A 72,089-nucleotide genomic window follows, 5' to 3' on the forward strand; every position below is an offset into this window, starting at 1 on the left:
AAGGATCTGAACTATTTTCTCCCCTTTCTCAAAAACTTCCTCCGCTGTGTCACCCCATACAATGATGTCATCAATGTACTGCAGATGTTCTGGAGAGTCGCTCTTTTCCAGTGCAGTCTGGATTAGTCCATGGCAAACGGTGGGACTGTGTTTCCACCCCTGCGGCAGTCGATTCCAGGTGTACTGGATGCCCCTCCAGGTGAAAGCAAACTGTGGCCTGCACTCTGCTGCCAAAGGGATGGAGAAGAATGCATTAGCGATGTCAGTTGTCGCATACCACTTGGCTGCCTTTGACTCCAGCTGATATTGAAGTTCCAGCATGTCTGGCACGGCAGCACTCAGCGGTGGTGTGACTTCATTCAGGCCACGGTAGTCTATTGTCAGTCTCCACTCTCCAGCAGATTTTCTTACTGGCCATATGGGACTATTAAAGGGTGAGCGAGTTTTGCTGATCACTCCTTGACTCTCCAGCTGGCGGATCAGCTGATGAATGAGGATGAAGGAGTCTCTGTTAGTATGATACTGTCGCCGGTGCACTGTTGTGGATGGGATTGGCACCTGTTGTTCTTCAATCCTCAGCAACCCCACAAAGGAAGGATCCTCCGAGAGACCAGGCAAAATGGACCGCTGTTTAATTTCTTATCAAAAGCCCACCGATACCTCTTTGGGTCCTTGAATTACCCTCTCCTAAGACAGTCTATACCTAGGATGCACGGAGCCTCGGTGACTGTGTTACAATGGGGTGCGTCTGCCACTCCTGCCCAGTGAAGCTCACTTCAGCCTCCAATACACTCAGCTCTTGGGACCCCCCTGTCACTCCCGAAATGCAAATGGACTCTGACCCGGTTTGAAATCTGATGGCATTAAAGTACACTGTGCACCAGTGTCCACCAGAGCTTTATACTCCTGCGGATCTGACGTGCCAGGCCACCGAATCCACACCGTCCAATAAACGCAGCTGTCCCTTTCCTCCACCTGGCTGGAGGCAGGGCCCCTCTAATCCTGGTCAGAGAATTTGCTGCTCACCTGCTGTAAGAATGACTTGGAGGTCCCCTCCAGAGGATCAGAATCAAGATCAAACTGCCTGCCTGCTCTGGAGAGCTGGCTGCTGGAAACTGAAGCAATATTTTTCCTAACAGAATCCCCTTTGGTGATTGTTTTACGTCGCAACTCACACACTCGTGCCTCTAGACTTGAGGTGGGTTTTCCATCCCAGTTCCTCATGTCCTCTCCGTGGTCACACAGGTAAAACCACAGGGTGCCCCGTAGTGTGTAGCCTCTGTATTCCCTCTCCTGAGCAGAGAAACACTTGCCCCTAATAGCTGAGACACTGGCCTGTACAGGTGGGGAGTAGGACATGTTCTCTTTGATTTGCCGCACCTCCTGGGCCAGTTTCTCCACAGCTGAGACAACGGAGGAAGAGAGACTTTCCTCATATTGCCGGAGTCTGACATCCACCTCATCCACTGTTGGTGCCTCTTTACCTTTCCAGTTTACAACTGCCAGTGAGTTGGCATATGAGGAGGGTGCGCTCCGCACAAACTTCCTCCACATAGATGGTGTGCACTGGACTTCATCTGGGTCTGTGGGTAACTGCTCATCGTCTGGGTCATAGTAAATCAGCTCCCGCACAGCTAATTCCCTCAAGTACTGAAAACCCCTTTCCACATTGATCCACTTGCCAGGATAGCATACAAAATCGTCACTGAAGGGGTACCTCTCCCTCACGCCTGACAGAAGTTTCCTCCAGAGGCTGAGGACTTGTTCCTTTTACCCAATGGCCTTGTCAATGCCCCCATCTCTGGCCAGGGATCCCAGCTGCTTGGCTTCCTTGCCCTCTAATTCCATGCTGCTGGCTTCGTTATCCCAGCACTGCAGCAGCCAGGTGACAATGTGCTCGTCTGGGTGGCGGCTGAAATCTTTCCGCATGTCTCGCAGCTCGCCCAGTGACAGGGACCGGGCGATGATCTCTGTCTCTATCTCCCGCGATGACCCTGGCTCATTGTCATATCTCCCAGAGTGATCTGCTCTCTTTGCATCTTTCTTTAGTTTTACAGGGGCAACTGCTATCAGCACAGGTTGTTTATTGGGCTCAGCTGTGATGCCTGCTGCTGGAGCTGGGGCTGGAGCAGCTGCTGTGCCCGCCGGGGAAACCGAGGCAGACCCTGAAGCTGTGGCAGCGGTGGTGCCGGTCGGGGGGGCTGTGACTGCCTGCTGGTCTGGAGGGGCTGCAGGTCCGGCTGGAGGGGCAGCGCCAGTAGCAGTGCCTGTAGCTTCGTTTCCCCCCCTCTCCGTTTAGGGAACTGAATCAGGTTGAACAGGCTCGGTAGGCGTGGGCCGGACCCCAGCACGTTGCAGGGATTTGTGTCTCTGGAGTTCCCAGGCTGGCAGCACACTTTTTGCAGATATTTTACTAGATTGTCTGGGTCCTGCGCTTGTTCAGGGGTGAGTTTAAAAAACACCGGGGGTGTCCACCGCCCTAGGTACTTGCCCATGTTGTCCCACACACCCAGCCACTCACAGCTATCCAGCCCCAGTGTAGGTCTCTGCATGATGTTCTTAACGACTTGTTTAGCCCTAAACAAAACTTGAACCCCATTCAGGAGGCAGAACAACAGAAGAGTGCTGGCCTGAGCATCCCACAGGTACTCGAAATTCTCAAAAGCTGTTAGGACCAGCCTGAAGGAGAGAGGGGGGTGGAAAAGAGTAGGGGAAAGCATCCCCTCCGGTTTTCCCCACAGATTGGGTTTCATTATTAACAAATTCTAAGACATAGGATCCGAGGTATGGAAATGACCGCAGTGCCGCATGCAAATACAAGCCTAATATCACGCACAGTGATGTTATCATGTCCTAAGTCAATATCGTACAGTAGAGCGAAATCATCATCCTGGTCCTTTTCCCTGAGGTAACAAACAGCATGGCAGTGAACAGATACAGCAAATAAGGATTCAAATACCACAACCATCTGATCAAAGTCAGCAACATTTTTACCGGCGACTATTTAACACAATAAATGCGTATAACAAAATTTAACAAAATCTAAGAAAGCAGTTTTAACACCCACTGCTCAGCCCTGCCGTTATCCCTGCCCCACGTTGGGCACCAAATAAAATGTTATATTTTGGCTGCGGCAGGCAACAAAAGCCCCACGCAGCCGCCCCTCCCCCCTCCGGGGTGCGGAGGAGAATGGAAGGAAACAGGCAGAAACTGGTGGGTTGGGATAAGGGCAGTTTAACAGCAAACAAAGGGAACAGGAACAACAACGATACAGATAACGAGAAAACACAACACAAACCGCACAACCCACAGAGCCGCTCTCTCTCCCGGACCGGACCGGCACCCGCGCTCCCGAGCCATGAGTGAGTTCCCGCCGCCCAGCTGCCCCCACTGGAACGCAGCATGACGGCACATGGTATGGAATACCCTGTTCTGTTTGGCCAGGTGGGGTCAGCCCGCCTGGCTGTTCCGCTTCCTGGAGTCCGGTGAAAATTAACCCTGTCCTGGCCAAACCCAAGACAGTATTGAAATGCTGCTACAAGGTCTCCCTGGAGCCTTCTCTTCTCCAGGCTGAACAGCCCCATCTCTCTCAGCATTTCCTCACAGGAGAGGTGTTCCAGTCCTCAGAATATCTTTGTGGCCCTCTTGTGGACCCGCTCCAACAACTTCATGTCCTTCTTGTGCTGGGGGCTCCAGAGCTGGATGCAGTACTCCAGGTGGGGTCTCACCAGAGCAGAGTAGCAGGACAGAATCACCTCCCACGACCTACTGGCTATGCTTCTCTTGATGCAGCCCAGGATACAGTTGGCTTTCTGTGCTGCAAGCACACTTTTTCGGCTCGCGTCCAGATTTTCATCCATCAGTACCTCCAGGTCCTTCTTGGCAGGGCTGCTCTCAATTGCTTTGTTCCCCTGCATGTGTTGATACCGGGAGTTGCCCTGACCGAAGTGTGGGACCTTGCACTGGGCCATGTTGAACCTCATGATGTTCATGTAGACCCACTCCTGGAACTTGTCCAGGTCCCTCTGGATGGCGTTCCATTCTTCTCGTGTATTGACTGCACCACTCAGCTTGGTGTCATCTGCAAACTTGCTGAGGGTGCACTCGATCTTGCTTTCTAAGTCATTGATGAAAATGTTAAACACCACCAGTCCCAGTACGGACCCCTGAGGAACACCATTTGTCACCGGCGGTGCATTAATGCACTGCTATGTTGTCATGGACAATTTTATTTATATACTGCAATTTTGTCTGATGCATTCATTCTAGAGACCATGTACTATAACTACAGAATGACAAGCCTGTGGTCCTTAAATTTTTGTTAGATGCCTGGCTTCACAAGGTCTCTTCTACCAATTAGTGATCAACAGAAAGTTTTGACCTGATTTGTCTTTGCAAGTCTTCATTTGCTCTTTGCACATTTCCAGTGCAAAAAGTGGAAGTTCCAACTGTGAGGGACACGCACAGCTGAGAATAATACAGGAGCTTAGAGTCAGCTTTTGGTTTATGCTTTAATTTACTTGAATGACTTAAAAGTCATCTGTTAATATGTTTTTTGATTTTGCCAATTTTCACAAAAACTTCTAGTCTGAAATATACCTCATTTCTACACAGATTGGATCTGAATTTATTATTTGGGAAGTCATTGGTAGTTCCAGATTTGCATTGGTATAGGTGCAACAGAATATTTAGAAAACTGTTAAATTACTTATAAAAAAATAAAGTTCCTGTCTAGATAAACAAACAGGAGCTTTCTCACAAAACCAAATGAATAATATCTTGTGTTTGACTGTCCTGTATCCATACAGTCTTTGTTTTGATGGAAACCACAGTTTTCTGTGACCTCTTATGTTAATTCTATAATCACCAACCTAATCTCTCTAAATGGAACTTAAATCTTTTTATGTAGAAATCACAGATTGGAGGAAAAAAACACTGAATACAAAATTAATTACAAAGAAAAATATATCTCCCCTGAGATCTTAATGAACTCAAAAATGCAATTGGTTGCGCAACAATAGGGAAGATATGAAAAGAGAAATAAAACATACCTGTTAGCCTACACCTCATCTACTATTGAGATATGAAGGCATATAATGATTTCCTGGATTGTATTATTATGATTTTTATGCTGGGTGGCTGTCGCGTTAATTTGGCAGAAAATAAACCCCCTTGCTTTCTAACACTCTTCACCGAAGTGAGAGGCTAGGTGTGGCTAGGTTTAAATTCTGAGTGATCTCCAATTTGCCACTACCAGTCCAGTCGCGTTTAATACGTATATTAAACTACCACGATTCTGGATACACTAATAGCAGTCTGCACCTTCAGTCCAGTTGTTCTCATGAACTAGCACAGCCGCATTCGGTCACGTTCAGTGAGAAAAGATGACAACTGGCTACTTAAACAGTGCAGTTTTATTTCTGCAACAGATATATAGGTTTTTTGAATTGCCGGTGATAGTGACTGACTGCAAGAAAGCACGTGCAAATCCAAAACGTGTGAAAAGGTTATAAATAATACAGCCTGGCTATAAATATTAGGGAGTAACTATTCCCGAGAAACGCGCTTAGTTGAAGTCTCACCCAAGGCGTCCGAATGGGGGGAGAAACAAGGCTCAGCCCGTCGGCCAATCCTGGTTGTCGGAGGCGGTTTGAGGTGGAGTTTCCCTTGACTTGCTCACGGTGTTATCTTCTTTTCCTCCGAAGATCTTCTTCTCCGAAAATCTACGGTGTTATCTTCTTCTCCAAAAATCCCCCATTTCCCTGGCTATTTTTATATCCTTTCTACCTTTAAGGTGGAGTTTGAGTGACTGTAGTCATACATACCTTTTATTATGATTGGTGTAAAATTCTCTCGCTTCACGTTTACAGGTATAGTTTACGAAAAATCGAGAGCGCAGACTCGAAGAGGGGTGGTCGCACCTCGGAGACGAGTAGCCTTCGAGATGGAGGTGTGTTTTGGTACTATAATGATATTAAAACGAGCAAAGTTCATGAGAGGATAGCACTTTGGCAAGGTTACAGAATCACAGAATCACAGAATAGTAGGGGTTGGAAGGGACCTCTGTGGGTCATCTTGTCCAACCCTCCTGCCGAAGCAGGGTCACCTACTGCAAGCTGCACAGGACCTTGTCCAGGCGAGTCTTGAATATCTCCAGAGAAGGAGACTCCACAACCTCCCTGGGCAGCCTGTTCCAGTGCTCCGTCACCCTCAGAGGGAAGAAGTTCTTCCTCATGTTCAGACGGAACTTCCTGTGCTTCAGTTTGTGCCCATTGCCCTTTGTCCTGTCACTGGGCACCACTGAAAAGAGCTTGGCCCCATCCTCCTGACACCCACCCTTCAGATATTTGTAAGCATTTATTAGGTCCCCTCGCAGCCTTGTCTTCTTCAGACTGAACAAGCCCAGTTCCCTCAACCTCTCCTCGTAGGAGAGATGTTCCAGTCCCCTCATCATCATTTGAAAACCTGTTGGCTCAGGGGGCCAGATGAGCTGCTTATCAGTTCTACACAACCATTTCTTCCCACTTTATAATCACGGAGCAGGGTCACAGAGTCTCCATTCCTTTCCGTCCTCTATGGTACATTGCAGGGAGTTGCTGTGTTAGTGGATTCCTCGCACGCCTGCTGCAGCTGTGTCCCATCCTCAGAGCTCCTTTTGATTTCATGCTTTCCCTCAATGGGTGAACACTGCTACGTTTTTCATATAAACCTAAATTTTCAGATGTAAAATCTTAATTTTACTAATAATTCCACAGTGGCACAGAAGTTCACCAACCTCCTGGGGTGCATTAGGAGGAGTGTTGCCAGGAAGTCAAGGGAGGTGATCTTTCACTGTGATTCCGTGATTCACCTCTGCTCAACACTGGTGAGGCCACACCTGGAGTACTGTGCTCAGTTCTGAACTCCTCAGTACAAGATATAGTTGAGTACAGGACATACAGGAGAAAGTCGAGACTGGGGCCTCAAAGACAATTGAGACACTGGAGCATCTCTCATACAGGGACAGGCTGAGACAGCTGGGGCAGTTCAGCCCAGAGAAAGTGTCACAGAAGTGTGAGACTGACAATAACATGTTCCAAAAATCAGTTTTAAAGGTGTCAAAAATAGAACGGTCAAATTGAACAGGGACTTAATATTACAAATATTTCAGCAAACACAACTTATTTACAAGTTCGGGATGTCAGTCGGGAACTAGTACTACATGGTGTGCAATTAAATCTAAGCTTAGAATGATGACTGAAAATGCACAACCCGCTCACCCATACAGCAAGGACACTCAGTCCTGGGAAGTTTCTGTCAATGGTGTCCCGATCCAAAGGAAGAATCTCTGACTGCAGACCTGCTGCTCAGAGGAAGGCTGGCTCAGGAGAAGGTCTTTCAGTGGGCTCCATTTATACCCAGGTCAGATCATGGGTTGTGGTCATATAGAACTCCTATTGAGGGGGTCTTCCAGGTGGGTTTATTGGCTGAAGTGGTCTTTGGTGGGCTCAGGTGCCTGGGCTATGTGACTAGGGGCTCTCTGTGTACATGACAGGCAGCACACGTTCTTCCCACCAAACTAGCCACCATGTCCCCTGTCTTGCTGTTAGACCCACTGAGGGGTGGGAGGGGAGGAGTACACCTGCCACAGAAAGGAAGGCTCAGGGGGATCTTACCAGTGTGTACAAATACCTGATGGGAGGGAGTGAAGAAGATCGAGCCAGAATCTTTGCAGTGGTGCCCACTGGCAGGACAAAAAGCAAAGGGCACAATTTAAACCACATGGAAATCCATCTAAACACAAGAAAACTCTTTTTTCTATTTTTTCTTTTTCATTTTTTTTTCTTTTACTGTGAACATGATCAAACACTGGCACAGGATGGCCAGAGAGGCTGTGGAGTGTCCAATCTTGGAAATATTCCAAACATGACTTTACTCAGTGCTGGAAAACCCTGCTCTAGCTGGCTCTGCTCTGTGCGGGAGCAGGTTGGACCAGAGAAACTCCAGAGGTCCAAACAATTCTGTGATTCTGTGATTCTGTGATTCTGTGATTCTGTGATTCTGTGAATTTTAAGTCAGGTACAGATAACAGATATTTCTGCTTTATTTTTAAACCTTGATCACCAGTGTAAGACTTGTATTTTTTGAAGAACTAGCAGACAGTGAGGATCTGTCCTTTCTATTTTTAAAGCTAACAGGAATTTATTAACCTGTTAACATTTTTGACTGAGCTTAATTACAGAAATTAAGAGATTATCTGCACTGAAGCACTTATCTGCAGCTGATCTAGCCTAGAAGTGAAAATCAAAGGGAGAGGAAAAAGGAAATGGTTCATTCATTCTTGGTTCAAGCTGACACCAGATTTTGAGGCACATTTTTCACCTTTCCTTTGTTTTTAAAGCAAGTCTGTAACTGACTGAGGTATTGGGAACAGGAAACTGCAATTCAAGGTATCATGGAACTTTCCATCTATTAACCACATTTCTTCTAATGCTGAATGACTTTCCTGCATCATTCCTTGAATTTTGTTCAAAGTGTTGCTACTTTTGAATGTCCTAGAAAGACGGAAGTTCTAGCAAGTGGAGAGGGAGACGGTACCATCATAGAAATAAGATTTGCAGTACATAAACACACATATGTATGTGAACACAGACAGATATCTAGATGCAATTTTTTTCTTTTTTTAAAAACTGAAGTCTTTTAATGACTTCTGGGTACCAGAATAGACTAGTGATTCTTCCAAAGTAATTTAAAATCTCAGAGTTGTCTCACATGAAAATTCTACTCTATTTTTTCAAAAATTACACTTCTTATATTATGCGTTTGCATTACCTCTTGTAACCTGTTTTATCTGCTCCTAAATAACATAGTTGAATAAGCATTTTTCAAAACAGGTGAGAATGGTGTTTTATTTGTTTCTTTGTTTATCCAGAGTAGTCAGCTGGTTCTGTGATTCTCTTCTGAATTAAAATTCTGGCAGACAGATTGCCCTGTTTTACAGTTATTCACCCTCCCCACATAACACAATTTTTCTAGAATTAAGGATGCTACATCTCAGGTGTTAGCTAATGTTGGCAACTTCTTCCATTTCACCTTGTTTATTAAAACTTCCATTTTATTCCTGTTGTTTTGTCAATTTGATTTTTATTCTTTTGTTTATTTTTGGTTTTGTTGTTGGCTTTTTTTTTTGGTGTTAGTTGCCATACTTGTCTCAATCTACAAGCAGCTAATAATCCCCTTTAATCCCAAAGCTCTTAACACTGATGGAAAGCGTAGCATGCATTTCTCTAGTTATTTGTCTCTGGACGCAATAGACTGTGGTCGTTCTATCACCTTAGACAGCTAAAAGCAATATACATGAACAGAATACATGAACTATATCTTATTGATACTGTCTATCTACAAAAAGCATTTTGTGCTCCCGATGGAAAAGTGTGTTGGACTTTCAGATGAGATGATGAAGAGACAGTTCTACTGGAATTTAAGGGGAATGGGAAAGTAGCAAAAATGTACGATGCATAATTCAACATAGACATTTTTAAGATTTTATCTTGCCTTACTGACTAGATTGGGCAACAAAACCAATGTTCATTCTATCACCTTAGAGGATAATAAAGGTAATATTACCTTGTGTAGTCTTTTGGGGAAATAAATCCTACTCTTCGATCACTATAGCATTTTAACACAAACAGCTATTTAGCTGATATAAAGAAATACAGACATAGCTGTTCAGACTTTTGAAACAGGAAAAAAAATTGGTGTTTCTTTAAGCAAAAGGTCATCCATCTGTCTTAGAGTGCTCTGTAATGCATTTCTTGCTTGAATCTACTGCTTTGGTATTATGTTACTAGCTCATCAACCAATTCTGAATTGCAGTTCAGAGGGAGATATCAGCTCTCACAGTATGCCCATGCTGTAGTTTATACTTGAACGTACAGTGAATCATATATACTGTGCATATGTAAATATGAATTTTCAGTGCAAATGAGCCGCAGGGCCTTGAATGCTGGAAAATTGATTGAAGAGCAAGATCATCTGAAGAAACAATTTTCACTTTCTGTGTCTCCAACATCAAAGAGATAACCATGGAAAAAATCATACTCTGAGAATATTTACTTTGAAGGCTTGCCTCTCACTGGTTACATTGGATGGATTTTGTGAAAATTTCAACAAGATTGATGGGTACCACACTTTTGATGGGTAAAGAATTTTCTTCATGTCTTCTGGGCAAAACCAGGATTCACTACCTATGTTTATTTAAAGATTAGAGGAATGGAATGATGAGAGGAAAATGTAATGAATACTTTGGGATTCTACACAAATAATTCAATGACACTTTACAAGGATATTCTGATCTTACATGTCAAGACTTTATATTCACATAAGGAAGGCAGACATTTATAGTCAAATGTGTGGTATATGTCAGCACACATTTAGCTCCTCCTGTAATGCAGTAAGAAACAACACCATCTTTTACAGTATTTGAAGGGAAAATATAATATAGAAAATACTCTATGCTAAGGATTATGAAAAGAGGAGAAAAAACTGTGTAAAGTCACAGACTTCAAACAATGCAGCAGGAAAAGATTATTTAACTATTCTTATGTAACAAGTTTTGAGGTTTTTACTAAGAAACTAACAATTAGTTATACATAATATCTGAAGCTTTACACCTCAAAACAAGAAAAACTTAATAAATTCCAAGGACAAGGATTGAATTTGAAAATAAAAACATATTTTTCCTACAGAAATTTCATTGTATTTTAAATGCATTTTGTATGACAGTTTTGAAAAATACTCTGCACTCCGCTGTCTAGTTGAAGATGAAATTGCATAATTTCATGTTACTTTTTCACCGTGCTATATAGAATATTTTTGCACCAGAAATGCATCATATTTGAAAACAAGTAAAAAATAGTGGGGACAAAGTCATTTCACCTTCACACAGCCTTCATTCTTATACAAGAAAGGAAAAAGAATACTTACATAAACCTGAATTCTATATGAGGTGTAGAAATAGGTATTCTTTGTATGTCACTTCAATGTACAGCAATTTAAGATCATGAAATTATGATCATGTATATAAAGTTCAGATTATTCTGTTCTTGCAGCAGAAAATTTCTCGTGCATTACACAGGGCTTCTGCGCTAGACTTTCAGCTTTAGGTGGTTTAGAAGCTACAAACATTTCTAGACAGGAAAGAAGAACTCTAAAAAAATAGGAAGAAGGAAAAAGAAGGTGCTTGCCTAGACTATTGCCCTGGAATGAATACTTGGTACTAGTCCCTACTCCAATGTCTTCTCTGTTCATTTGTTTAATGTTTTCTTTTTTCTTTCTCCTGACATTAAAGGAGGATGTTTAAAACAAAGGGAAAAAAAATCCCATGCCACAAGAAACTATGGTCCCTTTCATAATTTCCTTCAGTCACATAAATCTTACATTTCCGCTACACAGAAATGTTACATCCCCTTTTGTGATTTAATTTGTCAGAGCATAATTAGCCAGGTGCAAAGAGACTGCTAGAAGAATATACAGAATATAAAACAATTATTAACTGTCTACCATGCACAAAAGATGTCTAAGATTTAATAGACTATTAGGTTAAGCATTCTTGTACTTGCCTCCCCTGATCAGGTACACAAAAACCATTTCTTGACCAACCAGGCGTCAGAAGGGAGGGAAGACCCCACAGCTTCCTGAAAAGATTCCTCACCACATTTGAGTTGCCATCCTCCCCCATCTCCATCAAGAGCAAACACTCAGCTAGCCCCCAGCTAGCATCCCTGTTTTATTTTGTCTTTCCTTTAGGATGACACATTTATCCACATGGATCCTTCTGTGTCTTGAATCCTTGAACTAACGACAGTCCCTGTCTCAACACTCCTACTCCTACCCATAATTTTCACTTTCTTTTCCTTCTGCATTTTTTCACACATGTTTCTCTTAGAGCTTTGAAATTTTCTCAGAAGTTGGAACATATGTTACGCTGCTGAACTACACCCAGACTGGTCCTTGGACCCTCAGTGCTCATGCCACTGAGCTTCAGGGGCAGGGTGTTTACAGCAGAGCTTGTAGAGAGGGAGGGTTACTGTGATGTCCAGGAAACAGAAAACGTACACCCCAGTATATGTACCTAGGCATGTGTGTTTGTATTTTTGTGAAGTAGATACTATGGTATTCCCTCAGGGAAAGACTGAACGTACTCTAAGATAGACAAGTTTCCCTGTTTCTAGTGCAAATGGCAAGTGGTGGTAGCACCATCCCTCCATCTTATGAAGGTGTTATAAATGGCAATAAGCCATTTGCATTATCTTTTTCTTTATTCATATTTAAGGCAATGAAAAGCAAGCAAACAGTGCTGGGTGCGCAGGGAGTCACTGCTCCACAAACATGCACACCTTCTAATAGCACCGGCGGTCTTTATGTCCTCTCCGAGCTGTTTGTTTCTGTGAAGTCTCCTCCTTCTTTTGATTCTCTGTGCTTACGTGGCATCATTTATTGACGCATGTGTCTTACCATGTTGGTGGTCTTTATAGTTCCTCTGGTGGTCTTAGGGATGAACAGTCTCTTCTTCCTTGGTGTCCTCTAAATGTCCTTTTCCTATAAGCGCATGCGCACTTGGTTTTTGTCTTGCATAAGCAATATACGTTATCCCAGTCTCAAACTGCACTTGACTCTATCTTGCATAAGCGATATACGTTATCCCAGTCTCAAACCGCACTGGACTTCTGTCTTGCATAAGCAATATACATTAGCCCAGTCTCAAACCCACAGATATCCTGTCTATCGTCCCATGCCTTATGTGGTTTTGTTATTTCACATTATGCTAGTTTCCACAGTTGCACAATATGTGCACTCAACACTAATCATTTTCTAGTCTATTACAAAGGCTTTGGTGCTGCGGGTGTATATTAGATTTTATCACAATACTTATACTGTATTGTATACCACTCTGAGACAGACTGCCTCCAGCACAGCTGAATCTAGGGAAGTGTAAGGTGAAGGAACCACTGAAAATAGTTTAGCAGATCAGTGTCCTAATTTTTCATTCATATCAACTGCTCTTCTACTGTTGGCACATGGCTGAGACTTTTGAAAAAAAAATCATAATCTAATATCAGGCACCCAACTTAGATAGCAGAAAATGATATGATCTTCTAGAGGATGATTCAGAACATCTGCCTAAATTAGCAATCACTACATATAAATTATATTTTTTATTATTTTTCATGCTTTGGACATAATTTTTAATGCTTGTAAGGCAGCAAACACTTGAGCTACATGTCATCTTTTACCTGCAGATTGTCATATTTGTATTTAAATTTGAACACGTATTTTACTCTTTTATTACCTTAGCTTTGACCATGTGTTTTACTCTTCTATTACCTTAGAGATTTAGAAACTGTAGTAAGAATTTTTAGTTAGCTTGATCAGTTTTGGTGAGAAGGAGTGAAGGACCAAAAGGGAAGAGGATTTTGTAGACATCAGCTGGACTTAAGTAGATTCTATAGATAAATCTGACGTGTGACCTATTCATCTATCTGAGGATTTATCTATAATCTTAACACTTTTCTCCATTTCCTCTTCTTGCCAGATGAGTTACCCCCCTTTCTTTAACACTAGAAATGACAAGTGAATCTAATACTGTGCTCATAAATTTGACATTGCTTTACTTAAGTCACCACGTCTACACACGAGAAAATAGTGAACTGAAACAGCTAATTTAAAAGTTTAAAAACTTTACTGATTCATTAAATTCCTAATGTATCTAGATGTGTATCTAGAAGATTGTTGTGTTATCTTCTGTTTCTATGCTATTTGAAAGACATTCCCATAGGTTTTGTGCTTCTATTCTCATTTTCTTAAAAAAAAAATGCATCTACCAACCATAGAAATCAGGGCTTTCCCCAGGTCCTAAACACATTTTCTGATCCTTTTTGATCCTCTAGGATATTCCTTTCTAGGTTCACTCAAACATTATCTTATGAACCTCTGTGAAGCAAACAGGTTAATTTCCTTCAACTTTCTTCATTCCCCCATCTGACAGTCTTGCATATTAGTTCAGTGTATGTCAAGCTAAACTTATGCTCTTTGACAGATTTAGAATTACTTAATAAGAAGATGCAGTATCACAAGATACAGACTAACTGAAGGACATATACAATAACTTCTAGTCACGTCACCATACTTCTGGAAATCCAGGTAAACAGTTTCTCTTCTGATATATTCATTTATAAAAGTCAAGTAAAGCAGTGTCTTTTATTATCTCAAGAACAGAGTTTTGAAAGATGGTGTGAATTTAATTGTAAATTGTCTCCGCTTTATAATTCAGTCCTTCTTAGACAGATTTTTCCCTTGCAGATTTAAAGAGTGATTCATTGAGATATACACTGCTTGCTTTCAAACAACACAAGCAATATCAAGGCAAAATATGCCTGTTATAAACGGAACAAATATACAGACTTTTGAATCTCAATGAGATTATTCGATATTTTCCAGTCTCACATCCTTCTGTAAGAACTAAAAATCTCAATTGCAGCCCTGATAGATTTTTATATTTGAAGCTCTGATTTGTCTGACAAATCTAAATTTCTGGCAACCATATATGTCATTAAGGGTCTACAGTGTATACAGGGTAATACTCTCCATTAGTGCTAGTATTGTTTTGGATACTTCTTCCAGTGTTGGTTCAGCTGGCAGCTCAAGTATGTATGGATATTGTTTAAATAAGCATTTTAAATACTATGCTGAAAAATTCTGCTTGGAGCATGGCAATATTTTCTATTACTAAAAAAATTGCCAAGAGGACCTATATTCTAAGAATGAAAATCACACTTCACTTTCCTCAGCTTCCAGAATATCACGGAAAGCGGAAAATGGGATTCGCACACAGTTTAATTCAAGCACTGGCAACAGAATTTTAGTACAAGTTTTCTTTTTTTGATACTACAGTTTATATTGTTGCTATACATATTGTACTTATATATACATATATTGATACATACTTTATATATTTTGATGCTGCAGTACATTTTTTACATCTACATTTTTTATATACCCCCCTAAGGGATTTGAAGCCCTTTTTCACATTTCTAGTGCTTTTCTTTTCCCACTACTCTATTTTTATCACACATTTACTAATGTCCTCTACTCCATTTTTTGCTGTGCATATTTTCCTATACATGATCTCTGTCCATTCATAAATTTCCTGTAAGCTACAAATAGCATCTGATATTAGGGCCACAGAAGACAGTGAAGCTAGCAGCCATATTTTTTTAGCAGTTCATCCAGAATTTCCACTTTCTGGTATTCTAATATGTCTTCAAATTGTTGGGATTTTTTTAGGTTGCTGTTCATATATTTTGCATTTTTCATTCCCAGTTTTATCTAGTCTTAGTGGATAAATGAAGAGGACAAAGATAACTTTTTGTGTTTGTTTTTCATTTGGAAATAGAACAAGTGAGTCACAAGTAACAGGACAGATTCCTCGTCTCAGACAAGTTCTGCATTTCTCACACTTCAGCTTGGTCATTCAGTTTCATGGAAAATGTATTCCAGCCCTCTTCTTCCAGCAACAAAGACCATGGTCAGATGCTCAAAGTCTGGATGGCCTTTTATGATCCTGTGCTCAGTCTCTCCCTATATGTGAACAAGAGCCCATTCTCTTCCTCTTTACATTTAACTTTTCTGTACGTGAAGAGTGCTACTTGTCACAGCAGTTTCCTGTAATCTTAACTGCAATTATTTAGATCTGCCTGAGGTGACATTTAGTACTTACTTGATTCTACTCCTGGTTCTCCTTTATACTTCACCTTTCCAGAAGCATGAGCCAATCTCTGTCATTATTTGGGTAAAGATTATGCTACAAAGTTGCATCAGTGAAATTCGAACTAGTACATTTATTTTGTCTGCTTGGTTGCATTATTCTTACGAACTCTAGACTTCTAAGTTACAAGAGTCCATAAGTGTTAACTTGTAAAAAGTGGCACAAGGCATAAAATCATAGCAGATAACTTCCACAACCAGAACATTATTTCTGAAATTTTACAATAATTTTGTGACTTTTCAGTAGTTGAACACTATCTAGAAGATCAGCTACAAAATTTAAACCTTTTCTCAATTATTTATGAAGTAATTTTTTTTCAAAACACATGAAGATTACAGTTTCTTAGTCAAAAAGCAAATTTACAAAGTAAAAATCTTGTAAAAACATGTCATGTAAAAATAGTTGAGAGTTCGCAGAACTAAGAAACTGAAATTGATTCATAATTACAGTCTTTCACAGACTAGTATTGTGACTTTATACGACCTTATTTTCAGTTTTTTCCCAATTTTGTTGTTACTTCATTTTACCACATTCAAATGGAATGTTTGCTACATGTCTTAATATACACATATCAGTGGTACACAGGTACAATCAGTTAGCAAACTTGCTGTCTCTGTAAAATAATTCTGTTCTGTATTCATTGCATGTGTATTTATAACCAAAAACTGAATCTGAGAAAAAGGATTTCACTGTGTTGTAAAGGGGTATCATTGATTATTTACAGTAAATCAAACTTTATAACCCTCCTCAATCTTTCTTAAACTGTATCTTTCTATTTTATTTGATATTTAGTCCAGAGACTTAAAGCAGTGTAAGTCAGGGAAATCCTTAATTCCAGAAAGATTTGTACGAGTACATGAAGAAACATTTCTTACAGTAGCTTTTGCATTTGGGGTAGCTGTAAGACTATTGATATCCTGTAAGCATATAATATTTAAGAGCAAGAGAGCTAGATTTTTTAAAATGTTCAACAACTGGAGCCTCCTTTTGTTCTGAATTAAGGCTACTGGAAGTTGTTAGGAAATGATAAAAACTTTTTTCAAACTCATTCGTTCACTTGGGCTGACTTTCTGCATACACAGAGCTAAATATACAATAACACTTGAAATGTATGATAGTCAAAATGTAAGTCATAGCTGCAGAAAGAGAAGTGCTTCTGCGCTTAATAGAGAACACTGAAAAAAATGAGAAAAATTCAGAGAGGAAATCCAAGAACAATTAAAATCCTCGAAAATCATCTTAAAATGAGGCACATAAAGAGCTTTATTAATGGAGGTAACTTACAGGAATGCTAAGATATGACTTCATTGTAATTGTAGATGTGGCTAAGAGCTTGGTTTGTTTAATTTTTAGGTTTGGGAGACAAAGGCATGACAAGAAAAATGCAGTTCCTGGAAGGAGAACTTATATTTAAGAGAGTAGAAAATAAGGTGTCTGGACTTAAAATGACGTTCTATTAGGGGACGTATACAGTCTTGTCATCACCTAAAATTGCTGGATCTGGCTCACCAGGGAAGTGGTCATGGCACCAAGCCTGTCAGAGTTCAAGGATCTTCTGGATGATGCTCTTAGTCATATGGTTTAGCTTCAGGTAGTCCTGCAAGGAGCAGGCAGTTGGACTTCATAATCCTAATGGGTCCCTTTCAAGTAGAGAGACTCTAAGATGTGAAGGGGGAGGGAGAACATATCAGGCTTGTCAGTGACAAACTATGGGGTGATGAACAACTGTTGGAGGGATGGGATGCTAGTACGGGCCCTCAGCCTGTTGCCCAGAGGCATGCTGGGAACACTGCAGCACAAAGTCTGGTAGAGGTGAGCTGCGAGCTCCTGAGGTAGTAGGAGCCAACAAGGAAGCTTCCATGAAACACCCCAAGGGAAACAAGGGGTGTTCCTCTGTGAAGGTGGCATGGCCAAAAGCCCAGATAAAGCCCTCTATATGAACACACGCAGCATGGGAAACAAAGAGGAACAGCTGGAAATTGTCCGTGTGCTAGAAAACTACAATCTGATTGCCCTTACTGAAACCTGGTGGAATGAATCCCATGACTGGATCATGGCTATTGAAGGCTACAGGCTGCTTAGAAGGGACAGATGGGGAAAGAGTGGTGGAGGCCTCTCCCTCTACATCAAGAAATCAATCCAATGTGAAGAGCTGTCCCTCAAAAATAGTCCTGAACAGGTCAAAAGCCTATGGGTAAGAATCAGAGACAGAGGCAACAAAGGGAGGCTGGTCGTGGGTGTCTCCTACAGGCTGCCTAATCAAGGGGAGCCTACTGATGAAGCCTTCTTCCTTCAGCTCCAGAAGGCTTCGTGCTTGCTGTCTTTCGTCCTGCTGGGGGACTTCAACCACCCCAAGTTCTGCTGGAAAAGTAGCATGGTGAGGTGTAGGCAATCTAAGAGATTCCTAGAATGCATTGAGGATAACTTTCTAAGCCAGGTAACTGACACCCCTACCTGAGGGAATGCAATACTAGACCTGATGCTCACCAATGCAAGTGAGCTCATTGGTGACGTCAAGACTGGAGGCAGCCTGGGCTGCAGTAATCACACATTGTTGGATTTCACAGTCCTGAGGAATATGGGAAAGGTGAGGGGTGTACTCCGGACCCTAAATTTTAGGAAAGCAAAGTTCCAGCTCTTCAAGGAGTTAGTCAGTAGGACCCCCTAGGAGATGGTCCTAAGGGACAGGGGGGCAGAACAGAGCTGATAGATCTTTAAGGACACTTTCCATAGAGCGCAGGAGCTCTCAGTTCCCAGGTGTAAGAAGTCAGGAAAAGAAGGGAAGAGACCAGCATGGCTGAATCGAGACCTGCTGGTCAAACTAAAGGGCAAGAGCAAACTGCGCAGGCAGTGGAAGCAAGGACAGGTATCTTGGGAAGAATATAGGGATGCTGCCCAGTTGTGTGGGGATGAGGTCAGGAATGCCAAGGTGCAGCTGGAGCTTACTTGGCAAGGGATGTAAAGAATAACAACAAGGGCTTCTACAGGTATGTCAACCAGAAAAGGAAGGTTAAAGAATGCCCCCAATAAAAAAGAATAGCAACCTTGTATCAACAGATGAGGAGAAGGTTGAGGTGCTGTCCTTGGTTCAGCCAGGAAAAGGTTAATTTTCACCAGAAGCTGGGAGGGGGCACAGCCACACCGGCTGACCCAAACTGGCCAAACAAATGGGGTATTCAATACCATGTGCCACCATACTCAGTTCTGAGGGGGGGAGCAGGCCAGGGGGAAGTTAATCATGTTACTATTTGCTTCATTTGCTGTAGTGTTAAACTGCCCTTATTCCGACCCATGAGTTTTGTCTTTTTCTCCTCCCCACCCCAGTGGGGAGAGGGGCAATACAGCAACCACGACGTTCTTCGTTGCTGGACAGGGCCAAACCAAGACAGGCACTCAGCAACATTTTTGCCTCAGTCTTCACTGGCAAACTCTCTCCTCTCCCTCCCCAGTTCATGGACTGCAACACGGGGACCAGGTGGGCAAAACCTGTAATGGAAGACCAGGTTTGGGACCACCTGAGAAACCTGAACATACAGAAGTCTATGGGACCTGATGAGATGCATCCCAGACTCCTTAGGGAATTGAATGATGTCATTGCCAAGCCACTCTCCATCATATTTGAAAGGTCATGGCAGTCAGGGGAAGTACCTGGTGACTGGAGGAAGGGAAACATTGTGCTCATTTTTAAAAAGAGTAGGAAGGAGGACCCTGGGAACTACCGACCTGCCAGGCTCACCTCTGTGCTTGGGAAGATCTTGGAATAGATCCTCCTAGAAGCTATGGTAAGGCACATGGAGGACAGGGAGGTGATTCAAGACAGCCAGCATGGCTTCACCAAGGGCAAGTCCTGCCTAACCAACTTAGTCACTTTCTATGATGCAGTGACTACATCAGCGGATGAGGGAAGGGCTACAGATGTGATCTATCTGCACTTCTGTAAAGCTTTTGACACAGTCCCTCACAACATCCTTCTCTCTAAATTGGAGAGATATGAATTTGATGGGTGGACAGTTCAGTGGCTAAGGAATTGGTTGGAAGGTCGTAGCCAGAGGGTAGTGGTCAGCAGCTCAAAGTCCAAATGGACACCGGTGACAAGTGGTGTCCCTCAGGTGTCCGTACTGGGACCGGTGTTGTTTAACATTTTCATCAATGGCTTAGTGAGATCGAGTGCACCCTCAGCAAGTTTGCAGATGACACCAAGCTGAATGGTGCAGTCAACACACCAGAAGGATGGGATGCCATCCAGAGGGACATGGACAAGTTCCAGGAGTGGGCCTGCATGAACTTCAAGAGGTTCAACATGGCCCAGTGCAAAGTCCTGCACTTGGGTCAGGGCAAATCCCAGTATCAGTATGGACTGGGGAATGAAGGGGTTGAGAGCAGCCCTGCAGAGAAGGACTTTGGGGTACTAGTGGATCAAAAGCTGGTCATGAGCCGAAAAAGTGCGCTTACAGCCCAGAAGGCCAACCATATCCTGGGCTGCATCAAAAGAAGCACAGCCAGCAGGTCGCGGGAGGTGATTCTGTCCTTCTACTCTGCTCTGGTGAGACCCCACCTGGAGTCCTACATCCAGCTCTGGAGCCCCCAGCACAAGAAGGACATGGACGTGTCGGAGCAGGTCCAGAGGAGGGCCACAAAGATGATCCAAGGGCTGGAGTGCCTCTCCTATGAGGAAAGGCTGAGAGAGTTGAGGTTGTTCGACCTGGAGAAGAGAAGGCTCCAGGGAGACCTTGTAGCAGCATTTCACTACCTGAAGGGGGCCTACAGGAAAGATGGGGAAAATATTTACAGTAGGGTTTGTTGTGATAGGACAAGGAATAATGGTTTTAAACTAAGGGAGGGTAGATTTAGACTAGATATAGGGAAGAAATTTTTTACCATGAGAGTGCTGAAACACTGGCACAGGTTGCGCAGAAAGATAGTGAAGGCCCCATCGCTGGAAGCATTCAAAGTCAAATTGGACAGGGCTCTGAGCAACCTGGTCTATTTGAAGATGTCCCTGCTCACTGCAAGGTGGTTGGGCTAGATAACCTCTAAAGGTGCCTTCCAACCCAAAGCATTCTATGATTCTATGATTCAAAAATCTGATCTCTCTGTTATAAATAACCTTAAAAAACCCACCCACGTTTACAATGTCATCAAAAAAGAGGATGTAAAGCAGCCATAAGAAACAGGGACCTTAGAGCCAAGTATTTCACTGAGACAAGGGTGTGAAGAAGCAATTGCTTCCTTCTGTCTCCGGCTGAGAGATGTAAGAGACTACTTTCAAGAAGAATCACTCATATGTTTTCAACTTCATATCGCTCTAGGTCCTTCCTTGCTCAGAGCCAGTTAAGCTTCCCATTTAACAATGCACATCCTGGAGTTATTGTATCTGTAATGATCCCCATGGTTTTCTGAAAGAGTTCATGCCAAGCATTACAGGTTAATCGTGACGTTACCTTCCATCACATTTAAAAACTTAATTACATGTTTTATTTGTTTAAATCTGTTTTCAAAGTATATATAAGCATATTCCTTCAGGAAATAAAAAAAACAATGTGAGAACTACTAAAATTTTTTCAATCATATCATTTTAATTATCTTTTATTTGCAATCAAAGTATCTTTTTTAAAGGCGAAAATAAATCATTCACGTAATATGTTAGTTGCTTGGTCCTATAATGTCTTCATATCTCTTGAAACTATTAACACATGAAGGAATGTGTTACACATGACACATATGGCAAAGCATTCAACAAAGTGATTGATTACATGTAAAGTTAGTAAATGTGTGTAGTAGCGAAAAAAATCAGACTATGTTTGCTTGTATTCACACTTCCAATATTATTTATGAAACATTGAGTATGTTTTACACAGTGATCTATGAATGCTTGAGTTTCAGTTTTTGATAGATATTTGCTTTGAATTTTTCTAATGAAACCTGACATGTTAATTTCTCTTTTTCTCATTTTTGAACAGTATTTGAAAATAATGACAGTCTCACATAATGTAACATATAAGATTGTGAAATAACACAGGACAATTCTAAATTATTTTGCAAAAATATTCCTGACTGTTTAGAAATATTGGATGATATAATGTCCTGACCGCTGATACAGAAACGTTTTCTCTTCTGGTAATAAAAATATTACTTTATTCATGCTTTTATTGAACTGAATGGTTACTTTTTCATTGACCACAGCAAAAGTAGTATTGGACCTTTATCCAAAAATTTTTGGAAAATATTGAAATGCTTACCATCTGAAATAATAACTTTTTAATTAATAACTTTATGCTTCTCGTTTTCCCAGAAATATACAGGACGAAGACGAATTCTATGACAAGTTGAAGTATATGTGACATTGAAAATGTGTTTGTATTGTCTCACAGAGGAGGCATTTTGGGGTCACATAAAATCTCGGAAACATCGATTGATGCTTAAATATTTGAATGTTATTATAAAGACATAATTAAAATGAATTTAAAGTAAGGTTTGTGATTAAAAACCAGAATTGTAGCCTTGTTTATGCAATAATACTAAATAAATTAATTAATTACTTAAATTATAACTGATAAGTATTAATTAATAATTTAAAAATGAATTGGCAAAATTAAGAATAGAACCTGCAGGATTATGGCTCAGATACATATTTCCCATGAAGGACTTTTATTTAGAACTAATAAAAGTGGTTATGGAAAAAGAAACTAGTACTAAAACACTGTAATATGACATATGGGGGAAAAACCTTCACCTGAACAGACCCAGCTAAGTAGTACAATTGCAAAGGACATACATATGCAAGTGTGTTCATGTAGTATTGCTCATTTTTTGCAATATTTTTAAGTAAAATTTGAAAATATGTCTCAGCTAATTACTGGGTTGGCTACAGTTTCCAAATTCTTTCCAGCATTTAATACTGGAAATTAATTTTTTTATGAAACTCAATCAAAAAGATGTTAAGAGTTTTTTAAAATTCAGATGCTGGAGGAACTCTTCACTTTCCAGGAGGCACCAAACATAATGTATGAATGGAAATCCTCAATAATTGTAAAGATAACTCTGATGAAGTTTGATAGTTTTACGGTCCTTTTTTTCAAGTTTTCTTTCAAATATTGTCATACCATAACATGATACAGTATGGTCAGATGGTTCCTTTTTTCTTCCCTGTTTTTGTTAGTCTATTGTTACTTCTTCTTTTCGTAGAACAATATTATTCTTAAAAATTGGTGACAAAATAATTATTAAGAGTTCCACACAAGTTGATTATACTGGAGCTATTCTAATGAGTTTTTTTCATGTACCACTTTGTGCTTTGTAAGGATGGCTCTAGCTTCCTGAGCAATCTAATCAGTTCAGATCAGCATACCCCATCAGGAACACTCAAGATATTCCATAAATGACATATTGCATTTCCTAGTTCTGATTCATGGCAATCTCCTTATTTGCCCATACACATGCCCTCATGGACAACTTCTGATATCCTCTTTGTTCTCAGATAAATTGATTAGCAAACTCTATGCTAATCATTACTTGTTCGTACAACTATGAAGAAGAAACTTCACTATGAGTTTCACAAGCCACAAATAAGTCACATAGTAGGTAAAAATATGATTTAACTACTTGCTTTTGTGGTATTAGAAGCTACTGTAAATGAAATATTACTGAGTACAAAGTATTCAACTAAGGTTTAAGATTAAGAAAATGTTCTGTAAATTTGGAGTTGGGCAATTAAGATAAACTTCATATAATATAGCATCACTAACAGATTGCCAGGAAAAGTTACGTTTTTGGTTAGTTCTGTATTATTTCAGAACAGCTTAAAAGAAAAATATCTTTGGAAAGCCACATTTATCAATACCAGACTTAGAATTTCATTTAACGGTAAGAAACAGCTTATGCCACTCATTTGTGTGACAAGATTCATACAGATTGGCTAGTAGAAGTTTTATGTCACAAACATTTCGGTAATGTAGTACCAGGAAAAAATCTGCTTTAGAGTTGACTCTCACTGGAATGAGAAAGATGCTGAACAGTTGTAATTTGAACAGTAAGAGCATTAGGCTGATATCTCCTCCTGCTGGAGGATTCATAGCCATCTCCAAATGCCTTTTGACTACAGAAAGCGTAACCCCACTGATATCTACTTTCATAATTGCCTCTTAGGTAATAATGATCACCGTCTCTGCTTCTCCACCGCCTTTTGCCGTGGCCTCTGCTATGTGATGGTGATTTGCTTACTTCTCTGCCGTACTCCTATGACTTAGAGAGCCTCTCTGGCTTTTTAGAGATACTCTGGTGTCATGAGCCCTCGACCTCCTGCTGCTTTTCTTGCTCCTATGTTTGCTACTATCTCTGCTTCTCGATTGTCTCCTTTTAAGATAGCTTTTGCTATGATGCTCCCTCCTAGACTGATGGCTGTGACTGCCTCGACTGTTCCATGAACAGGACTGTGGGGTCCTGGACCTCCCCTTTCTAGACAATATGTGACACCAAGGGAAGGACACAGTGTCACCCTCTGGAGAGGGGCTCCAGCTCAGGGCCTGTGGAGACAGATCTTTTGCCTTACCCTTGTTCTTATCATCTTTTGACTCTGCCTTCTCAACAGGGGACAAGCAGCTTCTACCACTACCTATATCCTCCTTCTATGTGGGGGAACATGGCGAGAAACTCCTGCTTGGTTCACTGTCACTCCAACTGCAACACTGGATTAGCTGCTGTTTCTTCACATCTTCCCTTTTCTCTTTCCTGATGGACTCCTCAGTGTCTGAGGACAGCTCAACCATTTCTGGTGTCTTCTCAGCTAACGGCTTAACATACCCAACAATAACACAATTGTCCGATGAAGAGTCACTGTAGTTTGAGTCAGCTTTAGCTTGTAACTGAGTTTGCAGTTTGGTTGTTTGACTCTTTGTAGCAGAGTCCTCATCAGAACTTTCTGACGTTTCCAGAGGAGAAGCTATACTTGCACGAAACTCTTCTGAAATGGAATAGGAAAGCACTGGAGTTTCTTCATCCCAGGGGGCCTGATCAAGACCAGTCATAGACAAACTGTTATCTGGCCCTCGAGAATATGCCATATGAGGACAGTCATAATTGTCATGTTGGTCATACGCTTCTAAGTTAAAAGGACAAGGGGAAAAATTGATGAATTCATGTAAGAAGTGTTCAGTCCAATTCAGCAAAAATGACTTTAAATCATCAGCAAAAGCCTAACTTTCCAGGTCACACCTAGTCACAATACTCATGTTAATGTGCTGCACAATATTAACCAATGATCCGTGGGCACCAGACAGGACTGTACATTCTTGCTTTCAGCCAGAGAACCAATCTGTTCGTATGCACGCACACACCAGAGAACCAATCTGTTCGTACACACACACACACCAATACGGTACAGTGCTCTGCAGAAGTTGATCATGTCCTCGTCCTGAATCTACCGCAGAGACCTGCCCTGTGTGCTCGCCTGTCTCCTTAAGGCCAGCCTCCTTATCGTCTGCTGGATCTCTCCGGCTCTCTGCTGTGTGGGTTTGCTAGACAACCCTTCATGCAATATCCCATTATCTGGATGGGACAGGGTCCTTCAGGAAGAGGAATGGGAAGGGGAAGGAGATTCAACTAGATGATCCACAGAGGTCCCTTCCAACCCCTGCTATTCTGTGATTCTGTGATTCTGTGATTCTGTGAGTTTGAGCTTGTCTGTAAAATGAGCAGTAATGTTCTTGACCACTTTACTTGATGCAATTTGTTGGCAATGTTTCACTGAATCGTCGACACAGAAATAAAGCATAGTACATTGCATAAGGAAACCAATGCTTTGTCTTTTTTTTTTCCTTTGTATTCCAGAAAACATGTTACATTTTCTACGCACAGAAGTAATTTCAGAATGTGATGATTGTATGTGACATTCCACTGCTAGGAAAGATTGTCAATTACTGAACTTCTTGTGTTGCCTCTATTTTTGTATCATAGAAAGGAGTGCTAACACTCATCAGTTTCACCTAGGTGCACCTCAGGGAACCCTGGAAAAAATGTCGAGCATTTGGTCATTGAAGAGCATTAAATGCTGCATCACACACAAATATTAAGTAGAGAAACTGAATAAGTTAGAAGACTTCTAGGGTACTAAATCAAAAATAAGCAAATAATGTAATCTATTGAAATACTAAAAGTAAAAATAGAATATACATAATAATGTATTAAGTCAAAATGCCATTTCATTTTTTTATTAACAGCAAGATTTTGGAATTATGTTATTTCTTCCCTGTAAAACAATGAAACAAATAAATCATATTCCCAGGGCTACAGATTAGTTCAATATTTCATAACAGATTTTCACTTTTACAACACCTTGTGTGAATCATTAAAGGATCAAGCAGAGAGAGGTGTTACACAGTTCAGGGTAAACTCTAATTATGAACAGAACCAGTGCATTTACACAAATACAGAACCTACTATTATGTGCATATATTACTTTAATTAATTTAGTACATTCCAAGTATTGCAAAGCCATATAAATATAATTTTTAAAATGCCTAAGTTGTTAAAAGATTAAAATACAAAGACTTTCAGTAGAGTTCTAAGTCTCAATGTCTGCTTTAAAACTTACCAGCACAATACAATGCACTCCAGGATCCTGGCTTTCCAGTCAGCCCAAAGATTACTTTCAAACAAGCTTTGCTTGCAAGAACCAGTTTGCAGGAACTTGGGAAAGTAGCATAGTTGCAAGTCTTGTCTCACCCTGATACCCAGAGCTAGAAATAGTAAAGTAGCTCTGACTTCTGATGATTGATCAAGCAATTAATTATAAAACCTAGTAGATGCCACTGCAGTTACTAGTCTCTAGCATTTATAATATACTCTCGTGTTTATGAACCATGACGTGCTTTAACATTTGATTGGAATACATAAAACCTTAATATCACTGTGTTGTTCAGCCAACATAAAGCATGCTTACATACCTTCATAAAAAATAGTAAAAAGGAGAAAACACAAATGAGAGATTTGGTTAAGAATATCAGTGAAGCAAAATGCTTAAACAAGTTTTTCTTCAAATACACATTCCAGTCATTGTTAATTTAACCCATGTCAAGGTTTCCTACAGAAAGCTTCCCCCTCCTCCTTTTTGCTGCCTTTTCCTTTCTAGTCATTTTTGTCTGGCAGAGCCAAGCACTCATTGGCCAAAAATAGTCATTTTTTTCAGCAAAATTTCTAACTGCTGTCAGCTGAATTCTGGTAGTGTCCTGGGTTTGGCCAGGACAGGGTTAATTTTCACCGAACTCCACCTGGCCAAACAGAGCAGGGTATTCCATACCATGTGCCGTCATGCTGGGTTCCGGTGGGGGGGAGCTGGGGGACGGGAACACTCTCGCGTCTCGGGAGGGCACAGCAGTGGTTCGGTCCGAGAGAGCGGTTCTGTTCTGCGGGTTTGTTTTGTATGTTCCCCTTTTTTCTGTATCATTGTTGTTCCTGATCTCTTTGTTTGTTATTGTGTTAAACTGCCCTTATCCCGACCCACCGGTTTTCTGCCTGTTTATTTCCATTCTCCTCCACAGCCCAGCGGGGGGGGGGAGGGCCGCGTGGCGCTTTTCTCGCTGGCTGCAGCCAAACCCAGAACACTTAATTTGGCACCCAAGTGTGGGGCGGGGATAACGGCAACGCTGAGCAGCAGGTGTTCAAACTGCTTTCTTAGATTTTGTTAAATTTTGTCATACGCATTTTTCGGTGTTAAATAGTCACTGGTAAAAAATTTTTCTGACTTTGATCAAGCGGCTCTGCTATGTAAATCCGTACTTGCACTATGTGTTCATTGCCATGCTGTTCATCATCACTGGGAAAAGGACCAGGATGATGATTTTGCTCTACTGTACGATATTGACTTATGACATGATAACATCACTGTGCATGATATTAGGCTTGTATTTGCATGCGGCACTGCGGTCATTTCCATACCTCGGATCCTATGTCTTAGAATTTGTTAATAATGAAACCAAATCTGTGGGGAAAACTGGAGGGGATACTTTCCCCCACTCTGTCATTCCCCCTCTCTCCCTCAGGCTAGTCCTAACAGCTTTTGAGAGTCTCGAGTACCCATGGGATTCTCAGGCCAGCGGGTTCCTATTGTCCTGCCTCCTGAATGGGTTTTGGGTCTTGTTTAGGGTTAAACAAGTCGTTAAGAACATCATGCAGAGACCTGCCCGGGGCTGGATAGCTGTGAGTGGCTGGGTGTGTGGGACAACACGGGCAGGTGTCTAGAGCAGTGGGCACCCCTGGTGTGTTTTAAACTCACCCCTGAACAAATACAGAATCCAGACAATCTAGTAAAATATCTGCAAAAAGTGTGCTGCCACCCTGGGAATTCCAGAGAGACACATTGGCGTTCTCCTGGCTCCCCCGGCAGGCACGGCAGCGGCTCCAGCCCCAACTCCAGCCACACCCACAGTGACTGAGCCCAAATACCAACCTATGCCTGTAGCAGTCACCCCTGTAAAACTAAAGAAAGACGCAAAGAGAGCAGATCGCTCCGGGAGGGATGACAATGAGCCAGGGTCATCGCGGGAGATAGAGACAGAGATCATCACCCGGTCCCTGTCCCTGGGTGAGCTGCGAGACATGCGGAAAGATTTCAGCTGCCACCCTGGCGAGCACATTGTCACCTGGCTGCTGCAGTGCTGGGATAACGAAGCCAGCAGCATGAAATTAGAGGGCAAGGAAGCCAAGCAGCTGGGATCCCTGGCCAGAGATGGGGGCATTGACAAGGCCATTGGGAAAAAGGAACAAGTCCTCAGACTCTGGAGGAAACTTCTGTCAGGCGTGAGGGAGAGGTACCCCTTCAGTGACGATTTTGTATGCTATCCTGGCAAGTGGACCAATATGGAAAGGGGTATTCAGTACTTGAGGGAATTAGCTGTGCGGGAGCTGATTTACTATGACCCAGACGATGAGCAGTTACCCACAGACCCAGATGAAGTCCAGTGCACAGCATTTAGGAGGAGGAAGTTTGTGCGGAGCGCATCCTCCTCATATGCCGACTCACTGGCAGTGTTAACATGGAAAGGTAAAGAGGCACCAACAGTGGATGAGGTGGCTGTCTGATTCCAGCAATATGAGGAAACTCTCTCTTCCTCCATTGTCTCAGCTGTGGAGAAACTGGCCCAGGAGGTGCGGCAAATCAAAGAGAACATGTCCTACTCCCCACCTGTACAGGCCAGTGTCTCAGCTATTAGGGGCAAGTGTTTCTCTGCTCAGGAGAGAGAACACAGAGGCTGCACACTACAGGGCACCCTGTGGTTCTACCTGTGTGACCACGGAGAGGACATGAGAAAGTGGGATGGAAAACCCACCTCAAGTCTAGAGGCACGAGTGTGTGAGTTGCGAGGTAAAACAATCAACAAAGGGGATTCTCTTAGGAAAAATGTTGCTCCTGTTTCCAGCAGCCAGCTCTCCAGAGCAGGTAGGCAGTTCGATCTTGATTCTGATCCTCTGGAGGGGACCTCCAAGTCATTTTTACAGCAGGTGAGCAACAAATTCTCTGACCAGGATTAGAGGGGCCCTGCCTTCAGCCAGGTGGAGGAAAGGGACAGCCGCGTTTATTGGACGGTGTGGATTCGGTGGCCTGGCACATCAGACCCACAAGAGTATAAAGCTCTAGTGGACACTGGTGCACAGTGTACTTTAATGCCATCAGAGTTCAAAGGGTCAGAGTCCATTTGCATTTCGGGAGTGACAGGGAGGTCCTAAGAGCTGAGTGTATTGGAGGCTGAAGTGAGCTTCACTGGGCAGGAGTGGCAGACGCACCTCATTGTAACTGGCCCCGAGGCTCCGTGCATCCTTGGTATAGACTATCTTCGGAGAGGGTATTTCAAGGACCCAAAGGGGTATGGGTGGGCTTTTTATGTAGCTGCTTTACAGACGGAAGAAATTAAACAGCTGTCCATTTTGCCTGGTCTCTCGGAGGATCCTTCCTTTGTGGGGTTGCTGAGGATTGAAGAACAACAGGTGCCAATCGCATCCACAACAGTGCACCGGCGACAGTATCATACTAACAGAGACTCCTTCATCCTCATTCGTCAGCTGATCCGCCAGCTGGAGAGTCAAGGAGTGATCAGCAAAACTCGCTCACCCTTTAATAGTCCCATATGGCCAGTAAGAAAATCTGCTGGAGAGTGGAGACTGACAATAGACTACCATGGCCTGAATGAAGTCACACCACCGCTGAGTGCTGCCATGTCAGACATGCTAGAACTTCAATATCAGCTGGAGTCAAAGGCAGCCAAGTGGTATGCGACAATTGACATCGCTAATGCATTCTTCTCCATCCCTTTGGCAGCAGAGTGCAGGCCACAGTTTGCTTTCACCTGGAGGGGCGTCCAGTACACCTGGAATCGACTGCCCCAGGGGTGGAAACACAGTCCCACCGTTTGCCATGGACTAATCCAGACTGCACTGGAAAAGAGTGACTCTCCAGAACATCTGCAGTACATTGATGACATCATTGTATGGGGTGACACAGCGGAGGAAGTTTTTGAGAAAGGGGAGAAAATAGTTCAGATCCTTTTGAAAGCCGGTTTCGCCATTTAGCGAAGTAAAGTCAAGGGGCCTGCGCAAGAGATCCAGTTTTTAGGTATAAAATGGCAGGATGGGCGCTGTCAAATCCCAATGGATGTCATCAACAAAATCGCAGCTATGTCTCCACCAACCAACAAAAAGGAAGCACAGGCCTTCCTGGGAGTTGCGGGTTTTTGGAGGATGCACATCCCAAATTACAGCCAGATTGTAAGTCCTGTGTATCACGTGACCCTGAAGAAGAATGATTTTGAATGGCGCCCTAAGCAACGACAGGCATTTGAACAGATAAAACGGGAGATAGTTCTGGCCGTAGCCCTTGGTCCAGTCCGGTCAGGGCAAGATGTTAAAAACGTGCTCTACACAGCAGCCGGGGAGAATGGCCCAACCTGGGGTCTCTGGCAGAAAGCACCAGGGGAGACTCGAGTTCGGCCACTGCGGTATTGAAGCCGGGGATACAAAGGATCCGAGGCCTGATATACTCCCACTGAAAAAGAGATTCTGGCAGCATATGAAGGCGTTCGAGCTGCTTCAGAAGTGGTCGGCACAGAAGCACAGCTCCTCCTAGCACCACGATTGCCGGTCCTGGGCTGGATGTTCAAAGAGAGGGTCCCCTCTACGCGTGATGCCACCGTTGCTACGTGGAGTAAGTGGGTCGCACTGACCACCCAGCAAGCCCGAATGGGAAACCCCAGTCGCCCAGGAATTCTGGAGGTAATCATGGACTGGCCAGAAGGCAATGATTTTGTAGCATCACCAGAGGAGAAGGTGACACGTGCTAAAGAGGCCCCAAAGTATAACCAGCTGCCAGAAGATAAGAAACTCTATGCCCTGTTCATGGATGGGTCCTGTCGCATCGTGGGGAAGCAGCGGAGGTGGAAGGCTGCTGTATGGAGCCCTACACGACAAGTCGCGGAAACTGCCGAGGGAGAAGGTGAGTCCAGCCAGTGTGCAGAGTTGAAAGCCATCCAGCTGGCTTTAGACATTGCCAGTCGAGAGAAGTGGCCAGTGCCCTATCTTTACACCGACTCTTGGATGGTGGCCAATGCCTTGTGGGGGTGGCTGCAGCAATGGAAGAAGAACAACTGGCAGCGCAGAGGCAAACCTATCTGGGCTGCCCCTTTGTGGCAAGATATTGCTGCCCGGCTAGATCAGCTGGTTGTAAAAGTCCGTCACGTGGACGCCCACGTCCCTAAGAGTCGGGCCACTGAAGAACATCAAAACAACCACCAGGTGGATCAGGCTGCTAAGATTGAAGTGGCTCAGGTGGATCTGGACTGGCAACATAAGGGTGAACTCTTTATAGCTCGGTGGGCCCATGACACCTCGGGACACCAAGGGAGAGACGCGACATACAGATGGGCTCGTGATCTAGGGGTGGGCTTGACCATGGACACTATCGCACAGCTTATTCATGAATGTGAAACATGCTCTGCAATCAAGCAAGCCAAGCAGGTAAAGCCTCAGTGATATGGAGGACGATGGGTAAAATATAAATATGGGGAGGCTTGACAGATTGACTACATCACACTGCCACAAACACATCAAGGCAAGTGCTATATGCTCACAATGGTGGAGGCCACCACCACCAGATGGCTGGTGTGCCCCATGCCACCGCCTGGAATACCATTCTGGGCCTGGAAAAACAAGTCCTGTAGCAACATGGCACTCGCGAAAGAATTGAGTCAAACAACGGGATTCACTTTCATAACAGCCTTATAGACACCTGGGCCAAAGAACATGGTATTGAGTGTGTGTATCACATCCCCAACCATGCACCAGCCTCTGGAAAGATCGAACGGTACAATGGGCTGCTAAAAACCGCTTTGAGGGCAATGGGGTTGGGACTTTCAACAACTGGGATACTCATTTAACAAAGGCCACCTGGTTGGTTAACACCAGAGGGTCCACCAACCGGGCTGGTCCTGTCCAGTCAAAACCTCAGCACCCCGTAGAAGGGGATAAAGTGCCTGTAGTACATGTGTGGAACATGTTAGCTAAGACAGTTTGTGTTAGTCCTGCCTCGGGCAAACTCAAGCCCGTCTGCAGGATTGCTTTTGGTCAAGGACCTGGATGTACCTGGTGGGTAATGCGGAAGGATGGGGAAGTCCGATGTGTACCTCATGGGGATTTGAGTTTGGGTGAGAATAGTCCATAAATAAATAAATTGTATGAAGTTAATTGTTAAATAACCCTGTCACTGTCTGTTATCACTGTTATAATTCTTATGTGTTGTACCAGTAGTAGCATAATAAGAATCGTCCAGATTAAAGAAGGATGGACTTTTTTCGATGAAAACCTAGCAAAGCACAGCGATGATGGGACTGGAACTGGTTTTCAACTACTGGCACCCAGCAACTTCATCGAGATCAACGTCTCCAACCTGCAGACTGTGGGCACGGGCCGCACCAGATACATCAGCCGTGAGCTCCGGATGCAGCAAGTGACCACCCATCACCACACATCACCTCTCCTGCCATGGAAGACCATTATGACAGATGGAGCCCGAAGTCATGGATTAAATGAACTCAAGAGACACTTTAGAGTGATGATCCATAGACTAAGGGAATGATATCTGGAGACAGGAGAAGTGGTGGTGATCAACTGGACAGTGGGAGACCTGGGCATGACGTAGATGGTATGGAATAAGGGGTGGATAATGTCCTGGGTTTGGCCAGGACAGGGTTCATTTTCACCAGAATCCAGGAAGGGGCACAGCCGGGTGGGCTGACCCAACCCCAACCTGGTCAAACAGAGCCGGGTATTCCATACCATGTGCCGTCATGCTGGGTTCTAGTGGGGAGGGTGGCGGGGCAGGAACTCTCTCGTGGCTAGGGAGGGCAGAGTGGTGGTGCGGTCCGAGAGAGCGGTTCTGTTCTGCGGGTTTGTTCTGTGTAATCCCCTTATCCGTCCCATTGTTGTTACTGTTCCCTTTGTGTGCTGTTCTGTTAAACTGCCCTTATCCCGACCCACCAGTTTCTACCTGTTTATTTCCATTCTCCTCCACACCCCAGCAGGGGGAAGGGGGGAGGCCGCGTGGCGCTTTTGTTGCCAGCTGCAGCCGAAACCAGAACAGAGGGCAATGCAGGATGCAGGTTTTTTAACCTGATAAATAAATGTTAAGGAAAAAATAATTTTAAATTATCTTAAGTAGCTAAATATCTTTAACAAAGAGAAGAAATGGAGCTGTAAAAGTTTATGAAAAATTACATTGCACACAGACTTGTCTGTCATGTATTGGAACACATCAAATTATTGCAGAATTCAGAAGTGATGGAACAAAATTAATATGCAAATAAGGTGCCTTCAGCATTATATTTTGAAAATTGGATGTTTGGAAGAATGTTGTATAAAATATGAGGACCACCCTGAAATAATAAAAATATGAGCAATCAAATTTGAAAAAATATTTCATTGTAAGAAAATAATTGCATCTTGGAAATGTTCAGAAATGGAAAAACAAGCAAAATTTGAATGAAAAACAAGTGTTTTTTTGGGTAAAATATCTTCATAGTTTCATTATGCCCAATTTGTTCTAGTTGAATTTTTATTCTGAGAGGGTGTTGCTCCAATAAATTTAGACAGATGGAGATAATAAACCTAAAATGCATTCAGAGAAAAAGAGTATATTGTTTTCAGTCTGCAATGTTCTGTACTGTGAAAAGTTTTATTCCATTCCATAATGTGAAAACTATGTCAGTAATTACATTATCTTCAATATGTCAGAACAGTTTCAGGGCATTTTAAAATTAACGTTCTGATTACATTTACAGACTTTAAGATATTCTCTAAATCTAATTCTCCTAAATGAGCAGTTTACGTATAAATTTACAGTTTCCAATGCAATATATTGAAAAGCTTGAACTGAAATAAGATATCTTTTTAATCATTAACTGGAAAAAAATGGTGTGCATTGTACGTGAAAATTAAATTTACAGGGAAGATAAACATTCATTTTTCTGTAATTATTCTTCTTTAACCTATTTTTTTAGGCTGCTACTTTTCTGAGCTTCGCAGCAAAAGCTTTTTACAACCAAAACTAAAAGTTGAGATTTCATGTACATTTCTTAGCAACATGATGTGTTTATATTTGCTTCTAAATGAGGTGAAAACAATTTTTAAGTATAAATTTTTTTGCTAAAATTTTGCTTATACTAAACCAAAAGCTACGTCTAATCCTAAAAATAGATAGGTCAATATTATTATTAAGTCGTGGTTCCACATAATTTTAACCACAATCAAGTCTGGTTTACTATCTGAAACAAATATGAAGTACTAAGAACTTTATAAAATATTTATTGAAAATGGACTGAAGAAAGTATTATTACATTTCTGAATTTTTTTTGGATATGTCAGTACATAACACGTTTTAGAGATCTGAAGAATATTTCTGTTGTGCTAATTTTTCAACAAAATCATTAAGATGAGAGCTACCTGTACCATTTTTCAGACTGAATTTTGCTTTCTAGAAGAAAGTTTCTTCATGTCTACTTTCACTCCGAGACCATATTCCAAAATATTGTATAAAAGACTACAAATATATTTTAGTAGCAAATAAGAAGGAAATATTTTTTAAAAGTCAACCACAAACATCTCAGTCAGAGAATTGCTGGTTTTGTACCACAGTCCTTGCTTACCTGAAGTTCAGTATTCTGAAACACACCAGGTCACTAGCAATGAGAGCAACTCACAGTAACCCAGAGCTTAACACAGATAAGTTACTGGCTACCTGTTCTGGTTTTGGCTGCAGCTGGCAACAAAAACGCCATGCCGGGGTGTGGAAGAGAATGGAAAGAAACAGGCAGAAAACCAGTGGGTCGGGATAAGGGCAGTTTAACAGAACAGCAAACAAAGGGAACAGGAACAACAACGATACAGAAAAAAGGGGAATACACAAAACAAACCCGCAGAACAGAACCGCTCTCTTGGACCAAACCACTGCTGTGCCCTCCCGAGCCGCGAGAGAGTTCCCGCCCCCCAGCTCCCCCCCACCAGAACCCAGCATGACGGCACATGGTATGGAATACCCGGCTCTGTTTGACCAGGTTGGGGTTGGGTCAGCCCACCTGGCTGTGCCCCTTCCTGGATTCTGGTGAAAATTAACCCTGTCCTGGCCGAACTCAGGACACCCTCTTACTTTTTTCAGATTCATTTTTTCTAGAATCATTAAAGCATCTTCAAAGATCCCCCTCCAGAAAAAAAGCACCAACAAAGAAGAATTGAGGCACAAGTTATTTTATCTTGATATCTGATTCACCATATCACTGCTATCTGCATTTTACATTGTTGTATAAACTTGCTGTCGTCTGCCATGCTCAATTAGAGTCTTTAGCTTTCGCTTAAAACACCAACTACAGATACTTCACCTAACAATTCTTACTAAGAGTGTGTTCATTATAAGTTGGCAAGCTCAACGCATGAAACTGCAAGCTGTTGCTATATTGTGTCACATATCTTCCCGTGCAGCTTGGTCATGCTTCCGTTCTTTGATGATTTTACAACACTCAATAACTCAGTGATCAAGTAAGAAAATCAGATATTTCAACTATTAATTCTGAATATTCTTAATAGTGAAATAAATACATATTAACCATTTTTTCTCTGGCAACTGTAGGAGTTGCATAGCTAGTTGACCAAACGCTAGTCCAGCTTATCTTTTTTCAGTACTTAGTAATAGTCTTTCTTAGTAATAAAACTGGTATACAAATCAGAAGTGGGTCACTAATTGTGTGATAGCATCACATAGTGAACTTGGATGAAGCTTTTATATGATAACTGAGTGCCCCAACTAATCCAGGAGTGCCAGGTTAAGTTACTCAGAGATGTCTCCAAAATATAGATGAGGTTATAGCAAAGTTAAAACTTGATTTTTACTAAACTGCATTTATCTCCTTGAGATTCCAGACCTTCATATGAATATTCATATTCTTGAAGACAGCAGTTGCATTAAAAAATAACAAATCTGTATTAAAGATGTAGACCAACAAGAGCAGATAATGATTTTTAAGGAGGGAGCTAAGAAATGATAAATGAGTAACAGAAGCAGTAGAACATGGGGAAAAGGAGTAGTAAGTGTGGAGCTAACTTAAAAATAGTAATGGGGGAATAATCCCTTTTTAAGAAGTGTTGTTAATTTCTCTGGAAAACAGTCAAAATAAGTTAATAAAATCATAAAATAATGGGATTAACTCTGGAGGTGTTTTTTCCTTGCATATCTAATAAGCATGGGTTTTTGTAAGGTTAAAACTGCCTTAAAAATGTCTGAAGTCCATTAAGTATCTTGTGAACAAGTCAGTTGTGAGGGAATAAATTATAATTATCTCATTATTAGATTGACTCTGAGTTGTACAGGTTGTTAGACAGACATTTCTATAGCTTTTCCTTATAGACTTCCCCTCACACAAGTCCCCTCCCTGAAAACAAAAATAATCTACAGTTATTCTTTATTTAAAATGCAAATTATAAAACAGACCAGATTCAGCATGAGCACAGAATGGACATAAAATATTTTATAAAGAGATATATCTTTTCAAATTACACTGGAGGTCTGTCTGCATTTCTGGTCTTCTTAGAACTTTATCTGTTTCTGCACACGCTAAGATTACCTTCTTGCTCTGTATTTTTTTTGCTTTCCACCCCCTTGTCCTCCAGCCTTTTCTCTCACTAAGCATGCTCTTTCTCTGAACCATTGTCTCCTTCTTTCAGAAAAAGCTACTACTAACGCTGCAGCAGACCACACAACTGACTGCTTCCTCCTGCAGTCAGTACCTTATAAAAGGGAGATAACATGCAAAACATAAACTTCAAATAAGTAGGTACCACCTGTTGTGGTTGCTGCTGTAGAGCAGTGGAAATTTTCACAACTCCACATTCATTTATATGGAAGTGAAAACATGACTTCCATTTGCAAATATGTTGTTAAACTCGTGATAGCACAACTATGTGGCCAGTAGGAGTAGGGAGGAGATCGTGCCCCTATACTCGGCACTGGTGAGGACGCACCTCGAGTACTGTGTTCAGTTTTGGGCCCGTCACTACAAGAAGGGCATTGAGGTGCTGGAGAAAAGAGCAACGAGGCTGGTGAGGGGTCTAGAGAACAAGTTTTATGAGCAGCAGCTGAGGGAACTGGGATTATTTAGTCTGGAGAAGAGGAGGCTGAGAGGGGACCTTATTGCTATCTACAACTGCCTGAAGGAAGGCTGTAGTGAGGCAGCTGTTGGTCTCTCAGGCAACTAGTGATAGGACAAGAGCCAATGGCTTCAAGTTGTGTCAGGGGAGGTTTAGATTAGATATTAGGAAAAATTTCTTTACTGAAAGAGTGGTCAGGCATTGGAACAGGCTGCCCAGGGAGGTGGTTGAGTCACCATCCCTGGAGGTGTTTAAAAAACATGCAGATGTGGCACTTCAGGACATGGTTTAGTAGATATGGTGGTTTGGGTCGATGATTGGACTTAATGATCTTAGAGGTCTTTTCCAGCCTATGATCTGTAATTCTGTGATTCTAGTGATTCCTATCTCTGGAAACTATCAAGAGTTGCATATTTATTGATAATATGCATATCTTCTGTAGCATTCCTGAAGACTATAATGTTCCTATAAATACACCCTGTTACTGAATTTCTGGGAGGCTGTGGAAATAGATACAGGGAGTGGGAAGACACTGCAGTAAGAATATGTGTAAGTGTCACCGTTTTGAGCAGGGTGGCAATAAACAGAGTGGCAGATGCTCTCTATTAACCCCCACCCTCCCACCAAGGGAAGGCAAAAAAGAGGAAAAGGGAGACACTCTTACAAATTGAATATTAAAACAGCTTTACTAAGAACACTAATAATTATAATAATATTAATAATAAGAGAAACACAACAAAAAATGCAAAACTGATACAGTTTCCCGGAGTTGGGTGTCATGGGTGGTGGTGTCCCACCACCAGCTACCAGGCAGCACCAGGAAGTCCCGGACTGGCCTCAGCAGTAGACGGGAACTGGACTCAGGAATTCACAGATAGGAATTTGGACCAGGCTCACAAGCAGGACAACGAGCAGGGTCCTCTTCAGAAGGCGGCCACAGATGAAGAGGGTGAGATGCTTGTAATCCCCCAGCTCCCCCCCCGAGTATGACATGCATGGCATGGAATTCCTTGTTGGTCAATATCGGGTCACCTGTCCTGTCTGCCCCTCCTTGTAAGTGTGACCCTTTACGACTCGTCACTTGCAGGATCTAAAAGGTCTATCATCGACCTTGGCTGCTATTGTAATAATTATAAAGAGGGGCCTTTTTCTGCATTCCATTCCTACGGTTAGCTCAGTGTAATTATAAACATAAGGTGTCATCATCTTTGGGGTGGATACTGTCTGTAAAATATGCAGCCAGCTTCAAAAAAATGCAGTTACATAGAGGAACCCAGCTGTAAGGAAAAATCACCAAAAGAGAATTGTCTCAGTTTTAACCAAAAGCAGGACAGTAAGTTAAAAACGATGCCTAACTCTAAGCCAAAGGACCAGCTTTAGTTAGCCAGTCTTACCTGACTTCCATAAATGCCGGCTGATAGCTGCAGTATTATGCAAACATTGACAATTCATCTGACTCCAGGTGAGTTATCTCGGCACTCAGGTCCAATGAAGACTAGGAATAGCAAATAGCACCTATGTTGACTAAATAACATTAGTGCCACGTTACTCCTTCCTTATACGATACGTCTTGTCCTTTTGCCTCTTATGATGCTGTATGCTATAAGAAGAAGTTGGGGGAAGAAGAGGGACACATCATTCTTTGCTTAAGTTAATAAAATTGCAACTTTGTATTAAATATATTTCTATGACTTTCAACTCACAGCTGCTTCTTTTTTTTATCTTGAGCTTTTGTTTTTGGCAGATTCAACTCACACTTATTGTATTGAGTAAGGTGAAGTACTAGAGAAAATATCTATAAAAGAAAAAAAGTGATGTGTTTAAGTTTTGTGAAGGACTTGTGCTAATCCTGAAAAGATCACCACTTTGTTAAAATAGTAGTCTTTTCAATAAAATAAATAGCAAAGTTCATTTATTAAGGGATGTGTTGACACTGGTGATACGGTTTCATTATGTCTTAAACAACTTTTTATTATTTTTGATAAAAAATCCACTTTTGGCCTCCTACTCGTTTTTTAAAAATTTTAGATGTTAATTATACCACATGTGGAAGAACTCAAACACATTGTGTTACCGAAGCTTGGAGGAAACTATATAAAATCATTTCAGTCTAAAGCACCATTAAGGGAACTGAAATAAGTGTGTGTCAGGATGTTTAATATTATAGCCTAGGGGGACATAACACTTGCTATATGCGGGAAGTAAACTGCAGGGCTTTTCACTACAAAATGAGACAAAGAAAAAGTTGTGATCACAAAACAGAAGACCATATTGCTGATCAGATATAAATATAAGAGCTCTTCCCTAAGCTCAAGTTGTGCCTTTCCTACATAGAATCTCATATTAAATTTTGTGAGACACTTTTTTTTGTTGCAAAGACACTAAGAAGTGAGAAAAACAAAATTTGTTGTTCTTTTCCCAGAGCGTCTCTTTGTGGCAAAACTCTTGTGATGTTTTTCACTCTAATTGAAACACCAGACTATGATTAGCTGATTAACCCTTTGTTATCTTTAATTAATAGTGCAGAAAATCAAAACCTTTAAAAATTCAACCCCTTTTCAAAAATTTGAATTGAAAGTATATATTGTTTGGGGGGCATTTTCATGCTTCCAAATTAACAAACTAGAATTTGTTCAGATGCAAATTTTGGGTATAGTAAAATTATACTTTTCCTGTTCATTAATTTTTGATTTAATTTTGAAATTATATTCTGATTCAAGCCACTGAAAGACTGTTGTCCTCCCACCTGAGTCTTACATTATAACAAGTAGAATGTTCCGGAAGAAAATTTTCTAGAAAATATTTTCTTACTTGCATTTGCATTCAGACTTTCAGACAATTATTACACCTTTTTCATTCAACAAATGTTGACTTGACAATAAGGAAAACAAGGTATGTTGGTATCTACTTTTAAAAAGCAAAGATATAGGCATTCATAAGTAAAACTTTTCAGGTGAAACATAATTGTAATTTAGATTTGTGTCACAAATAAGTGAAAATTTTATAAAATGACAGTTCAAGGCAGATCAATATTCCTGATGTCCGATATTAACTTGTTGTCAATAAAAAAAGCTGCATATGTTTCTTATAGTTTTGGCCTGCAGCCGGCAACAAAGGGCCACGCGGTCGCTCTATCGCCCCTCCCCCTCTGGGGTGTGGAGGAAATTGGAAAGAAAAAGGCAAAAACTCATGGGTCAGGAAAAGGGTTTAACAGAACAGCAAAGGAAACGAACACTAACTACCACAGTACTGATAAGAAGAATATACAAAACAAACAGCGAAATGCACAGAGCAGCTCTCACCGTTCAGTGCCCTGCGTGCTCCCAAGTCACAACTGCCTTCTCACCCCCCCCCCCAGAACCCAGCATGGTGGCACATGGTTCTTTTCTGTTTGGCTAGTTTGGGTCAGGCGGCCCAGCAGTGTCCCCTCCTGGCTGCTGGTGAAAATTAACCTTGTCCTGGCCGAACCCAGGACGATGTTTATAACACAACTTTACAAATGTCTTCAGGAATTCCATTTCCCCATGTTTTAAACAGTTTCAGCAGGGAAAACTCAGAAGGTCTTGTTCTCTAACACAGTAGATCCAGTAGCCTTTCTCAAGCTACTCGTGTTCTCACTTCAGCCTAAGTGAATTAGAAGTAAACAGTTTCAGTGACACAAAGGCTAGTAGCTAGTCATGGAAGCTAATATCAATTTGTCTGAGTTCTTAAATAGCCACATTTTTTTCAGATCCTTGCAATTATCAAACCTCATTGTAGTCAAAAGGCAGCAGGGTGAAAGAAGGACTTTATCTGTCTAAGGTCTGCTCAGATTTCTGAATTGGCTTGATTACTTGGAAGTGATAGCTAGTAATGAAAATAATATTTCACCAAATTCAGTAAGATTTGAAAGTTCTCTCATTGTTCAAATCCATTTTGGTTAACAGTGACAAATTTTTAGGTCTGTGTCTTTTTTTTTAGATTTCAGTTGTACTCACAGGAAGGAAGTACACAGGGAAAAAGACTGGGATGGAAATGTAGAATGGACTTAAGAATCCTCTACAATCTTGAGGAATGCAGAATTTTAAAATATATACCTGTCCTTAGCATATTGCTGTTAGGTAACTCTAAGTCAGTACTCAGTTGGTAGGTTTAATGAATTATATTTTTAAATTTTTAATTTTGTCAGCTGTTTTGGATTTTTGAATTCTTTGACAGGGGTTTAGAATATTGATATGGTAGTCCCTCACTTGCAGGTAAGAAAGTCCCTTGCTGAATCTGGCCTGTCTGCAATGAACATGAGAATGGTATATACTTCATGACATACAGAAGGAAGTAAAAAAGTATGGCTTTAATGCCACAAACGTTCATTATTCCCACTAAATATTGAGGAGGAAATTTTGGTTCTAGTAAGAGCTGTATGTCAGTATGGCTGACAATAAAAACCCTCATAAATTGAGTCTAAATAAATAAATAAATAAATAAATAAATAAAGGCAAATTCCATCTTTGTATATGCAAAGACTTGAAGTAGTAATTCAGTATTTAAATTAACAAATCTGATTGCAGCAGTATATGACACTAGAAAATTGCTAAATCCTGTGACATTTATTCCCCTCTAACAATTAAAGCAAAAGATTACCTTGCATCTTGGAATAGCAGAAAGAGCCCTGCTCACAGTAGAAACATTTGAGTGTTTTCTTCCCCCCAAGGATTCAATGAAGATCAAAACATTATTTTTTTTTTTACTTCCCTTGTGAAAATAAACCAGCTTCCTTTAAAATGATTCATTTTAATGGCTTTCATTCTTTTTCCTCGTTTACTCTTCATCTATACTATGATCAATGATTCTTGCTTTGTCTTTAAAATAAGTAGTATAGGAAACTATCTTAGGATGTAGATTCTCCATTCTATTCTAACTGCTTTGATAACACAAAGTATCTGCAAAAGTTGCCAAACCGGACAATGTGGATGAGTTTCTGACTGTACTTAATTGCTTAATGTAGGCACCATAGAACATTATCAGAATAAATCTAGGATCATTAGTTCAAATGCTTTATAGTGAAAACTGCTTGAATGAATGTTTTAGGCAAGGAACTGGATGTGTTTGCGTTTTGAATTAAATAAGCTCCACAGTCTCCAGAACATAAGGTGGTGCAAGTGAGTATACTTTAAAACTGAGATTTTGTTGATGTGTCCACACTTCTATGTGAAAACTGGAAATAATATTTGAAAGATTTTAGCTTGTTTTTTTTTTTTTTTTTTTCTAGTCACTACACTGACGTATTTTTTTCCGTATTACTTCAACACTTACTGACAGCTGCTGAACCAGAATAGGAACCAATCAAGGTGGGAAAGGCTGCATACGCTAACTGCAAAAAAGAGAAAGTGAGCAATTTAAAGACTTGCACCTGTATCAGAAAAATAAAGACTTACAAATTGTTTGTGCATATATATACATATTGTGTATATTGTGTATACACATATAATACTCCTTTTTCGTATAACTGGATTGAAAAACAAGCATTTAGCCCCTGTAATGTATTTTGAAATATCTGACCTCCTAAATGGGTTCAAGTGTAACTTGCTGTTTCTCATCACAAGGTCACTGCTGTATTTAAGAGTCTTGAGAAAAAAGATAATTGATTGAGCTGATCTATGTGACTTTCTCATCTTACTAGGCCTATTTCTCTGCTGCCCTGGGTTAATCACTAACTCCACAGCATGCTGATGTCTTCCATTACATCATAATTAGAATATGGCAGGCAGAGATGGCGAAAGCTAGTGAAGTTAGTCATATTTTCTTCTGAGGAGCCAGGTGTTGCTGGATAGATTTCATTTAATTCTATGACAGCTGCAATAATAGTCTCCATGTGCAGAGAGATGATAGTGACATTGATAAAGGTGTAAGGAAAGTGAAGTGAGGCGTGCTTCTTAGCTGGTTAATTATGATTATTCATTATTGTGGGTCACCTCATCTCATTTTACAATTACAGTAGATTGGGGGAGGATTTAACATATGCAAATAGAACTTAAAATACAATTTTGCAAAAGTTAAATTTTGTTCTCTAACATACAGGCTTTGTGGTATGTTGCTTATGGGTAGTTAACAGGCTTGATTTTTCTTAGAACATAAAGTTTCCTATCTGATGACTTATCTAAGAGATCACATAAGAAGACCATACAGATCTTACGATCGTAAGAGATCATATAGAAGTTCTGCATCATACAGCTGAACCTGACATATTCTTTCTGTTCGAAGTTTATACATTTAAAACTGACACTGACTGTGACGACTATCAAGATATCTAGAGGAAGACTGCAGTGTCTAAAATGTATTTGCTTTTTGCATAAGCTAAAGTCAACACTTAACTTTAAAGAAGAATGAAATAACAAATATACCAATATGTGGAATGAGTGAAACAAATTCTACCTGTGAAGGTGGGGTAGCAGACAAAAAAATCTGTCTTGCATTTGAATCTAATTATTATATTTTCATTATTTTGAAATAGCTATTTTTAAACATTTCTTGGTATTTTAATACCAGGAAATAGTTTCCATAATATTCATATGTTGCAAAAAGTGCTACTTTGCACTTCCAAGTTAAAATAAAAACAGTAAAATAAAAACTAATGCCTAGGAGAATATTCTTGTCCTGTAAAAATGAGTACACCTTGTTGAATGTATAATTCAGAGTATTTGGACATATGAGCAGCTCTATTCAACTGTTATACATTTTATCATTCCTTCCTTAGAAATCAAATATATCTGTGTGTATACATATGTATATATAAACACACGTATGTACACATATGAAATGTGATGACACAAATAGACATGCAAATTAAAATCAAAATGTTTCTGAAATATTTTCTGCCTAATATTATCAAAAGGTACTGAAAGATTGATTGATCACACTGCATGCTAAAATGTATATTTGCGTTTGCATGTATTATTCAGATTAAGACTATTCCTGAGTTTATAGAGTCTCAAAGCTTATTTCATGGTTCCTTTTATTCTGACGGTGCTTTACCTCTACAATGAATACAACAGAAAAAAAAGAGGAGTATCTCATTCATAGAAATTATTAAAATAGACAAAAAGGTAGGTGACTTTTTTGGAAATTTTGGGGGGTTTGGCATTTTTTGTTATTGGTGGTGGTAGTGGTTTTTTCCTTGCCATTTGTTAAAGAAGCAGCCTGACTAGCTCAGGTACAATTGTCTTTTAGTGAGATAGTTCCTGCTCAATTTGTTTGAAATGACTCACAGAATCACAGAATCACAGAATGGTAGGGGTTGGAAGGGACCTCTGTGGGTCATCTAGTCCAACCCTCCTGCCAAAGCAGGGTCACCTACAGTAGGCTGTAGAGAACCTTGTCCAGGCGGGTCTTGAATATCTCCAGAGAATGAGACTCCACAACCTCCCTGGGCAGCTTGTTCCAGTGCTCCATCACCCTCAGAGGGAAGAAATTCTTCCTCATGTTCAGATGGAACTTCCTGTGCTCCTTGCTGTATTTATTTAAAATAGCACTTCAGTAAACAAAGATCAGTAGCTGAAAGAAAGAAAAAACATATGAAATAGAATTTTCATTCAAGAATAATTTTCCAGAGTTCTCTTGCTTCACTTTTTCTTAACCAAGATTTCTGCCTGGGTATATACTACATTCAGGTGTAAATAAATAAAGCTATGACCCCGTCTTTCATATAATTCTGTTCATTCTTTTTTTAGGTCACAGTGTTATCTGCCATCACCTGTGAGTTCTTATTAATAAATCAACTTTGCAAAAATATCTAGTGGCCTTGGTAAAATAAAGCACACTAGGCTAAAGCCCCATAGCATAAGACAGTACAGAAATATGTAACAAAAATACATTTTCTAACTTTTATTTCTAGAATAAATGACTGCGCATAATTGCGGTGCATGCACAGTGTAGCGCATAAAATCAACAAAACTCTTTTGCTGGACAAACAGAATCTTCTGTGATCAATCCATTTAGATACCTGTATGCCTACGTAAAACAGCTGTTGATTATTAGTTGTGGAAGATATTAGATATGTGATTTGTGTTTGTTTTTTCCACCACAAGCACAAATATACAAACCTGTTTCATAAAAGTAGAGCTAGATTGCAATATAAATTCTGACATAATTCCCAGGGAAAGTCCAAGGAGACTTGGTAGTGAATTAAAAATTTGTCTTGAAAAATGAGGTCAGTAATCTTAATGCAGATAAAACTTTGATTAGCAATTGGTGCTATCTTAATGAAGACAGTTATCGGATCACCTTTAGAGATACTGTAGGTACTATCCACAAATATCTGACAGCAGAAGAACATTTATAATCACTTTTCAATTACCTTGCATGTGTGATGTGTCATGTTAAATAAAATGATGAGACAGACATGAGACAGAAAACCTTTAGGTATGCTATCAACATGTGTGTAGACAATTTCTTACTATGCTCCAGAGTGTTGTTACAGTCACTAGCAAATCATTCAAGAGTAGATTTTTTTTCCATCTTCACTACAATTATGTATAGGGTTATTTCAAAGCATTCTGTGTTTTATCTGATTCTTAAATTATAAACAGATTTTTTTTAATTGTGCATTTGACTAGGAAACTAAAACTACAGCATCTTTCTAGACTACGCATTTTGCCTTTAGCACAGGATAATGGCATGGAGATGCTGAGCCACTTTCTGCTCGCTCACAACAGCAGTAGGACAACCAAAAAATGGCTGAATTTCATATCCTATTTAAAAATTACTTGTATGCAAAGAGGTTTACATTAATCCAGTCTACAGATGCCTATGTGAACTGCTTATCTTCACCTGATGGTTTTTATGGATAAGTATTACAATTGCTATACATTTCTTCATGTGGAAATATTCCCATTAGAATGTCAAAGTTTAGTGTATAGATATGTATTTTGATATTGCATCAACTTCTGTCCATTCAAACAAAGATAACAGGACAGGTAGTCATTAAATGTTAGACGTACTAAAGAAGTTGAACTGCAGAGAAATGATTCACAGGATATACAAAGCATGAGACTGATGATTTTAAGCATAGCCATGTGTTAAATATGTTCTCACTCTAGATCATTACCAACTGAAACACGAATACAACAGGTGATTTTATATAAGTATCGGCATCTACAGAACAAATCTGAAATTTCTACCAGTTTTAACACTGGTATTCAAAGGAGCTAACGTTACTGATCTTCATTTTATGTTGTTTCTCACTGAAATTTAGCGCCGGTTTAAGTGTAAATCATAGATTATGTGATTATTATTCATCATTTATATGCTTATTTATGTGTAAATAAATGCATCAGTGAAATAATTCCTACATAAACCTTACAAGTTACAGTGCCATATGAAGAAATAAAAATTAGTTCTGTACGTTTTGTGATTCGTTTACGGTAATGTCAAACCCTTCAGCTGTTTTCAGTAAAACATATAGCTTCAAATCCAGAAACAGAAACTGTTCTGCCTGGGTTATGACTGGTTAGTCTTCAGGAAGAGTGATTGTTTTCATTTTGCACATCACATTTTAAACTGTTAAAAAGACACTCAAATTGCAGAAAATTCAGAAAAAAACCTCCAAGTGACAGACATTTCACAAAACTCTGAGGAAAGACTAAGATGGCAGGGTTCATTCTAAGACAGAATAAAACTGTCTGTAGGGATACAAAAGGCTTTCACTATATTTATGGAATGAAGATGATCAGTTGTCAGAGATGATAGAAGGAAAGCTTAAAAGCTCTGCAAGAGAGGTATGTAGGTTTGCACTCCAGGTAAAACTTTACTGGTTAAAAATTGCAAAATCTTGAGTTCAGCACTGAACCCAGTAGTGCTATACTGACATGTATGAGACAAGAATATGTCTCAGTAATTTTAAAACAGTATAAAATATCTTATTTACATGAGTTGGGTAATTATGACTGATGAAGAAAAAGAGTGTTGACAATACCCTTTAGCTATCAATTTACTTAGTCAAAATAAAACAGACAACATTTGCATCTGCAATTAAAATAGAAAAAATAAGCTACTAAGCTCCTGTAAATTTTGTTGCTAAATTAAATTCCTTTGCTTCTTTTTCAAAGTTACTATTTGCATTGCACTTGCAAGGACTTTAAACAAGAGTTCCCGAAGTCTTGTATTAGAAGTTTGAATAGAACCCGACATTTCAGACTTTCATTTTATGAATTACAAAAAAATGAAATTTCGTAAGACCAGTGTTTAAAGATAAAGTATTAAATAAAAAAATAGTTTTTACTAAAAGACATATTCCCAATTCTCTCTACAGTTGATGTGAGGTTTGTAAGCAGAGCTGGTTTTAAGAAGAATTTAGGCAATTGTTTTAGATCTAATGGTGACCTGCTACTCTAAGTTATGTAGTCTTCATCTGTTTAATTCACTCATTATATATTTTAGATTTTAGATTTTAGATTTTATTGTGTCTAGTATCTATACTTTAACATATGCCTTTATGCACTTTCTTATATATTATTTGACACACGTGCCAAGAAGAAGAATGGTAAACAAATCTAGCTTGTCAAAGATCTGGGTCACCATATTGCTACAGATAAGCAAACTGTTGCAACTACAGTATCTGTTTATGTATTTTTGAAAGTTACTTTCACAATGTCATAATTTATGTCGGGCACAGATGTTCACCTCTAATCACTCTTAAGAAGAATAGAAATATGAAATATTTTGTTAGAAAACTCTACAACAACAGTCTGTATATAAATCACCTCCAGACACTAAATGCAAAAGTAACTGCAGGGAGAACTCCTAGGTCAAGACATGATAAATTTGATGTTGAAATATGCTCTTGGCTATCTACTCTGTAGTTCCACTGACCTTAAAGGGAATTTCTTAGACATCATTCTGCTTTCTTGACTTTAATCAAGAAATTCCTTGACCCCTCCTTGAAAACATTTATCACAAGGCTTATTCATGTAAAGCACTTGTTATTTATTGATGTATTTCAGAGTAGGCCTTTTTATTATCTGTTGATAGTTTTTTGCTTTTATCTCAGGAAACACATTTAAAAGTATTTATTAGTGTTAGGACTTTGATGTAGTCAGTAGAAAATAAAACTGTGGTACAGAAAACTGTATTAAATATACAAAAAAAGGCAAACATATCCAGAAAATACAGAGGTAAGGCCATATTTAAAAGAAATCCAAAGGTAACCAGTTAAGGAATAAACAGATCAAGCACCTTAAAAAATGTCTCGTTGAAGAAAAGTTATCTGAATGCATGTGTTTATGTGATAAATACAGGGGACTAGAGTAAAAACAGGATAAATACAAGTTAGAATAAAAAGAATCTACTTCCTTTTGCATTCACTGGCCGAAGAGTTTGGGGAGTCTATCATGTTACTACAAGGAATGTTTGTAGAAAAAGTACATTCTGACCAACAGAACATTTCAGTATCTTTGAAAGTGTCAATGTTTAAAAGTGTCATTACTTCATTAACGGATTAACTTTTAAATACTCAAAAATAATACCATATTTGAAGAGGAGGCTTCTAATTTGCAGAAATTAATGTTACCAGGGAGATGAGACAAAGATAGAGAAGGTGTTATACATTAAAAATATATTTTGTTGAAAAAATGAAAATCATGTTAATTATGAATTATGGCCAGTGAAACCATTTGTATCAATTACATACATGATCTAAAATAATTTTGTATCTAGTGATCCTTCTTTTATGCCTCTTAACTATTTCATCAGAATTCATCAATAAGATATGTGTATAACTCATCAATATAATATTTATATAATTGATAATAAATATGATATTGCCATAATACTTAAATTACATTTTATAAAAACATTTTTTTTTAATTTCAAAAACTCTGAAATTTTGTCTTGAGAAAAAAAAGAAAAATTCAAGTCAGGGAACATCAATCAATTTAACTGATTGCCAATGAGCAAACTTTTGGTTACTGATTCTGGTATTAAAAAAAAACCCAAAGAAACAAACAAACAAACAAACATTTAGGCAAAACACTCTTCCTCCCCATTTCCTGGTCTCCAGTTCCCCTACCACACGTTATACTCAGTTCCTTTGGTAAGATGACAGAGGGTGCAGGAGTTAAAGGTCTGTGGTTCTACTTTGTCGCTCTGGTATGGATGCCTCCATCGGCTGCAGTCCCTTTGCACCTCTTCCGCAACCTCTTCACTATCCCTGCTTGGGGTGGCTGCTTTTGCTCCTGCCCTGCTCTAGGAAGCTCTGTCACTTTTCTTCAATGTTTCTTCTTCTCTGGCATCCCTCCTGCCCTGGCATCGCTCTTGTATCTCTGCCTCCGTGTCTCCTCTTGCATAACTGTGCAGATGTCTCTTGAAAACTCAAATCTGAATCGATACTAAATTATCTAATAAAATAAGTTTGTATTTTTTTAAATTATAAATGAGAATGGAGCCTCACGAAATATCTGGGAATCTGTCCAAACATACATAGCTTTAACTACATATCAAAATTATCCTAAACCTAGGGAATTACAAATCGTAAACCATTTGAAAGGTTACTGTGGCCAGGTGTCATGAAATGGCACAGGAACAAAGAGAAGAGTATGGACAGTCACCAAACAGGAATGCTAATGAGGGAAGAGAGCAGAAACCAGCCTGGAGGACAAACGTCATGACATTTGTGAAAAGAGCATCATACTGCAATGATGTGCCTGAAGTCATACGTTTCATGAATATGAAAGAAGAACACAAGGTTAAGTATTGCAAATAAAAAAACAGTAATCTGATTCTAGAATCAGAGAATCATAGAATATCTCAAGTTGGAAGGAACCCATAAATATCACCAGGTCCAACTCCTTGATCCTTGCAGGGCTACCTAAAACTAAATCATATGACTAAGTATCATCCAGAATACTTTTAAAAAACTGCACAGATGCTTCTTTGTAACTCATCTCGTTTCATGACTAAATCCCTGCTTTGTCTAAATAAGTCGTCTTTAGAACAAGGAGTGAGTACATGAGAGTTATCTTTATATGTGCCTGACATTTTCAACCGTCAGTAGTGACTTTCAAAGCTCTGCTTTTGGTGGCCCAACACCAGGTGCCAGAAAGATGGCCAGATTCAAAGAGTAACGTTCACTGACTGAATAGTGAATACTGCTTTGGAATCTGGGACTGCTCAAAGTGCCTTGAATAACATGTGGTTATGTACAGTGAATAACACTGTGATTCCGTGATTCTGTGTAACACTTTCTTTTTTTTTTAACTTAACATACCTGCCTCTTGTAATTAGGATATTCAGAAACTTTACTGCTTATTCCTTTTTTTGTATTCCAAAAAACAAGGGTACCTTTATTTTCATATTCTGTTTCAGAATATGAAGATATTAAGCTTTTAACAGGTCAATTGTTTTACCTCTTGTAGTTCATATAATCCTTGCTATTGCAATTGCTAGTTTCCTATTAATTAAATAAAATAGGTCTCATAGAAAAGCAGGAAAACAGAGTTACTTTTTGATTGAAGACTTAAGAAAAAAAAAGTACTTAATTCAGAAATGACAAGAACTGTTAAAATGAATTGTTCCATGATATTTTTTCTTCTCCAAAACTGATATTTCATTGTGCTTTTTTAATTAAATTCTCAGTCAGCCTTCTAGGATCCTATAGTTCTTGTAAAAAACATATCTTCCTTTGTTGTTAAAAATCCATAAAAAAAATTCAGCTTTTCAAGAAAAGTTAAGTAAAAAATCTGTCCAGTTACCATTTTTCTAGATTCAAGTTGTTAAAAGCATTAGATGTTCATGAGATTTTGCCATGTGGCTAACAGTGCTAATACAAGTGATTTGTGAAAAGAGTTTTTTCATTGGGTTTCACAACCTATTGCCTCAAAATAGCAAGAAAAAGCCAGTCATGAATTTAATGGTTGAAGTTTTTTCTAGAATAACGGACATAATGGAATATTGTCTTATAATTTTAACAAAGTAGATGAAGACAAACAACTGGCTTCTTGCTCAACAATTCCAGTCACAGACCATTAAAATGTCTGTGTTGTTAAACTGATATTTTTCTCAATACAGATAGTATTTTTATATGTGGACTTCATCTCAATTTGAGACTTTTTTTTGTTGTATCACATTTAGAAAATATTTTTTGCACAGAGTAAATGTATTACATCTATAGTCCTACCCAGTTGTGATACAGGAGAGAGCCTACTAGCAGCAATTGCCTCAAGTGAAGTGCTGTCACAAACTCCAAAGCTTTGATGTGCTTAGAAAGGTTGGAAAGCATAAGGCGCAGAGTGAGGGGCGGGTATGAAAGGGAGCAGCTGAGTCCCACACTTCTTTCTGTGTCAGTCAGCAGAACAGAGAATGACAGGGTGTTAGGGGAATGCATGCTGTAACCTTTCAAAAGGAGTCACAGCAATTGCTTTCACATATGTTCCTTAGCTCCCTGAGGATTTACTCATTGCCTTGGATGTGGAGTGATTGCTATTCTCTCCCAGCATAGGCCCTATTTGTAAAAGCCAAGCTAGACTTCAGAGGAAAGAGAGCAGGCAAAGAACAATAGCACTTCCTTCTAAAGTGCCTTGTACCAGTTTGTTACTAGGCACTCCAAGACTTTCTCCACAACTGCCAGTCACATGCTCAGAGCTTAAAATAGATTTTACACAGAATCCCTGATGTACCTGTCTGATGGATTTCATCAGTTTAAAAAAAAACCTGCTTTGTTTCTTGCTGTCCTTGGAGTTTTCAAACTATAGATACCGCTCCCACCTGCCTCACACAAGGACAAAACATTCCCTGCAAGTAATTCAGTTACAGATGGTGGATCGGCTAAGAAGCAACATGCCACATCATGTGATAAAGAAAGCTTAGGTTAAAATAGCTAGAAACGGAAATACTCAAAGAAATGGTTCCCACTGACACTAGTAGGATCTGTTTTAAAATGGCATTCATGCCCTTCTGCTTCTTCTAGTGTTATATTTCCTATAGAGTCATGTGCTAGTAGCCAGTACTGCTGCATCATTCTACCCTCTGGTGTGTTACAGCAGTCAGAATCTTCTTAGGAGCGAATATGCAGAACTAAAAATTTGTTGTTTTAATAGTCTAATAAAAAAACAATTTTTATTCTTATTAGTATTAATAATAATAAGGATATGAACACAATAATGCACTTATAAATATACAAACTCTCTAATATCTGTCTTTTTTTCTCTCATGTTGTGTTCACCTTTCCAGTGTCTTTCTGAGCCTAAGGTACTAGTGTCCCGAAGAAGAACAGGAGAAGGGTAGAAGAGCACCTTGGCTTCTTTAACAGGAAGAATATGAGATTGTTGGTGGAGTTTTTTCTTTCTCAATTTTCGGTCCAACAGGAGAAATATTTCTGTGTTTCCTACAGGTGGAGGGAAAAGAAACATTCAAATGTAGACAAGAGGAAGAAAAGGCTAAGGAGTGCACAGGACATATACAGCATTTTCATTGGTACAAATGCTCTGTACAGCAGCACCTACTCTTTGACACAGTTCTGTTATTTTAGCAGCTTTTTGCCTGATCAGCACTTCTCTTGTTATTGTCTTTATGTTTTTATATCATTGGGAATTGGTGATTTTAATACCTGGTGAATTCAAATGTCCAATACAAGGCATTACATTGATATTAAGAAAGAAATTATCCTCAAAAAGATTAAGTGCATCTTTATCCAGATTTTTTCCAGCAAGTTCCAGAGATATTTGGCCTTGTGACAGACAGTTGTCTTCTGCAGTGGTTACTTAAGTATATCCAGTTTTTCAAATTTCTCTGTTCCACTTCTTGAATGAGTTTGCAGGTCTTGACCAATAACAATTTTTGGTCGATACCAATAGATCAATAACAATATTTGACCTGCCAACAATGATATTTTGAAAATGACACTGTTTGGTAAGTTCAGCTAGACGAGGAGTAAAAATCCTATTTTTTTGTCTTTCTGTCCTACCACCTTCAAAGTTGCAAAACAGTTATGTGTTCTGAAACATTTGCCAATGGGGATCAGATTCTCCTCTTCTTTTGTACCTATGTCAAGGCAGTGCAACGGAATGACATGGAGCCTCACTTCAGACTTACAAGGTAATTTGCAGCACAATGTGATAAATGGATTGTTTTCATGAATAAAAACTTAACTGATGTTCATTAGAGAAAAGAAGTGCAAAAATTAGGAGAATGAGAAAATAATACACTTATGTAAATACCCTGAATTGACCTCATTTCAACATTCATTTTATTTGTGTAGTGTAAACCTGCTTAAAAACAGTCATATTTAGAAAAAGAAGGATCATTCAAAAGGAAGCCTAATACTGAACAAAAGGAATGTCTGGGAGGGAAGCATTAGTGCCACACGTTTCTGATTTCAATATTTGTGTCTTTTTCAAACAGATGGAGAAATTTTCTCCTGGAATATAGTGAGGATGGACAGTTTGCTTAAAGATATACCTGTACGGGTCATATTAATAGAAATGAAGTAATTTGTTATCCAAAAATGGCATGATCTATTGTGATCTATTAAAAGCAAGATGCAAGGGAAACATATGTGGAACTGTCACAGAAACTGTCAGAACCCTTGAAAGTCAACATGCACTTTAAGACTCTTTCCCTGTCCCAGAAATAGGGCTTACACCTATGGAAAATGTCCATGCCAGACGTATTTATTCAAAATCAACTCAAAAAACAGCAGTTCTCCCAACACTGTAGTTGCTGTAATTAATAAGGCATACCAAGTTTTTCATTTTGAGGAGGCTACTACCTTGGCAGAATGTTCTGACATTCAGAAAGTACAGCTTTGTTCAGAACCAAATACCTATCAAAAGATGTGCTCGATTACTATAATTGGAATGTGTGTATTTTAATCATGTTCCACGTGCCTCATGTGAATCACTTGGCTTCCTTATGGAAGTCACACTGTCTCCAAGCTAGTTGGATGCATAATGTTTTCATGTTTCAGAATTCTGGTGTGTATGTTTGGGGAATCTATTGTCTATGTCTATCGACGTAACATCAAACATGTCTCAACTGTCTCTGATTCAAGGCACTGTAAGATGTGAAACAACAGTGTGAAATTTATTTAGGTTTACTAAGAAAATTGCTAAGCTGTGACAAAAAAGCTTTGGGAATGTACATAGGCTACGATAGTACAAGAATGGAAAGCACACACAGAGGTGATATTGCTTGGATGCAGATAGTTAGTGACTCTAAGAATCTTAAAAAAAATACTTAAGTGAAAAGGTGTGAAGCCCTAGGAACAAAGCAGGGAACTGGAAGGCAACAGCTCAGCAGCATGAAGTACCAATTCAGTTCCAAGAAACAGAACGTAGACTGTTCCTTGGATACTAACAACCTGACCAGAAAAGACTTGTGAGGCATCTTATGGGGAATAGAGAACACATTAATCCTTAGCCTAGCAACTCATAAATTGTAGATTTCTATTGCATGTATATGAGTCTATTTAAAAAGAAAAAAAGCTGTTTAATCTTAAACTGAACATATCCTCCTGCAAAGACTCTGTGCATGGTAAAAGCTACCAGAAAAAATGTGACTTCGAGAGGGAGTATTATAAATTGGTAGATTAAACTTGGATCTGTTACTGCAGTTATTCTGCTGCTTTGGTACTTATAGCCTATCTAAAGTTTCCATAGTGTATTCACCTATGATTAAATCTATGACATGCTGAGGGTACCTATAAGATAACTTTTGCAATCAATACAAAGAGCATTGTTAGGATAATAAAGGTCTGTTGCATTCTTCACAGTCTGCAGAGTCTGAACAGCTGTGGGAGGACTTGGTTCTTTGGATGGCCAGGAGCTAGCCATGGTTTCAGCATGAAGATAGATTGTATGTCATATGGAAAAACTTAATTATGATGATGCAAAAAAGGAGATTGAAACAGTACATAGTTTAGGACTTTTTTTTTTTTTTTTGGTAAACAAATGGATTTTAAAATATTGTTAATTACATCTTTTGCTAGACCAGAAAACAAATTCTAAGGAATTTTTTTTCATGAGTCATGTGGTGGATTATATCACAATTTATGTATCCCAGGGAAGGTGGTGTTTAGAAGCACCACAGAATGGCTGACATTGGATGGCACCTTTGGAGATCCTCTAGTCCAACCTCCATAGCCCTCCCAAAGCTGGGGCAACTACAGCAGGTCACCAAGTGATAGGTCAAGTCAGGTTTTGAATATCCTCAAAGATGGAGATCCCACAACTTCATAGGGCAACTTGTTCCAGTGTCTGACCGTGCTCACATAGAAAGTTCTTAGTTATGTTTAAATGGCATTTTCTGTATTTTGTGTCTGTAATCGATGGCCTGGCTGGACTTGTCAAATGCAAGAAAAAATACATGCTCAGACTGAGGCATCAAGAGCCGAAGAGTTAACAAATGGATCAATTAACTTGCATTTATCTTATCAGACAGAAGTAAGGGGAGATAGCCCATCACTGTAAACCAAGTGATCTGTGGGGCACCATGGAGGCTGCGCAGCCAGAAATTGCTTTGGATAAAGAACAGATGGCCTTGTACCAAGATGCCTGTTCCATAGGCATGTCAAATTGCTGAATCCCGCTTCTGACGACAAAATATGCCATGCCAAGAGCCAATTGATACACAATAATTGACTTTTAGTCCCACCTTGCAAAAAGATTTTCCAAACATATAAAAATTGGCACTTGAAAACTCTCTTTGGTAGGAGGAGCCAAGCAAGAACTTCACCTGACGGACGGGTCGACGGGTCTGAACTTCTCTTCCCCCCCCCCAAGAAGGGATGCCTTTTTGGTAAGAGTCGCGCCTCTGACTTTGTCAGATTTATCCCCAGGAACATATTGTTAACTAAAGCGCTAAACCATTACTCTGAGCTCAACTTTTGTAGACAATGCATTGATCAATGGCAATCCCGAATCTGTGATACCTGTCACTTGAATAAATTACCTATTGTTTCAACTTTGCAAAACTGTTTCAGTGAAAGTCCTTAGAAGGGCTCTGACAGGCAAGTTGAATCTGATAAGTGACTACACACTTAACCCTTTAGACATAAACCGTTGACCAAGTCTAGGACGAGGAGTTGATCCATCCGCACCTAGACTCTCCTCTGAGAGAGAGTTTAGAAAGCAAGGGGGTCTGCTGAGAACCTCATGACTCAACAGGAGGGCTCTCCTTTTGCCGCTAATCAGACTCGCATACCCCCTTTTAATGCGACAGTGTTCTATTCAGAGCATTGCCATCAAAATAGAATGCTAAGCAACAGTCACAGATATCCAAACTTCCTGCTAGAAAGAACAAAGGAAGTTGAAGTTATCCCTATGTCTTTAATGTGGGAGTGAAAACATCTCACAAAACCTAATTCCCAAATGCACCATTGTTTTAAACAGAAAATAACATCTAAGAGGAAGTTTAACAATTTGCATTTATTGTTGATTTTGTGGAAAGTGCTTACAGATGAAGACAAATGCTTCCTCTTCTAGGTGATATTTTCTTCTGTATCTAGTTATCAGGTTTCTTCAGATTTCAGCCGCTCAGTATGGTAAAATTTAACAGAAAAATGCAGATAACCTTGTAAGTCTCTGATGTATTAACTGTAATTAATGAGCAGAAATCTCTTATTACTGTCTTCTAGTGGTATAATTATTAACTATTAGACACCAATGGAAAGAATTGTGCTTTATCTTCCCCAAAATCGAGAAGAAATGAGATTATATTAAAATAAGAGATGTAGTTTTTCATAAAGTTCCCTTCCATCATGGCTAAACAAAAGATGTCAGCCCCAGGAATTACTTTCACAATGGTAAGTCAATAAGTAAAATTCTATTTCATTGAAAGAGTAGTATTAGGCAGCTAAAAACAACATTCACAATAACTAGCACGAGAAATGAAGACATTTGTAAGCTTAGTCAGTAGGAAATGCTCAAAAAAAAAAAGGAGGTTTTATGGTTCTTATTTGTGTTATTGTCTTTCAAGTATTATGTGCTTATTTTATCTTCTTTTAAATCCTGTGACTGTCTAAACTTCTCACACACTCTGGAGAACCAAGGTGTGCTTTAATGTTTCACCAAATCAGTTAGTTGCCTTAACTAAGAAGTTATCTCTGTCTTTTTTTGGGGGTGAAATCTTTGTACCCAAGCTTCAGCAGAAATGAAGAATCATGTCTACCTTAGAATAAGCTCAGGAGTTAGTGCATAGTTCTGGGGAGTGGAGAAGAAGGAATCATTGAAAATGGAAAAAGGAGTTCAATGCAGAAATCTACTGCCTAGCTAATGCCATCCAAGCTTCCATGAGAAAGACTTATAAAGGAAAATTGTTATTGTTTTAGGTAAAGGTAGGTTTTGGACTGAATAACTTATTTTAATGACTTATTCAAAGCAAAAAACTAACCAAAACCCAAAAAAAACCTCTGAATTTACTTTGTACAATACTTCAACTTACTGAAGTGAACTTGTGGTGATGAAAATGCATCTTCTTGCAACTTCTCTTTCAGTGTAAATTATTTTTCTGCCTCCCTTAATGGAATTATTTTATATTGTAACTTCTGTGAGTCACATGAAGTAGCATTTCCATGTATCTACTTGATACATTAATTTACATCTGCAAAATGTATGCAATTAATTGTTAGAGGTTTCACAACATCTATTTTAAATGGACTTTCTACATTGCTGTAAGGAAATTGCCTGAAGTGACTTTTCCTTTCCACATTGATATTTCCAATATTAATACAAGATATTCTTCAACGTGAAGGTTAAAATGTAAATTACTCATACAATAGCTACATCATTTAATTCTTAGTGGCCTTGCCCTTTTTTGAGGTATTAGGCCTCTCCTAAACAGATAAAGTTTGAAACATCTGTTGTTTAGTAGTATTCATCACTCAGTCTCCAAAAAATGCCTTTACATTGCTTGCACCTTTATATAATGATATCCAAGTCAAAGAAAATAGAAATCTTCTGTATGAGCCTCGGCCTGCTAGAAATGCAGGGCTGTCACTGAAGATCAGAGACCTGCAACTTCATCTGAGACTGTGTGGATGTGAAAAAATAATTAAAGAACATGCAGATCATGCTTCATTTATGTCAGCTAGGCAGCACAACAAGTTACGAAACTTGCCAGCAATTGACCTTTCCAGTCTTCTCCACTCTGAAGTCTAGGACTGAAGCAGACTTAGAATTAAGTGGCTTGTGAATAGATAGTACATATCAGCTGAATAGTGTAGATAGCCCTTTTTGACATATCTCTGCGTATTATTTTTTCCACTTTCAAAGGACTGCCAGGAGGACCTCTTCATTATTAAATGCAGAAGTAATGGTGTAGGCAAAGTGACTCTTCCTCCCATTCAATATCTGATGTCTGCGCAAGTTTCATACTCAGTGTTATAAAATATTTAGGAATAGCTTAAAATATTAAAAAATATGCCCTAGAACTTTCACTATAGGGGTAATTTCCCAGATATTTTCCAAAACTAACATCAAACCAAACTTGCTTTATTTCAGTTTTCTGAAAAAATAAAATAGCATACAGAAAAGGTCTTTCCACTTCTCAGAGACCCTGTTCCTCATTTTATTTTTAATTTATGAAGAAAAGGACTAATCTAATATATTTTCATGTTTTACAGGAATAGTAGTAAGATAGTTTTACAGGAACAATAGTGATGGAGTGTGTCCAGAGAAGAGCAACAAGGCTGATGAAGGGTCTAGGGAACAAGTCTTACGAGGAGTGGCTGAGGGAAGTGGGGTTGTTTAGTCTGGAGAATAGGAGGCTGAAGGGGGAGCTTATTGCTCTCTACAACCACCTGAAAGGAGATTGTAGCGAGGCAGGTGTTGGTCTCTTCTCTCAGGTAACTAGCGATAGGACGAGAGGCAATGGCCTCAAGTTGCATCAGGGGAGGTTTAGATTAGATATTAGGAAAAATTTCTTTACTGAAAGAGTGGTCAGACATTGTACCAGGCTGCCCAGGGAGGTGGTTGAGTCCCCATCCTTGGAGGTGTTTAAAAAACATGTAGATGTTGGCACTTTGGGATATGGTTTAGTAGGCATAGTGGTGTTGGCAAGATGATTGGCCTTGATTATCTTGGAGGTCTTTTCCAACCTATAATTCCATGATTCTATGATCCTATATACTTCCATTCTCTGATAAATTATTAAGATTATAACAGATGCGCATCATACTAGCTCTCCTCTAAAAGAAACCATGGGTTACAGAATAGAAGTTACCTTTTTGGACAGGAAAACAAAATAAATATCTTTCCTAACAAATTCAGGAAAGTGTGCCATCTTTTTGGCCACATATGCCGTCTTGTTGGCATACTGAACTAGTGACTTACCTATCATGTATCATTTTACAGAGATGTAGCATTAAAGATTAAGAGTTTTTTAAGAACTGAAGAAGTAGGATTCTTCTTGGAAAAGAAAGTGTGTGGTCATGACCCTATACATAATTGTTAATCAAGGTTTCATCACATCTTTTTGTATATGGGGCATTTATTATTTAAAAAAATGGTCTTAAAGCTTGGGCTAATCAAAGTCTTTAGACTTCAACCTTTTTCATAAAGCAAATGTAATGAGTGGACCTATTATGCATTCAAATTTCTCTAAAATCTTCACTAGCCATTTGGAATTTGCATGTAGTTTGAATTCAAGGTATACTGTAACCTCGAATTTTTTAACATTTGCCAATCTGCTCAGAGAGTTTTTAGAGTTTCCAAACATCCAGAAATCCTGGGCATGCAAAGGGCAACTCCACTGAGTTTCTGGAATGAATTTGATGCAGATGTAGTGTAATGAGCTTGCTGTGAAGATGCCCTATATATTTCCAGTAAATAAGATAGATAGAAATATTTATTCATTAGGTTTACTGTTTCTGTACAAGCTTTCTATGTAACATACGTACAGAAGATGTACAACATCAGGAGGACAATGAGTTTGCTATCCATGAGTTTATGCAATATTTTATCTGAGAAATGCCAGAAATGTATTATCTGTGAACAGTGCTTACACAGTAATACTAAAAGACATGAAGCAAATTTGTGCTATTTTGTTTAAAACATTTATATGGCTAAATCTTTTGCTAGTCATATTTACAAAAATAAACAACTTTCCCCCTCCGACTCAAAAAAATCTTCAAAACAATGCAGTTTTAATACTCTTACAAGTTAAAACTGAATCACAGCTCATAATAAAAAGGAAAAGAACATTCAGAAAAAAATCCATATCCTCCAGATACTACAGGCTGCAAACACAAATATTTTATTCTTTTGAATTCCACCATGAACCTTGCTTATGTTTTCACAGTCGTCTTTCTTCCTAAGCTCGTATATTTCTCTGAACTTTGCAAGTGAATCATTGATGTGTTAAGTCCCTTCTCCATTTACTTACTGCTGAAAATCAACTTTTTTTTTCCTAGACAGAGTAGTTTTAACACTGCAGAGCTATAAAAATTAATTTTTGTCTTTGGAATAAGTACTTTTTTTTGTATTTCTTTAATGTGTGTGGCAAAAGCAACAAATAGGGTTTTATTTGTTGATTATGGTGGCTCAGGGAAGTAAATGCACCTTTATTTGCTTGCAATTCAATATGTTCAGGCTGTAGAAGTTTGTAATTAAAAATGTGTGCATAGAAACTTTTTTAGATTTGCTTTGTGTCTCTGGGAAATTAGTTATAATGCAAACCACACCTTTACTTATTTTATCTCATTTATGTCCTTGAGTGACTCATAGGTATTTGGGATTATCTGTGGTGAGCACTGTGGGGGAAAAAAAATCTGAATAGAAGTCTATGTTCTCTGAAGCAAATCTCTGGCATAAATGGACCGTTTCTCAGCAAGTTAGCACTACAGATATACTCTATTAGTTCCCTTACTCCTCTGGGCAAAGTTATACCAAGTATTGGCACCAATGGGCCTGAAAAACAAGAACATCTGTTTGAATCATAAGACACTTGTTGATGGAGCTTAACAACACAACAGTATTTAGTTTGTCTCTAGAATACAGGAAGCTATTTGTAGGAACAGGAGGTAGAAATTACATCTGCAATGAATTTTTTCCTACCCCTTTTGTACCCTTTTTAGCTGGATATGAAATCCAAGATGTTTATAGTTACGTTTTATTTAGATTTTATGTGTGCATTGTGTGCATAGCCACTTCCTTTATTTTATTTCATATTTTGTGCTGTTTGTATTCCTCTTATCTTTATAACCTTACAAGTTTCTTCAGTGTTATGCTTTCTCCATCAAAGTGTACTTCTGCTTCCTCATGATTCAGGTCTTTCTTTTAAATGCTCCTCCACTGTGAAATCTATTATTATTACTCTATTCTCATAAATAGTGCTGTTATTCACTGTAAAAACATAAAGATGTGAAAATTAAGCCTTATTTATTTTTCATGTGTAGCTCAATAATTTTTATTTGTAGGAACTCTGTGTATTAAGCTTCTCTTACAACAGGGAAGGAAAAAAACCCATTGTTTTAAAAGAGGGGTAGCTGTTTTCTGTCAGAGAAACCAAATAGAACACAGAGGTACCAAGAGGTACCAAAGATGTCTAGTTGCTAGTTTACCTGATTGATGAAAGAAATACTGTTTTCTGTTAATAAGAGATTGAGAGATAGGTTTTTCATGTCTTCCGCCAAGTAATAAGGCATGGCTATTTGTATATTTTCAGAAACGAACGGACAGAAGCTATGTCATGCATCAGAAAAACAAAACATTGATAACAAATATTGTGTATTACTTTTTTTCAGCAATTAAACTGAAGTCCATTTCACTCTGGTGTTCTTTGTCTTCTAAAGGGTTTCTTTGGATACAGCATATTCAAAGGCACATTTAAGAACCACAATAATAGGATGGTGGAATCTACTTTATTTGTTGTTTCTGTTAATAACTGGTCCAGAAAGCCATTATTCAGTCTTCACAGAAAAAAAAAATCTTCATTATATCACTGTAAAAAATGTAGAAAATCCGAAGGAAACATGTCTAACAATATTAACTGATTTTACCCACTTTCTTTGTTACGAAGCAAAAAGGAAATCAGGAACCCTTAAATGAGGGCATTCATCTCAGCTGTCAGTCCATTAGTATTCATATGCTTATTTCAAGCCGTTTATGTAGGAGAATGAAAACTGAAATTCACAACGACAATCCTACCATAAAAAGAAGTGGAATGAATTGCTCCCTAGATATGTTTAGCCAACTGTAAAAAGAAGCATATAGTTAACAGCAACAAAAAATATTAATAAAACCACTAGAACGGATTCCTTGCTGTCTTGTCTTTTGATACTTGACGCTTACTGATTGTCTGCTCAGTACAATATTTATTGAAGTCTACAGGAATATTCCTTTAGGAATTGCTTTCACAAAATAAGATTAAAAGTCTTTTAAGAAAAAAAAACACAACGATTCCCATTCTTCTTACTAGCCTCCCCTCCCCTTGCCTTCTCAAGCATTGATTGAAACTTTTGTTCCAGCTGAAATAACTCAATATTTCTACTATTTAGGACATGAGAATAGTTCACTTTTTATTGCTCCTGAAGTCTTTGCGTTTAGGAGAATTGTTTAGGTTTTTCTTCAGTAGAATCTGAATAGTGACCTGTTTGCAGAATGGGTAAGAAAGCTAAATATACTGAAGAGGAAATTAAATTCGTTTGGTCAAGATATTTTTTCTTCCTAAATGGAACACATGTGTTCCACTAATAAATTAGTCATGCAATGAAAATATAAAGTCTTTTAAAATATTGCTATTCTGTTCTAAAAGAGTTTGTCATTTTAAAAAAAACACAGTTGTAGACAAAGTCTCACTAATTTGAATTTGGTAAGTTGCAACTAGTACTCAACTTCTGACATATTTTATAGAAGATAAATTAAAATTTTGATTTTGAAATCTATTGACAGAAAAAGCCACAGACATATTCCAAGGTGGATGGATATCAACACTTCAATTTGCAATTAATATACTGACAAAATGAGTTTAATTAAATAATAATAAAAAATTTGTAATGTATTGATGATTTTATCATGCATTTATGACATTAAGGAAGTGTAAAGCATGTGTAGTTCTTCTTATTTTAACAGAATATGAACAAGCTAAATTGTTTAGTATTGCATGCATAACACATTCCAACACCGAAAAATTCAGATCTAAAGGTCTGCTGATAGATCTGTTGTTCATTCAGTCATAAAGACAGGTCTCAGGATTTTTTTTTTTTTACTAGTATTTCAATTCGTTAGTGTTAACTTATATGAGTGGATGACATTGTCAACAACCAGTTGCTTAGCATAAGATCCTCTTCCACCTTTGTTACAGAGAAGGGTAGTAGTTTATTTGTCCATCTTACAGAAAGTTATAAGATTAAATCCTCCCCCACCTTCTTTTAATAAAGACATAAAATTGTGGTTTTGACATTGAAAGAAAAAATGTAAACACCATGGACAAATTCCCCTTATGGTGGGAGTTTACCACCTCCCATACTACTTGATTCAAAGAAACAGGAACCTTCTTTTCCTATTAAGATTTTATTATATACATGTCATTTTTTTTATCTTATATGAAAGTCCTTCAACATAAATAATAATGTAATCTCTTTCTCCATACATTTTATGAATTTTCAATACTATCTGAACACTATATTGCTAGACAGTCATTTGACAAATTTGGTAGCCACCTACGATGGGGTTACAGTGTTGGTGGATAACGAAAGAACAACTGAAGTCATTTACCTGGACTTGAGCAAAGCCTTTGACACTGTCCCACGCAACATCCTTGTCTCTAAATTTGAGAGACACAGATTTGATGGATGGACCACTCAGTGTATAAGGAACTGGCTAGATGGTCACACTCAAAGAGTTGCAGTCAATGGCTCAAAGTCCAAGTACAGACCAGTAATGAGTGGTGTACTTCAGGGGTCGGTATTTGGACTGACATTGTTTAACATCTCTATTGATAACATGGACAGTGGGATTGAGTGCTTCCTCACCAAGTTTGCCGATGACACCAAGCTCTGTGGTGTGGTCGACATGCCTGAAGGACAGGATGCCATTCAGAGGGAGCTTGACAGGCTTGAGAGGTGGGCCTGTCCAAACTCGTGAAGTTCAACAAGGCCAAGTGCAAGGTCCTGCACCTGGGTCGGGGCAGCCCCAAGCACAAGTACAGGCTGGGCAGAGAATGGATTTAGAGCAGCCCCAAGGAGAAGGACTTGGGGGTGTTGGTTAATAAGAAGGTCAACATGACTTGTCAATGTGCTTTTCCAGCCCAGAAGGCCAACTGTATCCTGGGTTGCATCAAAAGAAGTGTGGCCAGCAAGTGGAGGGAGGTGATTCTGCTCCTGTGCTCCACTCTGGTGAGACCCCACCGTGAGTACAGCATCCAGTTCTGGAGCCCTCAGCACAGGAAATCCATGGACGTGTTGGAGCAGGTCCAGAGAAGGGCTACAAAGATGATCCGAGGGCTGGAACACCTCTCCTGTGAGGCAAGGCTGAGAGAGTTGAGGCTGTTCAGCCTGGAGAAGAGCAGGCTCTGAGGAGACCTCCTAGCAGCCTTTCAGTATCTGAAGGGGGCCTACGAGAAAGCTGGGGAGGGACTTTTTACAAGGGCATACAGTGATAGGACAAGGGGTAATGACTTTAAACTAAGGGAGGGTAGGCTTAGATTAGATAAAAGAAATTCTATACTATGAAGGTGATGAGGCCCTGGAACAGGTTGCCCACAGGAGATGCGGATACCCCCTCCTTGGAAGTGTTCAAGGTCAGGTTGGATGGGGCTTTAAGCAACCTGATCTAGTGGAAGGACGGTTGGAACTAGATGATATTTAAGGTCGCTTCCAATCCAAACCATTCTATGATTCTAAAATTCTGTGATTCTACTAAATTAAGATCAAGTCAGCTTGAAAAACATGTATGCCTCACTGTGTCCTGGGCCTGATCTTGTCCATTTTGTAATCCTAACTAGAGTGTATTGCACTGTAAATAGAAAAGAAAAAAAAGATGCCAAATTATAAGGAAATACAAGAAAATGCACTGTATATTTCCTTCAGAAGTTGATTCTGAAGTGTCTTTTATTCTCATTAACTGAGAAAATGAATATACTGATTTTTTTTTTCACTCCGTAATCAGTTAATCATATTAAGAAGCGGAAGGTAGCCAGGACACACTATCCAGGAGTGTGTGAGGGAGTCACAATATTATAGGGCCCTGATGAGAATGTAAACTAACATGATCTGAAGTTCCCCATATATTGTTTTGGCTGTAAATTTTCAAAATAAAAATAAAAAAAAAAATTGCTTACTGAGAAGAAATATGCACACCTATTCCTGTTCATTGTAGGTGTGTACCCAGCTGTTTAAAGATGGACAAAAAGTAAGACAAAGGCATTTTGAAAATAAATCTTTCTCCTTCCCCAACCTTTTTCTTTCTCCAAGGAACCTGTAACATCATATTTTCACACTCGTGACAACCTGCAAGTTGTTGAACAGCTCTTAATTTTACTTTATAGAAAAGATAGACTAATTTTATGTTTTCAGTGGCACATTGAGCCTAGGCTTTGGCTGTGTTAAAAATCTCTACCACCTGTTTTGCCTTCAATAGGATGAATATTGCTTTAAATATCTACAAACAGACACATGAAATGCTGTATCAGCTGTATCTCTTGTGTCCCAAGAGATATGGAATATAATTCTCACAAATATTACTGCACAGACAAAGAATGAAAGAGAGGAATTTTCAGAATGAGACACAACACTATTTAAAAGTAAATGTTCACCATGAATAGTGGCAGAATTTCTGTTGAGTTTTGTACGTATCAGTTATATTTTTTCATCCGTCAAAGTAGAACACTTTTAAGAAGATTTTGCTTCTCTCTTAGTGAAGACAGTATTAGTACTGAAAACATTATTGAATAGAATCATATGCTTTATCAATAATATTCAGCTCTTTTCCACCTATTAATCGTTGGTCATATATGTTGATGACCTTGTGAATGGGCACAAATTTATTTTGAATAAATGTATATACATTGTTAGAATCACAGAATCACAGAATGTTAGGGGTTGGAAGGGACCTCTGTGGATCATCTAGTCCAACCTTCCTGCCGAAGCAGGGTCACATACAGCAAGCTGCACAGGACCTTGTCCAGGGGGGTCTTGAATATCTCCAGAGAAGGAGACTCCACTACCTCCCTGGGCAGCTTGTTCCAGTGCTCCGTCACCCTCAGAGGGAAGAAGATCTTCCTCATGTTCAGAAGGAACTTCCTGTGCCTCAGTTTGTGCCCATTGCCCCTTGTCCTGTCACAGGGCACTACTGAAAAGAGCTTGGCCCCATCCTCCTGACACCCACCCTTCAGATATTTGTAAGCATTTATAAGGTCCCCTCGCAGCCTTCTCTTCTTCAGGCTGAACAAGCCCAGTTCCCTCAACCTCTCCTCGTAGGAGAGATGTTCCAGTCCCCTCATCATCCTCGTAGCCCTCCGCTGGACTCTCTCCAGTAGCTCTTCATCTTTCTTGAACTGGGGAGCCCAGAACTGGACACAGTACTCTAGTTAGGAGGGAAAGTAGTTTTGTATTTAGATTCTGACCTAAATGCAACTTTCTGGTTTGTAACAGCATAAAATAAAGGGTTATTAACATATATATTTTGTTCTTGAATTAAGTTCCTGAAATCTTGTGGTCTGAAATGGTGGATTTCTTTGCATTTTTTGTTTATTTTCTGTATTAACTTTTTTCTGATGCTTTATCCAGTCACTTGAAGACTACAATAATTAAATGAATTGAACTTCTGAAAAGGGAAAAAAGCTGGTGTTGCTAAAAGATCTGTTCTTCACAACTTTTGTTAAAAAGCATATGCTTGTTTAGCTGACAAACAGAACACTCTGATACATGTTCAGTTCCTTCTTGTTCTGGACAGACATGAAATGCTGACACTACTACAATGTGATTCTGCAGTGCTGCTAATTTTTCAGCTGCTTCATCAGAATCACAGTTCTGTGCAACTCTACTGACGTCCTCTTTCCCTTTGGCTAGATTTTGAGACAGTGCTGTGACCTGAAAAAAGGTTTTGAGGACTTGCTATTTAAATTTCTGACATGAACAATGATAAAGGCTGCTTCTCCATCCTTGCCATTAATTCCACTTCATTTATGAAGTTTCATACTGGAAGCAGCTGCTCAGAGTCCAAGGTTGAACTACTCTTCTTGATATTTGATCAGTGACTTTTGAAAGCTGCCTGGGAGATCTGGAGAAACATTTCTTAGTTTGTGATTGGAGCTGCAGCACAGAGACAAACAAAAATTTTTAAAATCACTAGTTATCTGCCTCAGAGGTGAATAAACCAGCTAAATAAGTTACCTGTTTCAGTTCATTAATGTACCAAAGAAACATGACAGACTTTATCCTAAGGAAGACAGTTTGTCTATACATATGCCTGAAAACAAATTCTTATGTCATTATGAATGTTTTCTTCCAAATAGCAGCAACCTTCTACTTCATTTATCGTAAATGGGATTTTTTCTATAATCCTTTGGAAAATATTAAACAGTAATGTAGCTCCTTTTTTCTCCTTTCTGATTTAAATACAAATCATATGTCAATGGCAGCAAAAAAAATTCTGATTAATTTTTCAGAGTCCTTGAAAATAATTAGAATTCTGTTTCTCATATTAAATTCTAATACTTCATTAAGAAATTAAATGAATCATTGTATGTATTTTTTCAAAGTTTTTGCTTTGTTTTGTATCTTGAGCACTGAACAAGTGTTCAGAATATAGTCAAAATATATTTTTTTAGACAGGAGAAAAGAAACACCAACCACATATACATATATGATTCTGAATAGTTTGCTCATATTTCTTTGTTTTTACATAAGCTCAAAGACAGACAAGCAAAACATGTTTGGTATCATGATTGTGCATAACGCTACAGGTCACATTGCTGTCTCACAAACAGAGTTCTTTGCCCGGTGTGAAACATCCAATATGCACACAGCACCAAGATATCGGTTTATTTCACGTCTGCTCAGAGATGGGTTCTAGGTGGTAACTCCACAAGGTTAGCACAGCTGGTTACAATTATATGGTATATTTATACAGTTAAAAATGTCATCTCCGCCTGTTAGCCATAAACTCCTAACTATGATTGGTTAGTTCTCTTCTCACTTCCTTTTAAAGACACAGTAATCCTAAAATTTATTAGGTATGCTCAGTAAGTAAATGTCTCTGCTTGGGCTGGGATCTCCAGCTCAAGGGATGTGATTTTTGGTGTTATAATGAGGATAGTTTAAGGACACTCTTTATCATCCTTCTGCTGTTAATTCCAACTTCTTCAAGAACATCTTAATTAGCTTACTTATTTCTCCAAGATATGCTTCATTCCAAGCACAGCCGTTCCTGATTAGACATTCCTGTATCAGCCATTCTTGTCAACTTCTTGGCCTACTTTTAACCCTAGAGTACATATTCTATCTAAACAATTAGGTCAGACTGACCTCCTATGCATATTTGTATAATGCTGAGTTGAACTGACTACGAGATGAATCTCCATAATACAGTCCTCATTTGCCTTTGTTCTCCTGTGTGGTCCAGCCTGAAGACAGTAGTAGCAGAAATGCATAGAATGGTGTATTTTCACCATCTTTTACACCAAGGAAAACGATATTATTCAGTCATGGTCTGAAATAGCAAAATCATTCAGATGGAGAAGTCTATGGTCCTTCAGGTGACTGAAACTTTGCAATCTGTTTAATACAGATCACAGAATCACAGAATGGTAGGGGTTGGAAGGGACCTCTGTGGGTCATCTAGTCCAACCCTCCTGCCAAAGCAGGATCACCTACAGCAGGCTGCAGAGGACCTCGTCCAGGCGAGTCTTGAATATCTCCAGAGAAGGAGACTCCACAACCTCCCTGGGCAGCCTGTTCCAGTGCTCTGTCACCCTCAGAGGGAAGAAGTTCTTCCTCATGTTCAGATGGAACTTCCTATGCTTCAATTTGTGCCCAGTGCCCCTTGTCCTGTCACTGGGCGCTACCTGCTATTCAAGCAGCTAGTTTTATTTGTAAAGTCTCCTTTGCAATGTTACAGGTCAGGCTGAGCTGAGTCTTATTCCATGTTCAACAGTTCTGCACCAATGTCCCACTGATGTTCCATACTAGGCTCAAGTCTTGCTATGGACTTCCCCATAGATGAGAAGTCCTTGCTCTGTGGAACAGAAATTTTAGTTTCTAAAACAGGCTTTCCTTTAAGAACACTGGAACATGTTGCCCAGAGAAGCTGTGGTAGCCCCCTCCCTGGAAGTGTTCAAGGCCAAGTTGGATGGAGCTCTGAGCAACCTGGTCTAGTGGAAGGTGTCCCTGCTCATGGAAGGGGGGTTGGAACCAGATGATCTTTAAGGTCCCTTCCAACCCAAACCATTCTATGATTCTATAAAGTGTATTTCCAAAACAGAAATTTACAACTCATGTACATGAGTTTGAGACTGTTCAGGGTGAGCTTTTCTCTTCTCCTGCAGGAGACATGAGACTCAAACCTTCCAATACTTTGATTTGGCTGTCTTTGGATGTAAGATCTTCCACTTTTTGATTTTTTGTTTGTTTGTTCCACCTCTCCAATGTGCCATGAATAGTAAATGGCTACACAGAGGAGGGAACCTTAATTAAAGGACAACAAAATTCCTGAATGTTTAGCAACAAAGATAAAGAAAACTACTTAGAATATGAGGTAAGAGCAGAGCAATTCTGAATGACATTTGATGGTTGAATGTTTTTATGATACTGTCAAAACACTCTAAGTTAGAATGTAAGAGTTATTGATGCTCTTTGGAAGAAAAGTCTGCCATTGACAAACTCTTGCAAATAACAGGTATATTAGTCAGACTCAGGATTGGCTTTAGTTTGGCTAGGAACAGGAAAAAAAAATGCGCAAAATTTTTTGATAACTTTATGAATTAAATTATTTCTCTGGAGTGAAAACAAAGCTGTGGTATTTTGAAGTGACCTGATATTTTTTAATAAGCAATTGTATTCTATAAAATATTAATTTATTTGCACTGCAGTAATATATTCCTCCACTCATCACATTGGAAGACAGAAACGAAGTTAAAAAGAATGAGGTGCTGTTGTAAAAAAAAGTGTACAGTAAAAGAAGTTCATTACACAAAAGGTTTTAAGGTTTTTGTCATATTACTAGATATTTAGGGTTTTTTCCCCTTGCAGGACACTCGTATTGGTTATACAAACTGCCTATCAAATCTGCAGTATCTGTAATTTAATGATTGAGCCTAAGCTTCCTGATTTCTATTTTTCTGTTTTAATTTCCAAATAGTTTGATCTGCTTTCTGTATGTCTGAAGAATAAGCATTGCAGTATATATTGCAGTATCTCCCTCTACAGGGATTGATATCATAGTGTTGTTTAGGTACCTAGACACACATTTTTTCTACATTTACTACAATTTATGAGACCTAATCTCCATGTTCTGTTACAAATATTTAATCTACAGAATAACAAAATCAGTGTGGGAAAAGCAGCCCACAGTACCTTCTACGTGAAATCTTCAATTGCATGTTAGTAAAACAAGAGATAACAGAAGACATTCAGGCCTCAGTCCTTTATAATCTGTTTCATGAGTGTGATGCACCAATCAATAGAACAGGAGATATGCGTTATTATATACACACAAAATTTTACTGATTTTGTAGTTCCTCCAATTCGCATCTTTAGAGGTAGAAGACCTGTTGTTCACCAAGACAAAAAGGAAAAGTAATATGATGGATCTACATCACATCAACAATAAGCTCTACAGTAACTATCAGAACATAAATCAGTAGTAAGGCAAAAATAAAAAAAATGTGGCATGGTGTGCATGTGCTGGATATGTATATGACTGTATCATTGTATTTGTTTCTTTAATTCTGTCGACATCTTCAGCCTTTAAATCTCAGAATATGTTTTAGAAAAATCAGAATACTTCCCAATGTGTTATATTTTGTATTAAACTCAACATTCCCAGGATGTATGAAATTTGAGTTTGCCTGTCAATTAAGACTTTTCAATGGATTAAGTATGGAGCATTGCATAAGCATCAGGTAAATACTGATGCATCTACCTCAGCCTGAAGTGGTGACAGAGCAAATGTACTGTCAAAGACTCTATTCTTCAAACCCACACATTGCAAGAGAAAAGTAGGTCTGTGGTTAACCCTTTTAATGTACAGGAATGTACATTTTTGAAGTCAAGATAAAAGGAGATTCATAGCATAATCATGTTTTATATTTTTGTTTCTTAATAACAAGTTAAGAAAGTTTGTGGTCTGCAAGTTCAATATTAAAAGCAAGATCTTTGAAAGCATTTGCATTTAAGATAAACAGAGCGTCTCGTGTCAGCTCAATTTCACTTTGGTTTTCTTTCTTAGTTTTAAAATAAATTCAGTTAGAATATTTAGTATTCTACAGCATATACTTTCCCTACCTCAGTTTAATTGTATTACAATGAGTGCAAGATCTCAACCGCGGAATAGGGAGTTGTGAATATTGAGTTTCTTCCTGCTAGAAATCTTATTTTAAGCTCAGTTTTATTGTTGGTTTACCTTATCAAAATGCTCTCCAGCTAGCTGAGCTGACAAGACAATGCAGAATGGAGTATTTGTTATCACCCGCCAAGTACATAAACACAGAA

The 72,089-nt window shown here is 39.3% G+C and overlaps 1 pseudogene; it reads right to left on the reverse strand.

Moving 5' to 3' along the window:
• Nucleotides 1-23,779: 23,779 nt before the first annotated feature.
• LOC104327982 (E3 ubiquitin-protein ligase Topors-like) lies at nucleotides 23,780-33,134 on the reverse strand (annotated as a pseudogene).
• Between the last annotated feature and the right edge of the window lie 38,955 nt (nucleotides 33,135-72,089).

This window comes from Opisthocomus hoazin, chromosome 1 (assembly GCF_030867145.1).
Source record: "Opisthocomus hoazin isolate bOpiHoa1 chromosome 1, bOpiHoa1.hap1, whole genome shotgun sequence".
NCBI lineage: Eukaryota > Metazoa > Chordata > Aves > Opisthocomiformes > Opisthocomidae > Opisthocomus > Opisthocomus hoazin.